The 60,315-nt window shown below is 42.6% G+C and overlaps 3 protein-coding genes across 4 annotated transcripts; 2 read left to right on the top strand and 1 right to left on the bottom strand.

Annotated features, from left to right (window-relative positions):
• Positions 1–29,446: 29,446 nt before the first annotated feature.
• sapcd2 (suppressor APC domain containing 2) lies at positions 29,447–53,158 on the top strand. Of its 2 annotated transcripts, XM_079447967.1 has the most exons (6): positions 29,447–30,192; positions 33,654–33,775; positions 41,162–41,305; positions 41,799–41,900; positions 46,972–47,076; positions 51,649–53,158. In XM_079447967.1, exons 1-6 carry the CDS (start codon positions 29,688–29,690, stop codon positions 51,775–51,777), a joined length of 1,107 nt encoding a protein of 368 aa, XP_079304093.1. In that variant the 5' UTR covers positions 29,447–29,687; the 3' UTR covers positions 51,778–53,158. The 2 variants fall into 2 exon arrangements, with proteins under 2 accessions (XP_079304093.1, XP_079304094.1); XM_079447968.1 differs by lacking the exon at positions 46,972–47,076 and having other exon boundaries at positions 51,649–52,723.
• A 448-nt stretch (positions 53,159–53,606) lies between these two features.
• Positions 53,607–56,248, top strand: hcar2 (hydroxycarboxylic acid receptor 2). The gene is made up of 2 exons (XM_079448149.1): positions 53,607–53,677; positions 54,785–56,248. Exon 2 carries the CDS (start codon positions 54,801–54,803, stop codon positions 55,722–55,724), a length of 924 nt encoding a protein of 307 aa, XP_079304275.1. The 5' UTR covers positions 53,607–53,677; positions 54,785–54,800; the 3' UTR covers positions 55,725–56,248.
• Positions 56,249–57,609: 1,361 nt separating this feature from the next.
• Positions 57,610–58,713, bottom strand: LOC306889991 (uncharacterized protein; the record flags this gene model as incomplete). Its single annotated transcript, XM_079449420.1, has 2 exons — positions 57,610–58,405; positions 58,473–58,713. The coding sequence occupies 2 exons, from the start codon at positions 58,711–58,713 to the stop codon at positions 57,747–57,749; spliced, it is 900 nt and encodes a 299-aa protein (XP_079305546.1). The 3' UTR covers positions 57,610–57,746.
• Between the last annotated feature and the right edge of the window lie 1,602 nt (positions 58,714–60,315).

Raw genomic sequence — 60,315 nt, 5'->3', positions numbered from 1 at the left:
GTATCTCTACGACCTTCCTACGCAGAGTTATGCCCACTTATTCAAAAAATAGCGCCGCCTGGCGGACAAACGTTATAACTCCGTGTAGGAATGGACTAGAAACGCGAGACGGGTGTTGTCGGAAAGGTCTGGATGACACCTTTCCAACGAGCCGTCGACCGACGCGGTACGACCTTCCGTGACGGATAGGGGGAGCCAAACAGAAACGGCTCTAGAAAAAATATCTCGGCCTAGGAAGGTCGCAGCGACGAGTGCTTGGTGTCGTTGGAAAGGTCTCGGCGAGTCCTTCGAGACGCGTCCGACCTCGTCCTGCTGCGACCTTCCTGGCCAGAGATACGCTTTTCAGACGCCTTTCTGTTCGGGGGTCTAGCTCGGCTTAGGAAGGTCGCAGCGACGCGTGCTCGGTGTCGTTGGAAAGGCCTGGACCTCCCCTTTCGAATGACACCTGGCTCTAGGTTCTACGATCTTCGCGGCCCGAGTTACGTCGACTCCAAATTCGTCTGTTTAGAGCGTGTTTTCAGCCAAGTACAACCCCTTGACAACACCTTTTACAAAAAGTGTCTCTCGAAAACTATACAGATCGACTCCAAATGGCCTGAAACGTGTAGAAAAAGGCTTTCTGGGTGAACGAATTTGCACTTTTACACTTAGGAAAATTTTACAAACTTTTACAAAACTTCACCCTGGGGTGCACTTCCGAACGGAAGCTCGGATCGACTCCAAACCTTCACCATCGTGCTCGGCGACCTCGAAACTATATAATGACGTGCCTCGTTTTCCTTTTACACTTTCATTAAGGGGGGTGCACTTACTTATCTCGGCCGCTGGGGGCGCTATCGAGCTAAAAGTGAGCGCGTTCGAAAGGGCGTCCGCCAATTACTATATATACGCAATTTCAAGTCTCTACCTACATCCCTTCGAAAGATAAGTGGGGGGGTGCACTTCACCAGGGGTGCAACCTTCGTTTTTTGCCCTACAACCTACTCTGGTAACCCTATTCTCATATCTGATCTATCCCCCATCCGAACCAAACTCTTACCCTAAGGTCAGGCACCTTCTGGTCGTTGGACAATTAGGCAAAATTCATCTAACCCCCACCCCAACCAAACTCTAAACCTAAGGTCAGGAACCCTCTGCAATGGACACGAATTGCAACATATCTCATCGAAAGGCTCGGAAACAATTGTCGGACCGCGTTCCGTTCGAAAGGCGTGGGCGAGACCTTTCCGACGAGCCTACGTTCGTATCTCTACGACCTTCCTACGCAGAGTTATGCCCACTTATTCAAAAAATAGCGCCGCCTGGCGGACAAACGTTATAACTCCGTGTAGGAATGGACTAGAAACGCGAGACGGGTGTTGTCGGAAAGGTCTGGATGACACCTTTCCAACGAGCCGTCGACCGACGCGGTACGACCTTCCGTGACGGATAGGGGGAGCCAAACAGAAACGGCTCTAGAAAAAATATCTCGGCCTAGGAAGGTCGCAGCGACGAGTGCTTGGTGTCGTTGGAAAGGTCTCGGCGAGTCCTTCGAGACGCGTCCGACCTCGTCCTGCTGCGACCTTCCTGGCCAGAGATACGCTTTTCAGACGCCTTTCTGTTCGGGGGTCTAGCTCGGCTTAGGAAGGTCGCAGCGACGCGTGCTCGGTGTCGTTGGAAAGGCCTGGACCTCCCCTTTCGAATGACACCTGGCTCTAGGTTCTACGATCTTCGCGGCCCGAGTTACGTCGACTCCAAATTCGTCTGTTTAGAGCGTGTTTTCAGCCAAGTACAACCCCTTGACAACACCTTTTACAAAAAGTGTCTCTCGAAAACTATACAGATCGACTCCAAATGGCCTGAAACGTGTAGAAAAAGGCTTTCTGGGTGAACGAATTTGCACTTTTACACTTAGGAAAATTTTACAAACTTTTACAAAACTTCACCCTGGGGTGCACTTCCGAACGGAAGCTCGGATCGACTCCAAACCTTCACCATCGTGCTCGGCGACCTCGAAACTATATAATGACGTGCCTCGTTTTCCTTTTACACTTTCATTAAGGGGGGTGCACTTACTTATCTCGGCCGCTGGGGGCGCTATCGAGCTAAAAGTGAGCGCGTTCGAAAGGGCGTCCGCCAATTACTATATATACGCAATTTCAAGTCTCTACCTACATCCCTTCGAAAGATAAGTGGGGGGGTGCACTTCACCAGGGGTGCAACCTTCGTTTTTTGCCCTACAACCTACTCTGGTAACCCTATTCTCATATCTGATCTATCCCCCATCCGAACCAAACTCTTACCCTAAGGTCAGGCACCTTCTGGTCGTTGGACAATTAGGCAAAATTCATCTAACCCCCACCCCAACCAAACTCTAAACCTAAGGTCAGGAACCCTCTGCAATGGACACGAATTGCAACATATCTCATCGAAAGGCTCGGAAACAATTGTCGGACCGCGTTCCGTTCGAAAGGCGTGGGCGAGACCTTTCCGACGAGCCTACGTTCGTATCTCTACGACCTTCCTACGCAGAGTTATGCCCACTTATTCAAAAAATAGCGCCGCCTGGCGGACAAACGTTATAACTCCGTGTAGGAATGGACTAGAAACGCGAGACGGGTGTTGTCGGAAAGGTCTGGATGACACCTTTCCAACGAGCCGTCGACCGACGCGGTACGACCTTCCGTGACGGATAGGGGGAGCCAAACAGAAACGGCTCTAGAAAAAATATCTCGGCCTAGGAAGGTCGCAGCGACGAGTGCTTGGTGTCGTTGGAAAGGTCTCGGCGAGTCCTTCGAGACGCGTCCGACCTCGTCCTGCTGCGACCTTCCTGGCCAGAGATACGCTTTTCAGACGCCTTTCTGTTCGGGGGTCTAGCTCGGCTTAGGAAGGTCGCAGCGACGCGTGCTCGGTGTCGTTGGAAAGGCCTGGACCTCCCCTTTCGAATGACACCTGGCTCTAGGTTCTACGATCTTCGCGGCCCGAGTTACGTCGACTCCAAATTCGTCTGTTTAGAGCGTGTTTTCAGCCAAGTACAACCCCTTGACAACACCTTTTACAAAAAGTGTCTCTCGAAAACTATACAGATCGACTCCAAATGGCCTGAAACGTGTAGAAAAAGGCTTTCTGGGTGAACGAATTTGCACTTTTACACTTAGGAAAATTTTACAAACTTTTACAAAACTTCACCCTGGGGTGCACTTCCGAACGGAAGCTCGGATCGACTCCAAACCTTCACCATCGTGCTCGGCGACCTCGAAACTATATAATGACGTGCCTCGTTTTCCTTTTACACTTTCATTAAGGGGGGTGCACTTACTTATCTCGGCCGCTGGGGGCGCTATCGAGCTAAAAGTGAGCGCGTTCGAAAGGGCGTCCGCCAATTACTATATATACGCAATTTCAAGTCTCTACCTACATCCCTTCGAAAGATAAGTGGGGGGGTGCACTTCACCAGGGGTGCAACCTTCGTTTTTTGCCCTACAACCTACTCTGGTAACCCTATTCTCATATCTGATCTATCCCCCATCCGAACCAAACTCTTACCCTAAGGTCAGGCACCTTCTGGTCGTTGGACAATTAGGCAAAATTCATCTAACCCCCACCCCAACCAAACTCTAAACCTAAGGTCAGGAACCCTCTGCAATGGACACGAATTGCAACATATCTCATCGAAAGGCTCGGAAACAATTGTCGGACCGCGTTCCGTTCGAAAGGCGTGGGCGAGACCTTTCCGACGAGCCTACGTTCGTATCTCTACGACCTTCCTACGCAGAGTTATGCCCACTTATTCAAAAAATAGCGCCGCCTGGCGGACAAACGTTATAACTCCGTGTAGGAATGGACTAGAAACGCGAGACGGGTGTTGTCGGAAAGGTCTGGATGACACCTTTCCAACGAGCCGTCGACCGACGCGGTACGACCTTCCGTGACGGATAGGGGGAGCCAAACAGAAACGGCTCTAGAAAAAATATCTCGGCCTAGGAAGGTCGCAGCGACGAGTGCTTGGTGTCGTTGGAAAGGTCTCGGCGAGTCCTTCGAGACGCGTCCGACCTCGTCCTGCTGCGACCTTCCTGGCCAGAGATACGCTTTTCAGACGCCTTTCTGTTCGGGGGTCTAGCTCGGCTTAGGAAGGTCGCAGCGACGCGTGCTCGGTGTCGTTGGAAAGGCCTGGACCTCCCCTTTCGAATGACACCTGGCTCTAGGTTCTACGATCTTCGCGGCCCGAGTTACGTCGACTCCAAATTCGTCTGTTTAGAGCGTGTTTTCAGCCAAGTACAACCCCTTGACAACACCTTTTACAAAAAGTGTCTCTCGAAAACTATACAGATCGACTCCAAATGGCCTGAAACGTGTAGAAAAAGGCTTTCTGGGTGAACGAATTTGCACTTTTACACTTAGGAAAATTTTACAAACTTTTACAAAACTTCACCCTGGGGTGCACTTCCGAACGGAAGCTCGGATCGACTCCAAACCTTCACCATCGTGCTCGGCGACCTCGAAACTATATAATGACGTGCCTCGTTTTCCTTTTACACTTTCATTAAGGGGGGTGCACTTACTTATCTCGGCCGCTGGGGGCGCTATCGAGCTAAAAGTGAGCGCGTTCGAAAGGGCGTCCGCCAATTACTATATATACGCAATTTCAAGTCTCTACCTACATCCCTTCGAAAGATAAGTGGGGGGGTGCACTTCACCAGGGGTGCAACCTTCGTTTTTTGCCCTACAACCTAACCCTAACCCTAACCCTAAGGTCAGGCACCTTCTGGTCGTTGGACAATTAGGCAAAATTCATCTAACCCCCACCCCAACCAAACTCTAAACCTAAGGTCAGGAACCCTCTGCAATGGACACGAATTGCAAGATATCGCATCGAAAGCCTCGGAAACAATTGTCGGACCGCGTTCCGTTCGAAAGGCGTGGACGAGACCTTTCCGACGAGCCTACGTTCGTATCTCTACGACCTTCCTACGCAGAGTTATGCCCACTTATTCAAAAAATAGCGCCGCCTGGCGGACAAACGTTATAACTCCGTGTAGGAATGGACTAGAAACGCGAGACGGGTGTTGTCGGAAAGGTCTGGATGACACCTTTCCAAAGAGCCGTCGACCGACGCGGTACGACCTTCCGTGACGGATAGGGGGAGCCAAACAGAAACGGCTCTAGAAAAAATATCTCGGCCTAGGAAGGTCGCAGCGACGAGTGCTTGGTGTCGTTGGAAAGGTCTCGGCGAGTCCTTCGAGACGCGTCCGACCTCGTCCTGCTGCGACCTTCCTGGCCAGAGATACGCTTTTCAGACGCCTTTCTGTTCGGGGGTCTAGCTCGGCTTAGGAAGGTCGCAGCGACGCGTGCTCGGTGTCGTTGGAAAGGCCTGGACCTCCCCTTTCGAATGACACTTGGCTCTAGGTTCTACGATCTTCGCGGCCCGAGTTACGTCGACTCCAAATTCGACTGTTTAGAGCGTGTTTTCAGCCAAGTACAACCCCTTGACAACACCTTTTACAAAAAGTGTCTCTCGAAAACTATACACATCGACTCCAAATGGCCTGAAACGTGTAGAAAAAGGCTTTCTGGGTGAACGAATTTGCACTTTTCCACTTAGGAAAATTTTACAAACTTTTACAAAACTTCACCCTGGGGTGCACTTCCGAACGGAAGCTCGGATCGACTCCAAACCTTCACCATCGTGCTCGGCGACCTCGAAACTATATAATGACGTGCCTCGTTTTCCTTTTACACTTTCGTTAAGGGGGGTGCACTTCCTTATCTCGGCCGCTGGGGGCGCTATCGAGCTAAAAGTGAGCGCGTTCGAAAGGGCGTCCGCCAATTACTAGATATACGCAATTTCAAGTCTCTACCTACATCCCTTCGAAAGATAAGTGGGGGGGTGCACTTCACCAGGGGTGCAACCTTCGTTTTTTGCCCTACAACCTAACCCTAACCCTAACCCTAACCCTAACCCTAACCTAACCTAACCTAACCTAACCCTAACCCTAACCCTAACCCTAACTAACCTAACCCTAACCTGATCTATCCCCCATCCGAACCAAACTCTTACCCTAAGGTCAGGCACCTTCTGGTCGTTGGACAATTAGGCAAAATTCATCTAACCCCCACCCCAACCAAACTCTAAACCTAAGGTCAGGAACCCTCTGCAATGGACACGAATTGCAAGATATCTCATCGAAAGCCTCGGAAACAATTGTCGGACCGCGTTCCGTTCGAAAGGCGTGGACGAGACCTTTCCGACGAGCCTACGTTCGTATCTCTACGACCTTCCTACGCAGAGTTATGCCCACTTATTCAAAAAATAGCGCCGCCTGGCGGACAAACGTTATAACTCCGTGTAGGAATGGACTAGAAACGCGAGACGGGTGTTGTCGGAAAGGTCTGGATGACACCTTTCCAACGAGCCGTCGACCGACGCGGTACGACCTTCCGTGACGGATAGGGGGAGCCAAACAGAAACGGCTCTAGAAAAAATATCTCGGCCTAGGAAGGTCGCAGCGACGAGTGCTTGGTGTCGTTGGAAAGGTCTCGGCGAGTCCTTCCAGACGCGTCCGACCTCGTCCTGCTGCGACCTTCCTGGCCAGAGATACGCTTTTCAGACGCCTTTCTGTTCGGGGGTCTAGCTCGGCTTAGGAAGGTCGCAGCGACGCGTGCTCGGTGTCGTTGGAAAGGCCTGGACCTCCCCTTTCGAATGACACCTGGCTCTAGGTTCTACGATCTTCGCGGCCCGAGTTACGTCGACTCCAAATTCTACTGTTTAGAGCGTGTTTTCAGCCAAGTACAACCCCGACTCTATTTTACAAAAAGTGTCTCGCGAAAACTATACACATCGACTCCAAATGGCCTAAAACGTGTAGAAAAGGCCTTTCTGGGTGAACGATTTTTCACTTTTGGACTTGGGAAAATTTTCGAAACTTTTACAAAACTTCACCCTGGGGTGCACTTGAAAACGGAAGCTCGGATCGACTCCAAACCTTCACCATCGTGCTCGGCGACCTCGAAACTATATAAATAAGTGCCTCGTTTTCCTTTTAGACTTTAATTAAGGGGGGTGCACTTCCTTATCTCGGCCGGTGGTGGCGCTATCGAGCTAAAAGTGAGTGCGTTAGAAAGGGCGTCCGCAAATTACTATATATACGCAATTTCAAGTCTCTACTAACATCCTTTCGAAAGATAAGTGGGGGGGTGCACTTCACCAGGGGTGCAACCTTCGTTTTTTGCCCTACAACCTAACCCTAACCCTAACCCTAACCCCTAACCCTAACCCTAACCCTAACCCTTCAACAATTATTGTATTCAGATTGTGATTTTGTTTGTTGTTGAATGATTGTTCAGCACACTGTTTTGATTAAGTTCAAGTCAGCCTGAAGAAGGTATTAATTGTTTACCGAAACGTCGCGATTGACTTGAACAGTTTGGCCATTTTATTTAAGTTTATTTAGTTTTATTTGGTTTAATTCATTTTCTTTTGTTCTAGTTCTGTTCAGAACGTTTAAAACTCTTTTGTGTATATATATCTCTTTCTAAAAACACATAAAAAGCTCCAAAACGACCAAAAAAATCTAAAAAACACTTTAAAATCCCCCAAAAAAATACACACACGGTTCATACAACATGGAACAGTTTCGTGGGAGGTCTACACAGAGGACCACACCACGCCTTAAAATCAGACACAACAGCGTGACTCCTGATTTTACACGCTTTAATTATACACCTCAGAACACTTCAGCACGTCCCCGTGCTAGGGAGCGTGGTTTCCCATACAGGAGACCAAATAACACAGCTCCACAGGCCCGCCCTGCAAGAAATAGATACAACACAAATAACAATGGGTATCAGGACAGGGAATTTTACGGTGCCACTTTTAGGGAGGTGTCCAGGCCTGGGCCCTCCCTACATATCCCTGTTGTACAGGATGAACATTGTTATGGGCGTGAGGATCCATACAGATCTCCCCATGATGATGCCTATTACGAAACAGTCGCAGGCCCATACAGGCCTCCTGTTCACACTAATAGGGGTAAAAGACGTCAAAATGCAAGAATGAGGGAATCACGTCCTCACCAGGGTGATTCAGTACGGCGCAGACAAGTCTGGCGTGAAGGTGCCTATGGGGCTGCAGAGACAAGGGATAGGCTTGAGTTATCTCGGCCACAACACCCTGATCCCCAACCTAACAGACAATATGTTAGAAACCACCGCACATACACCCCCTCCAATCAGAGACCCAGAAAGGTTTCTTTTACTTTTCATGGAGGTAGCCGAGATGACGTGGACTTTCCCCTACACGATACTTACCTCACTAACAGGAATAGGGGCCGACAGTATCGCCCCTCCTCAAACAGCAGAACGAGGAACATACCTGCAAGAGAATACAGACATAATGTCAGACAAAACACCAATGTCACACCGGTTAGGGAGAGCAGGAATAATGCAAGACAAAACCCTAATTTCACACCGGCACCACCTCAGCTCAAAACAACAATTAAATTGTTTTACGAGCTCATCCGACAGGTACACCACTTGGATAAGGTTACCACAAAAGTGCAAGACAACCAGCCAATCACGTTCCAAAGGCTCACTAACCTCCTTATAGAGACGGTGAGACCAGCTTTTGCAAACGAGAGAGTTGCACAGCGACTACAGGGGAACGCCAAAGATTGGTCACACAACACACAATTGATTCTCGAACAGCACTACGATTCGATGATCGAAACCACAAAACAGAGCATACGTAACCAGACCAATCAAGCTGATTGGCCTGAGGCATTTGAGGTGGCTTCACATTGGGCTGACCGGAATTACAGCGGTAGGATCAGCCAAGAAACTTTTCAACAAGCCAAGGCCCTAATTACAGCAGAAAAAAACTGTTACTGGCAGTAGTACGACGACACGGGTTACCCCGACAGTATCCACAGGGACAGAAACCTCTCGTACTTATGCGGCTGTCGTCATTGGCGCCTCCTCTAGTCGGGCCACCGCTTCGTCCTCCAGTCAAACACCCATACAGGCCCTGAAGCCTCTACCGTCCGATACTCCTGCTAACGCCGCTCCCTTACAACAAATAATAAATCGTAGAGACATGGAAATACAAACCTCTCCAATGTTCATTGAACAGGGTAAAGTGGCCACTCCTCCATGCAGAGGAGATTGGTCTTTTGAGGAGGAAGCTCCTCCCCAGGACCTGCCTGAGTCCCTTCAGCCCATACAGGCTGGAGCGCCTCAACCCTGCGAACAAAGGAAGAAATTACAAAAGAGCCGCCACCTAGGACCTCGAACCGAACCCTCTCTAGCGATTCCGCCACCCCAGAGCCGCCCCGAAACGCCAGAGCCGTTAATCTCTGTTTTAGAGGCCCCACCTGAGGATAACCCTACCTCACCTAACCCTCCGGCGGTAGACCAGGATGTTGGATGGGCCCCTATTCCACAAATGTCAACCCCGATTGCTCCCTCGGAGGATTCCCGACATAGCGGTATTTTCTCAGACGACTCACCGTCCCCGCTTACAGAGATCCTCCAGGAATACGACCTCCTTGAGGACCCGGTCCCACAGCAGGGCAATGGAGTGGGCTTAGAGCGTGGGGAACATGGGGTCGCACTACCTGCGCTATCTCCGATAATACCGGTACTGGGGTACAACACTAATATTGAGCCCCAAATGATCAGCAGCCCACCCTCCAAGGCTCCTAACATGCCATTTCGTCACACTAACACGGACAAAACGCATTGGAGCCTTACCTGTAGAAAAAGATGGCTCATCATTGGGGACTCGAACGTCTCCAGGTTCCCCGAATCTGATGACCCTGATCTCCAGATGGACAGCTACCCTGGGGCGAAGTTTTGTCACGCAATCGGCCTGTTGGAAAGGGGTAAATGGCCCATAGTGCCACAGAAATTAATACTCTCATTCGGTTTGAACAACCGGAGCCAGAGGTACATTGATACGGCTATAACAGAAATCCAGAAGGCCTACAAAAAAGCGGAAGACATTTTACCAGCAACAGATATTTTGGTCCCGCTGATCAATTTCTCGAGAGCATTGCCGCCACCAGAGCAGGAAATGTTGGAAAGCATGAATGACTTCATCAAACAGAATCTGACCTTCATCCCTCTGCTGGCTTCCACACATTTCCAGGTTGAAACGGACGGTATCCATTGGAAACCTGCCACGGCAAGGGCTCTCCAAACACATTGGCTCTCCCATTTAAACTCCTAATTCCCGTCAACCCAAATCGTGGTACACATAAGCTCATCGTCAATTTATCAAAGTCCCTCGTGCTAACAGACGACCAAAACTCAGTCCTTAAGAAAGGCCTTTCTTATATCCCCACCCCTTCGAGTTGCAAAAAGAAGGAATTGTTAGCGGACATGCAGGCATATCACCGCAGACTTAAACTGGAGGCATTTTTTGAGGGCAAGAAGCACAACAAACCTAAGATACCGTTTACTCACCCCTCCGGTTGGGAACCATCGTTGTCCAGCCTACCTAAAGAAATCGAAAAAACAATTAGAGCTGACAATTTTGCGTTCAAAAAATTACATTGGGGTTTGGGGGCTACTCACAATTTGACCTCTGGTGAAAAGAAAGCCCTCAGAGAGCTAGGCAATAACACCGGCATAGTTATTAAACCAGCTGACAAAGGTAACGCCACGGTTATTTTAGACAGAGCGCAATACATTGCGGAAGGACTGAGGCAACTTTCGGTCGAGGAACATTACCGTCCACTCGAGAGGCCTATTTACACCGACACTATCAAGGAGATAGAGGATATTTTGGAAGATATGTGTTCTAGAAAAATCATAAGCTCTAAACAAAAAGATTACCTCACGGGGGAAGGACCACCCCGGCCCAGGAGACTTTACCTGTTGCCAAAAATTCATAAGGAGCCAGAAAAGTGGAGCGTACCTTTTGAGGTCCCACCGGGCAGACCAATCGTTTCCGACTGCAACAGCGAGACATATTTCACGGCAGAATATATAGAACACTTTCTCAATCCTCTCTCCACCAGACATCCAAGCTACCTGAAAGACACGTACGATTTTATTTCAAAAATTTGTAAACTCACAGTTCCACAAAATTCATTTCTTTTCACGATTGACATTGACAGTCTGTACACTAATATTGACACCCCGACCGGCCTTGAAGCAGTGAAAAAATTCATGCTCAAATACCCTGATTCTCACAGACCAGACGAACACCTGTTAAAACTGCTAGAAATAAATCTGACCAAAAATGACTTTGAATTCGACTCCAAATTTTATCTACAGGTCAAGGGTACGGCCATGGGCAAGAAGTTTGCGCCCTCTTATGCGAACATTTTCATGGCAGACTGGGAACAAACAGCTCTTGCAGCGTGTGCCCTGAAACCGTTTGCTTATTTCAGGTTCTTGGATGACATCTGGGGTGTTTGGACCCACGCTGAGGAGGATTTTCTCGCCTTTATTGCACACCTGAATTCACATCAGGAATCCATCAGCGTTAAATACAGTTTGGACAGGTCAGAGGTCAACTTTTTAGATGTGGTCTCATACAAGGGGCCCGAGTTTCTGGAGACGGGTCGATTGGACTTTAGAGTCTACTTCAAAGACACAGACACACATTCGTTGCTACACAAAAACAGTTTCCACCCAAAACACACCTTTAAGGGCATCATCAAATCGCAACTCCTCAGATTCAAAAGGATCTGCTCGCAGCCTTCGTCCTTTCTTGAGGCCACGAACATCCTCTTCCGGGCCCTCAGAAACCGTGGCTACAGCAGATCGTTCCTTAGGAAAATATTAAAAACATTTGACAAGCCAAGGAATACACCGGGGATTGCATTACAAAACAGACATAAAATCATCCCACTCACGGCCCTCTATTCAAAACAATGTGTCTCACTCAATTCGGCTATCAAAGAAAATTTCTTGAAGTTCCTTGGACCTACAAAATTCCTGCAGCACCACAGACCCATTGCAGCGTACAAACGCAACGACAATCTACAGGACAGGCTCGTCTGTAGCAAGCTTCGTACTCCAACCCCGTCGGGCCGAGTAGGCCGTTGCAAGTATTTCATACAGAAACAATGGGTTATGAGCAGGTACAACAAAAAAATCTTCAAGATTTCCCGACCTCTGACACATGAAACCACCAACTGCATTTATCTAGTCTTCTGCACTAGATGTCGCAGACAATACGTGGGTCAGACGAAGAATGAACTCAGAGTCAGAGCTTATCAACATGCACATAACATTTTGCACAAGATTGATAAACGTAGACATCTGGTTCAACATTTCCTGACCCACGGTCTGCCTGCATTCAGGGTAACCGGTCTCCAGTCAAATCCAGCATGGTCTCTAAGGGAGAGACTTAGAGCCGAGAGCGTCTGGATTAAACGCCTGGACACGGTTTACCCTAGAGGCCTGAACGAGGCTTAAACAATCTTTCCCCTCACACTGCTCCTCTCATTTGGGTGTGTTATAACATTGGATGGCCACCCACACCTCATCCCTAACACCTAATGTCACTATCCCCTCGTGTATCACACCTGAGGGCACACCCTTATCCCCTTTCCTAACCCTCTCCTAACACCTAATATCAGGACCCCCTCGTGTATTACGCCTAAGACCTCACCACAACCCCACTCCTCACACCTAACATTAGTAACCCTGGGCATCTCAAACCTAAAACAAAAATAACAAGGAGCCTACTTACCTTTCAAACACTTACCTCACCTCCTGGAATCCAATCCTGGTCTTTTGAGGAGTCGCTGATGCATAAAGGTTGTTGGTTTGTCTCTATATACACACACACACACACACACACATTTATGGACTATAACATAACACAACACAATTTGGTCAGCATTTACATACACAAATAAAATATTACAGGAATTGTGGGGACACTCGTGTGCGGCATCGTTTTCTCCTCTTGGCCTCGGGTGACCTTGGGTGGTCAGTAGAGGGTGGGCCAGTGCACAGCCATTTCTGGGGCCTCAGGGCCCTAGATCTTGGATTTTTTGCCCCTAACAAAGCCCGTGCCACTTTCTCTGAGCCTTTGGATAGCCCTTGGTCGAGATTAGTTCTCGTTTGTTGTACACTTTTGATCCCTATGACACAAATTAATAATACATATTCTTATCAACGTGCAACATACTCATACAAGTGATATATTTTCCCCATATTTCTTAGAGGAGCACTGGGATGAAGGATACCCAATTTTATGGGAATGAAAATGTTTATACATATACACATAATGTTTGGCGCATAGTTTACATGTTTGTTTACACATTTTCTCCACAAATAGTTCGTTTTTTCAAGAAAGCTGTCTTGAATAAATTATTTAACCTCATTTTGCGCCATATATATTTATATTGGAATTTTCCTTCGTGTTTATAACCGTTATTTTACCAATTTATTTTTCAAACGCGATCTTCGGTGGGCGTGACGTCATCCGAGGTCCATTTACACGTGGTAGAAAGCGATCTATTTGTACTACTTTAAAGCTCATTTCAGCTATGCGATTCTTTACAGGACACTTAAAGGAATGTTTGAGTCGTATATTTCAACTTTTAGAAACTTTCCTTCTCCTGATAAACACTTTTAAAGATTCGTTCGTTTCTTCCGGTTTCAACGTGAGGACGTGATGACGTCATCACTGACGCAATCACGCTCAAGATCGCTTTAACTTCTTTTCTCACTCTAATACATGTTTTATCTTTTAATAATATTCTTTACTCGACCGTAAGAAACTTTACTTACCTCCCGTGATCGAGTTTTGAAGCTATTTCGTCTCGAAAGGCTTTAAAAATCCATTTAGTAAAACGTGCGTTTTTTTCAGACGCTAGGCTATATAGCGGACGCAGCTGCCAGCGTGCTCTCATTTCATGCTATTCTCTGTAGACAGCTGGTCGCAGCCATTTTCGCTCCTCCACTACTACTTCAACAATTATTGTATACAGATTGTTATTTTGTTTGTTGTTGAATGATTGTTCAGCACACTGTTTTGATTAAGTTCAAGTCAGCCTGAAGAAGGTATTAATTGTTTACCGAAACGTCGCGATTGACTTGAACAGTTTGGCCATTTTATTTAAGTTTATTTAGTTTTATTTGGTTTAATTCATTTTCTTTTGTTCTAGTTCTGTTCAGAACGTTTAAAACTCTTTTGTGTATATATATCTCTTTCTAAAAACACATAAAAAGCTCCAAAACGACCAAAAAAATCTAAAAAACACTTTAAAATCCCCCAAAAAAATACACACACGGTTCATACAACATGGAACAGTTTCGTGGGAGGTCTACACAGAGGACCACACCACGCCTTAAAATCAGACACAACAGCGTGACTCCTGATTTTACACGCTTTAATTATACACCTCAGAACACTTCAGCACGTCCCCGTGCTAGGGAGCGTGGTTTCCCATACAGGAGACCAAATAACACAGCTCCACAGGCCCGCCCTGCAAGAAATAGATACAACACAAATAACAATGGGTATCAGGACAGGGAATTTTACGGTGCCACTTTTAGGGAGGTGTCCAGGCCTGGGCCCTCCCTACATATCCCTGTTGTACAGGATGAACATTGTTATGGGCGTGAGGATCCATACAGATCTCCCCATGATGATGCCTATTACGAAACAGTCGCAGGCCCATACAGGCCTCCTGTTCACACTAATAGGGGTAAAAGACGTCAAAATGCAAGAATGAGGGAATCACGTCCTCACCAGGGTGATTCAGTACGGCGCAGACAAGTCTGGCGTGAAGGTGCCTATGGGGCTGCAGAGACAAGGGATAGGCTTGAGTTATCTCGGCCACAACACCCTGATCCCCAACCTAACAGACAATATGTTAGAAACCACCGCACATACACCCCCTCCAATCAGAGACCCAGAAAGGTTTCTTTTACTTTTCATGGAGGTAGCCGAGATGACGTGGACTTTCCCCTACACGATACTTACCTCACTAACAGGAATAGGGGCCGACAGTATCGCCCCTCCTCAAACAGCAGAACGAGGAACATACCTGCAAGAGAATACAGACATAATGTCAGACAAAACACCAATGTCACACCGGTTAGGGAGAGCAGGAATAATGCAAGACAAAACCCTAATTTCACACCGGCACCACCTCAGCTCAAAACAACAATTAAATTGTTTTACGAGCTCATCCGACAGGTACACCACTTGGATAAGGTTACCACAAAAGTGCAAGACAACCAGCCAATCACGTTCCAAAGGCTCACTAACCTCCTTATAGAGACGGTGAGACCAGCTTTTGCAAACGAGAGAGTTGCACAGCGACTACAGGGGAACGCCAAAGATTGGTCACACAACACACAATTGATTCTCGAACAGCACTACGATTCGATGATCGAAACCACAAAACAGAGCATACGTAACCAGACCAATCAAGCTGATTGGCCTGAGGCATTTGAGGTGGCTTCACATTGGGCTGACCGGAATTACAGCGGTAGGATCAGCCAAGAAACTTTTCAACAAGCCAAGGCCCTAATTACAGCAGAAAAAACTGTTACTGGCAGTAGTACGACGACACGGGTTACCCCGACAGTATCCACAGGGACAGAAACCTCTCGTACTTATGCGGCTGTCGTCATTGGCGCCTCCTCTAGTCGGGCCACCGCTTCGTCCTCCAGTCAAACACCCATACAGGCCCTGAAGCCTCTACCGTCCGATACTCCTGCTAACGCCGCTCCCTTACAACAAATAATAAATCGTAGAGACATGGAAATACAAACCTCTCCAATGTTCATTGAACAGGGTAAAGTGGCCACTCCTCCATGCAGAGGAGATTGGTCTTTTGAGGAGGAAGCTCCTCCCCAGGACCTGCCTGAGTCCCTTCAGCCCATACAGGCTGGAGCGCCTCAACCCTGCGAACAAAGGAAGAAATTACAAAAGAGCCGCCACCTAGGACCTCGAACCGAACCCTCTCTAGCGATTCCGCCACCCCAGAGCCGCCCCGAAACGCCAGAGCCGTTAATCTCTGTTTTAGAGGCCCCACCTGAGGATAACCCTACCTCACCTAACCCTCCGGCGGTAGACCAGGATGTTGGATGGGCCCCTATTCCACAAATGTCAACCCCGATTGCTCCCTCGGAGGATTCCCGACATAGCGGTATTTTCTCAGACGACTCACCGTCCCCGCTTACAGAGATCCTCCAGGAATACGACCTCCTTGAGGACCCGGTCCCACAGCAGGGCAATGGAGTGGGCTTAGAGCGTGGGGAACATGGGGTCGCACTACCTGCGCTATCTCCGATAATACCGGTACTGGGGTACAACACTAATATTGAGCCCCAAATGATCAGCAGCCCACCCTCCAAGGCTCCTAACATGCCATTTCGTCACACTAACACTGACAAAACGCATTGGAGCCTTACCTGTAGAAAAAGATGGCTCATCATTGGGGACTCGAACGTCTCCAGGTTCCCCGAATCTGATGACCCTGATCTCCAGATGGACAGCTACCCTGGGGCGAAGTTTTGTCACGCAATCGGCCTGTTGGAAAGGGGTAAATGGCCCATAGTGCCACAGAAATTAATACTCTCATTCGGTTTGAACAACCGGAGCCAGAGGTACATTGATACGGCTATAACAGAAATCCAGAAGGCCTACAAAAAAGCGGAAGACATTTTACCAGCAACAGATATTTTGGTCCCGCTGATCAATTTCTCGAGAGCATTGCCGCCACCAGAGCAGGAAATGTTGGAAAGCATGAATGACTTCATCAAACAGAATCTGACCTTCATCCCTCTGCTGGCTTCCACACATTTCCAGGTTGAAACGGACGGTATCCATTGGAAACCTGCCACGGCAAGGGCTCTCCAAACACATTGGCTCTCCCATTTAAACTCCTAATTCCCGTCAACCCAAATCGTGGTACACATAAGCTCATCGTCAATTTATCAAAGTCCCTCGTGCTAACAGACGACCAAAACTCAGTCCTTAAGAAAGGCCTTTCTTATATCCCCACCCCTTCGAGTTGCAAAAAGAAGGAATTGTTAGCGGACATGCAGGCATATCACCGCAGACTTAAACTGGAGGCATTTTTTGAGGGCAAGAAGCACAACAAACCTAAGATACCGTTTACTCACCCCTCCGGTTGGGAACCATCGTTGTCCAGCCTACCTAAAGAAATCGAAAAAACAATTAGAGCTGACAATTTTGCGTTCAAAAAATTACATTGGGGTTTGGGGGCTACTCACAATTTGACCTCTGGTGAAAAGAAAGCCCTCAGAGAGCTAGGCAATAACACCGGCATAGTTATTAAACCAGCTGACAAAGGTAACGCCACGGTTATTTTAGACAGAGCGCAATACATTGCGGAAGGACTGAGGCAACTTTCGGTCGAGGAACATTACCGTCCACTCGAGAGGCCTATTTACACCGACACTATCAAGGAGATAGAGGATATTTTGGAAGATATGTGTTCTAGAAAAATCATAAGCTCTAAACAAAAAGATTACCTCACGGGGGAAGGACCACCCCGGCCCAGGAGACTTTACCTGTTGCCAAAAATTCATAAGGAGCCAGAAAAGTGGAGCGTACCTTTTGAGGTCCCACCGGGCAGACCAATCGTTTCCGACTGCAACAGCGAGACATATTTCACGGCAGAATATATAGAACACTTTCTCAATCCTCTCTCCACCAGACATCCAAGCTACCTGAAAGACACGTACGATTTTATTTCAAAAATTTGTAAACTCACAGTTCCACAAAATTCATTTCTTTTCACGATTGACATTGACAGTCTGTACACTAATATTGACACCCCGACCGGCCTTGAAGCAGTGAAAAAATTCATGCTCAAATACCCTGATTCTCACAGACCAGACGAACACCTGTTAAAACTGCTAGAAATAAATCTGACCAAAAATGACTTTGAATTCGACTCCAAATTTTATCTACAGGTCAAGGGTACGGCCATGGGCAAGAAGTTTGCGCCCTCTTATGCGAACATTTTCATGGCAGACTGGGAACAAACAGCTCTTGCAGCGTGTGCCCTGAAACCGTTTGCTTATTTCAGGTTCTTGGATGACATCTGGGGTGTTTGGACCCACGCTGAGGAGGATTTTCTCGCCTTTATTGCACACCTGAATTCACATCAGGAATCCATCAGCGTTAAATACAGTTTGGACAGGTCAGAGGTCAACTTTTTAGATGTGGTCTCATACAAGGGGCCCGAGTTTCTGGAGACGGGTCGATTGGACTTTAGAGTCTACTTCAAAGACACAGACACACATTCGTTGCTACACAAAAACAGTTTCCACCCAAAACACACCTTTAAGGGCATCATCAAATCGCAACTCCTCAGATTCAAAAGGATCTGCTCGCAGCCTTCGTCCTTTCTTGAGGCCACGAACATCCTCTTCCGGGCCCTCAGAAACCGTGGCTACAGCAGATCGTTCCTTAGGAAAATATTAAAAACATTTGACAAGCCAAGGAATACACCGGGGATTGCATTACAAAACAGACATAAAATCATCCCACTCACGGCCCTCTATTCAAAACAATGTGTCTCACTCAATTCGGCTATCAAAGAAAATTTCTTGAAGTTCCTTGGACCTACAAAATTCCTGCAGCACCACAGACCCATTGCAGCGTACAAACGCAACGACAATCTACAGGACAGGCTCGTCTGTAGCAAGCTTCGTACTCCAACCCCGTCGGGCCGAGTAGGCCGTTGCAAGTATTTCATACAGAAACAATGGGTTATGAGCAGGTACAACAAAAAAATCTTCAAGATTTCCCGACCTCTGACACATGAAACCACCAACTGCATTTATCTAGTCTTCTGCACTAGATGTCGCAGACAATACGTGGGTCAGACGAAGAATGAACTCAGAGTCAGAGCTTATCAACATGCACATAACATTTTGCACAAGATTGATAAACGTAGACATCTGGTTCAACATTTCCTGACCCACGGTCTGCCTGCATTCAGGGTAACCGGTCTCCAGTCAAATCCAGCATGGTCTCTAAGGGAGAGACTTAGAGCCGAGAGCGTCTGGATTAAACGCCTGGACACGGTTTACCCTAGAGGCCTGAACGAGGCTTAAACAATCTTTCCCCTCACACTTCTCCTCTCATTTGGGTGTGTTATAACATTTGATGGCCACCCACACCTCATCCCTAAAACCTTATGTCACTATCCCCTCGTGTATCACACCTGAGGGCACACCCTTATCCCCTTTCCTAACCCTCTCCTAACACCTAATATCAGGACCCCCTCGTGTATTACGCCTAAGACCTCACCACAACCCCACTCCTCACACCTAACATTAGTAACCCTGGGCATCTCAAACCTAAAACAAAAATAACAAGGAGCCTACTTACCTTTCAAACACTTACCTCACCTCCTGGAATCCAATCCTGGTCTTTTGAGGAGTCGCTGATGCATAAAGGTTGTTGGTTTGTCTCTATATACACACACACACACACACACACATTTATGGAATATAACATAACACAACACAATTTGGTCAGCATTTACATACACAAATAAAATATTACAGGAATTGTGGGGACACTCGTGTGCGGCATCGTTTTCTCCTCTTGGCCTCGGGTGACCTTGGGTGGTCAGTAGAGGGTGGGCCAGTGCACAGCCATTTCTGGGGCCTCAGGGCCCTAGATCTTGGATTTTTTGCCCCTAACAAAGCCCGTGCCACTTTCTCTGAGCCTTTGGATAGCCCTTGGTCGAGATTAGTTCTCGTTTGTTGTACACTTTTGATCCCTATGACACAAATTAATAATACATATTCTTATCAACGTGCAACATACTCATACAAGTGATATATTTTCCCCATATTTCTTAGAGGAGCACTGGGATGAAGGATACCCAATTTTATGGGAATGAAAATGTTTATACATATACACATAATGTTTGGCGCATAGTTTACATGTTTGTTTACACATTTTCTCCACAAATAGTTCGTTTTTTCAAGAAAGCTGTCTTGAATAAATTATTTAACCTCATTTTGCGCCATATATATTTATATTGGAATTTTCCTTCGTGTTTATAACCGTTATTTTACCAATTTATTTTTCAAACGCGATCTTCGGTGGGCGTGACGTCATCCGAGGTCCATTTACACGTGGTAGAAAGCGATCTATTTGTACTACTTTAAAGCTCATTTCAGCTATGCGATTCTTTACAGGACACTTAAAGGAATGTTTGAGTCGTATATTTCAACTTTTAGAAACTTTCCTTCTCCTGATAAACACTTTTAAAGATTCGTTCGTTTCTTCCGGTTTCAACGTGAGGACGTGATGACGTCATCACTGACGCAATCACGCTCAAGATCGCTTTAACTTCTTTTCTCACTCTAATACATGTTTTATCTTTTAATAATATTCTTTACTCGACCGTAAGAAACTTTACTTACCTCCCGTGATCGAGTTTTGAAGCTATTTCGTCTCGAAAGGCTTTAAAAATCCATTTAGTAAAACGTGCGTTTTTTTCAGACGCTAGGCTATATAGCGGACGCAGCTGCCAGCGTGCTCTCATTTCATGCTATTCTCTGTAGACAGCTGGTCGCAGCCATTTTCGCTCCTCCACTACTACTTCAACAATTATTGTATACAGATTGTTATTTTGTTTGTTGTTGAATGATTGTTCAGCACACTGTTTTGATTAAGTTCAAGTCAGCCTGAAGAAGGTATTAATTGTTTACCGAAACGTTGCGATTGACTTGAACAGTTTGGCCATTTTATTTAAGTTTATTTAGTTTTATTTGGTTTAATTCATTTTCTTTTGTTCTAGTTCTGTTCAGAATGTTTAAAACTCTTTTGTGTATATATATCTCTTTCTAAAAAAACATAAAAAGTTCCAAAACGACCAAAAAAATCTAAAAAACACTTTAAAATCCCCCAAAAAAATACACACACGGTTCATACAACATGGAACAGTTTCGAGGGAGGTCTACACAGAGGACCACACCACGCCTTAAAATCAGACACAACAGCGTGACTCCTGATTTTACACGCTTTAATTATACACCTCAGAACACTTCAGCACGTCCCCGTGCTAGGGAGCGTGGTTTCCCATACAGGAGACCAAATAACACAGCTCCACAGGCCCGCCCTGCAAGAAATAGATACAACACAAATAACAATGGGTATCAGGACAGGGAATTTTACGGTGCCACTTTTAGGGAGGTGTCCAGGCCTGGGCCCTCCCTACATATCCCTGTTGTACAGGATGAACATTATTATGGGCGTGAGGATCCATACAGATCTCCCCATGATGATGCCTATTACGAAACAGTCGCAGGCCCATACAGGCCTCCTGTTCACACTAATAGGGGTAAAAGACGTCAAAATGCAAGAATGAGGGAATCACGTCCTCACCAGGGTGATTCAGTACGGCGCAGACAAGTCTGGCGTGAAGGTGCCTATGGGGCTGCAGAGACAAGGGATAGGCTTGAGTTATCTCGGCCACAACACCCTGATCCCCAACCTAACAGACAATATGTTAGAAACCACCGCACATACACCCCCTCCAATCAGAGACCCAGAAAGGTTTCTTTTACTTTTCATGGAGGTAGCCGAGATGACGTGGACTTTCCCCTACACGATACTTACCTCACTAACAGGAATAGGGGCCGACAGTATCGCCCCTCCTCAAACAGCAGAACGAGGAACATACCTGCAAGAGAATACAGACATAATGTCAGACAAAACACCAATGTCACACCGGTTAGGGAGAGCAGGAATAATGCAAGACAAAACCCTAATTTCACACCGGCACCACCTCAGCTCAAAACAACAATTAAATTGTTTTACGAGCTCATCCGACAGGTACACCACTTGGATAAGGTTACCACAAAAGTGCAAGACAACCAGCCAATCACGTTCCAAAGGCTCACTAACCTCCTTATAGAGACGGTGAGACCAGCTTTTGCAAACGAGAGAGTTGCACAGCGACTACAGGGGAACGCCAAAGATTGGTCACACAACACACAATTGATTCTCGAACAGCACTACGATTCGATGATCGAAACCACAAAACAGAGCATACGTAACCAGACCAATCAAGCTGATTGGCCTGAGGCATTTGAGGTGGCTTCACATTGGGCTGACCGGAATTACAGCGGTAGGATCAGCCAAGAAACTTTTCAACAAGCCAAGGCCCTAATTACAGCAGAAAAAACTGTTACTGGCAGTAGTACGACGACACGGGTTACCCCGACAGTATCCACAGGGACAGAAACCTCTCGTACTTATGCGGCTGTCGTCATTGGCGCCTCCTCTAGTCGGGCCACCGCTTCGTCCTCCAGTCAAACACCCATACAGGCCCTGAAGCCTCTACCGTCCGATACTCCTGCTAACGCCGCTCCCTTACAACAAATAATAAATCGTAGAGACATGGAAATACAAACCTCTCCAATGTTCATTGAACAGGGTAAAGTGGCCACTCCTCCATGCAGAGGAGATTGGTCTTTTGAGGAGGAAGCTCCTCCCCAGGACCTGCCTGAGTCCCTTCAGCCCATACAGGCTGGAGCGCCTCAACCCTGCGAACAAAGGAAGAAATTACAAAAGAGCCGCCACCTAGGACCTCGAACCGAACCCTCTCTAGCGATTCCGCCACCCCAGAGCCGCCCCGAAACGCCAGAGCCGTTAATCTCTGTTTTAGAGGCCCCACCTGAGGATAACCCTACCTCACCTAACCCTCCGGCGGTAGACCAGGATGTTGGATGGGCCCCTATTCCACAAATGTCAACCCCGATTGCTCCCTCGGAGGATTCCCGACATAGCGGTATTTTCTCAGACGACTCACCGTCCCCGCTTACAGAGATCCTCCAGGAATACGACCTCCTTGAGGACCCGGTCCCACAGCAGGGCAATGGAGTGGGCTTAGAGCGTGGGGAACATGGGGTCGCACTACCTGCGCTATCTCCGATAATACCGGTACTGGGGTACAACACTAATATTGAGCCCCAAATGATCAGCAGCCCACCCTCCAAGGCTCCTAACATGCCATTTCGTCACACTAACACGGACAAAACGCATTGGAGCCTTACCTGTAGAAAAAGATGGCTCATCATTGGGGACTCGAACGTCTCCAGGTTCCCCGAATCTGATGACCCTGATCTCCAGATGGACAGCTACCCTGGGGCGAAGTTTTGTCACGCAATCGGCCTGTTGGAAAGGGGTAAATGGCCCATAGTGCCACAGAAATTAATACTCTCATTCGGTTTGAACAACCGGAGCCAGAGGTACATTGATACGGCTATAACAGAAATCCAGAAGGCCTACAAAAAAGCGGAAGACATTTTACCAGCAACAGATATTTTGGTCCCGCTGATCAATTTCTCGAGAGCATTGCCGCCACCAGAGCAGGAAATGTTGGAAAGCATGAATGACTTCATCAAACAGAATCTGACCTTCATCCCTCTGCTGGCTTCCACACATTTCCAGGTTGAAACGGACGGTATCCATTGGAAACCTGCCACGGCAAGGGCTCTCCAAACACATTGGCTCTCCCATTTAAACTCCTAATTCCCGTCAACCCAAATCGTGGTACACATAAGCTCATCGTCAATTTATCAAAGTCCCTCGTGCTAACAGACGACCAAAACTCAGTCCTTAAGAAAGGCCTTTCTTATATCCCCACCCCTTCGAGTTGCAAAAAGAAGGAATTGTTAGCGGACATGCAGGCATATCACCGCAGACTTAAACTGGAGGCATTTTTTGAGGGCAAGAAGCACAACAAACCTAAGATACCGTTTACTCACCCCTCCGGTTGGGAACCATCGTTGTCCAGCCTACCTAAAGAAATCGAAAAAACAATTAGAGCTGACAATTTTGCGTTCAAAAAATTACATTGGGGTTTGGGGGCTACTCACAATTTGACCTCTGGTGAAAAGAAAGCCCTCAGAGAGCTAGGCAATAACACCGGCATAGTTATTAAACCAGCTGACAAAGGTAACGCCACGGTTATTTTAGACAGAGCGCAATACATTGCGGAAGGACTGAGGCAACTTTCGGTCGAGGAACATTACCGTCCACTCGAGAGGCCTATTTACACCGACACTATCAAGGAGATAGAGGATATTTTGGAAGATATGTGTTCTAGAAAAATCATAAGCTCTAAACAAAAAGATTACCTCACGGGGGAAGGACCACCCCGGCCCAGGAGACTTTACCTGTTGCCAAAAATTCATAAGGAGCCAGAAAAGTGGAGCGTACCTTTTGAGGTCCCACCGGGCAGACCAATCGTTTCCGACTGCAACAGCGAGACATATTTCACGGCAGAATATATAGAACACTTTCTCAATCCTCTCTCCACCAGACATCCAAGCTACCTGAAAGACACGTACGATTTTATTTCAAAAATTTGTAAACTCACAGTTCCACAAAATTCATTTCTTTTCACGATTGACATTGACAGTCTGTACACTAATATTGACACCCCGACCGGCCTTGAAGCAGTGAAAAAATTCATGCTCAAATACCCTGATTCTCACAGACCAGACGAACACCTGTTAAAACTGCTAGAAATAAATCTGACCAAAAATGACTTTGAATTCGACTCCAAATTTTATCTACAGGTCAAGGGTACGGCCATGGGCAAGAAGTTTGCGCCCTCTTATGCGAACATTTTCATGGCAGACTGGGAACAAACAGCTCTTGCAGCGTGTGCCCTGAAACCGTTTGCTTATTTCAGGTTCTTGGATGACATCTGGGGTGTTTGGACCCACGCTGAGGAGGATTTTCTCGCCTTTATTGCACACCTGAATTCACATCAGGAATCCATCAGCGTTAAATACAGTTTGGACAGGTCAGAGGTCAACTTTTTAGATGTGGTCTCATACAAGGGGCCCGAGTTTCTGGAGACGGGTCGATTGGACTTTAGAGTCTACTTCAAAGACACAGACACACATTCGTTGCTACACAAAAACAGTTTCCACCCAAAACACACCTTTAAGGGCATCATCAAATCGCAACTCCTCAGATTCAAAAGGATCTGCTCGCAGCCTTCGTCCTTTCTTGAGGCCACGAACATCCTCTTCCGGGCCCTCAGAAACCGTGGCTACAGCAGATCGTTCCTTAGGAAAATATTAAAAACATTTGACAAGCCAAGAAATACACCGGGGATTGCATTACAAAACAGACATAAAATCATCCCACTCACGGCCCTCTATTCAAAACAATGTGTCTCACTCAATTCGGCTATCAAAGAAAATTTCTTGAAGTTCCTTGGACCTACAAAATTCCTGCAGCACCACAGACCCATTGCAGCGTACAAACGCAACGACAATCTACAGGACAGGCTCGTCTGTAGCAAGCTTCGTACTCCAACCCCGTCGGGCCGAGTAGGCCGTTGCAAGTATTTCATACAGAAACAATGGGTTATGAGCAGGTACAACAAAAAAATCTTCAAGATTTCCCGACCTCTGACACATGAAACCACCAACTGCATTTATCTAGTCTTCTGCACTAGATGTCGCAGACAATACGTGGGTCAGACGAAGAATGAACTCAGAGTCAGAGCTTATCAACATGCACATAACATTTTGCACAAGATTGATAAACGTAGACATCTGGTTCAACATTTCCTGACCCACGGTCTGCCTGCATTCAGGGTAACCGGTCTCCAGTCAAATCCAGCATGGTCTCTAAGGGAGAGACTTAGAGCCGAGAGCGTCTGGATTAAACGCCTGGACACGGTTTACCCTAGAGGCCTGAACGAGGCTTAAACAATCTTTCCCCTCACACTGCTCCTCTCATTTGGGTGTGTTATAACATTGGATGGCCACCCACACCTCATCCCTAACACCTAATGTCACTATCCCCTCGTGTATCACACCTGAGGGCACACCCTTATCCCCTTTCCTAACCCTCTCCTAACACCTAATATCAGGACCCCCTCGTGTATTACGCCTAAGACCTCACCACAACCCCACTCCTCACACCTAACATTAGTAACCCTGGGCATCTCAAACCTAAAACAAAAATAACAAGGAGCCTACTTACCTTTCAAACACTTACCTCACCTCCTGGAATCCAATCCTGGTCTTTTGAGGAGTCGCTGATGCATAAAGGTTGTTGGTTTGTCTCTATATACACACACACACACACACACACATTTATGGAATATAACATAACACAACACAATTTGGTCAGCATTTACATACACAAATAAAATATTACAGGAATTGTGGGGACACTCGTGTGCGGCATCGTTTTCTCCTCTTGGCCTCGGGTGACCTTGGGTGGTCAGTAGAGGGTGGGCCAGTGCACAGCCATTTCTGGGGCCTCAGGGCCCTAGATCTTGGATTTTTTGCCCCTAACCTAACCCTAACCCTAATCTGATATCTGATCTCTACTGTAACCCTAATCTGATATCTGATCTATCCCCCATCCGAACCAAACTCTTACCCTAAGGTCAGGCACCTTCTGGTCGTTGGACAATTCGGCAAAATTCATCTAACCCCCATCCGAACCAAACTCTAAACCTAAGGTCAGGAACCCTCTGAAATGAACACGAATTGCAAGATATCTCATCGAAAGGCTCGGAAACAATTGTCGGACCGCGTTCCGTTCGAAAGGCGTGGGCGAGACCTTTCCGACGAGCCTTCGTTCGTCTCTCTACGACCTTCCTACGCAGAGTTATGGCCACTTATTCAAAAAATAGCGCCGCCTGGCGGACAAACGTTATAACTCCGTGTAGGAATGGACTAGAAACGCGAGACGGGTGTTGTCGGAAAGGTCTGGATGACACCTTTCCAACGAGCCGTCGACCGAGGCGGTACGACCTTCCGTGACGGATAGGGGGAGCCAAACAGAAACGGCTCTAGAAAAAATATCTCAGCCTAGGAAGGTCGCAGCGACGAGTGCTTGGTGTCGTTGGAAAGGCCTAGACCTCCCCTTTCTAATGACACCTGGCTCTAGGTTCTACGATCTTCTCGGCCCGAGTTACATCGACTCCAAATGGCCTGAAACGTGTAGAAAAAGGCTTTCTGGGTGAACGAATTTTCACTTTTGGACTTAGGAAAATTTTCGAAACTTTTACAAAACTTCACCCTGGGGTGCACTTGAAAACGGAAGCTCGGATCGACTCCAAACCTTCACCGTCGTGCTCGGCGACCTCTAAACTATATAATGACGTGGGAAATTTGCCTTTTACACTTTAATTAAGGGGGATGCACTTCCTTATCTCGGCCGGCGGTGGCGCTGTCGAGCTCAAAGTGACTGCGTTCGAAAAGGTGTCCGACAATTACTTTATATATGCAATTTCAAGTCTCTACTAACATCCCTTCGAAAAATAAGTGGGGGGTGCGCTTCACCTGGGGTGCAACCTTCGTTTTTTGGCCTATAACATTTTGCACTGTCAGATTCTGTGCACAGTCTTCTGCACAGTCATTTTCATCAGTGACTCGTGAATATTTGTGTAATTCATTGAACTCATTATCATTCATAACTTTTAGAATAAGATAACAGTATTAGTGTAACTGCATCCACAGTTTGAGACATTTCAAAGTGAACACTTTATGACAGAGACTGTAGAAGAGTACTGTAAGTAAGAGACTATAGAAAAATTCAATACTTTTCATACAAATTCTACTGACTACTTCTACTTCTAAATTCTACTTCTATTGCATCTAAATTTTAAACTTTGATCCAATTATGAAACCTTAACGGAGTAATAGAATAATTTAGATGCAACAAGTCAACTTTAGTAGCAAGGGATGGCCTGAATGAGTGTCCCAACCTAGTTCTGTCAGCCTCACCTGATAATCGTTGTGGAATATTGCATACATGTATCACTTTAGGATGTATGATAAATGTAAATAAATTACATACAAAAAAAACAATTTTGAATATTTCTCAGAAACACTCACAAATGACCACTAGGTGTCCCCGTGGAGACGCGTGTCGCGAAGCCTCGACACAACGGCACATTTGATTAAACGGTTTCATTGTTTCACGAAGCCTCGCTCTGCCCATCACTACATACTGTGAATATAAGACCCCACTTTCACTTGATATTCAGTTAAGTAGGAGAGTCGCATTTTAAAGTCACCCGCAGCACTTAACAAAACAAGCAAATTACGCGCGAACAATGCAGCGCTCTTTAAAAGCGCCTAAACCCCGCCTTCTGCTTTGATAACCACCAATTAAATTTTAGTATCTTCTCAGCGCGTGACCAAAGCCTATCCGAACACAAGGTCTGTGATAAATGTGTAATGAAATTGTGTGATGTAATAAAGGTGAGTGGACCTAAGATGGCGCTCTGCTTTAACTTACAAATGTTTGTGTCGCTCACAGTCTGTCAATGACATCACTACGTGATTTCCTCGCTTCACTTGGCTTTCCTAGCAACGTTGCGTGAGCTCTCAAAGTCTAAAATCTTTTCAATAGTTCAGTGTTAGGAAGGGAACAGCAGCTCCTTAGAATAGCCCCTTTAATCAATCCACTGCTTATGAACATCCATTTATGAACATACTTTTGATGGATTCTTTTAAAAAGTTGAACTTAAGTTCTTAACTAAGTTTAAGTTTATGTCATATGGACCCAGGGCTGCAATAACTCATCTCCATTGTCGTATTTTGTGAAGGTTTGTTTTACGATCTCCATTCATCCTCTCCATATGTCTTTAATTTCTGCATGCATGTATACGGATGGTTTTGCGAAATAGACCGTATGTCTTCTTGTTGAGTTATATGTTCTCATTAATCATATTATTTATGTAACTTACTTTTGTTTTGTTTTTTCTGATGTATGCTAAAACAAGAGTTCATTATTGTGCCCATGTGTGAATAAACGGGACCTTTATCTTGACTTGAGTTAAGTGGGAGTGAAGCTCTGTGCAACTGTGTTTTCTGCTGCTCTCGTGTGTGATGTTATACCAGTGCGTTGAGATGTAAATCAACAAATAAATAACACGAAGAAGTTATACCTGAACGACTCTTTAATGAATGGATGACGACATCATATTGCACATAACATGACGGATGGAAATGAAATCGTAACACTTCTGCTCCGAATTGTCCAGTTTACCTATTGAGATAAAGAAATAACGTTATAAATTACGACGATCCGATTACAAACACACAGACGATTTGTTATGCATATAGTATCGCTAATCTACATTGAACGGATATTTCTGTTATGTTTTTTATATATTTTATGATTTACATTTAAAAAAAATTATATAGCCCTGCTTTGTTCTTATATCAGTACTGTCTGTCTGTTCTTACAATGTGCTTACTGTGAGCCTGCTGTACAACAACAGTGCAACACTTTTGAATTGAAGTGTAAAAATGAAGCAGTAATTTGTGAGTTAATACAATAATCAAAATATTTAACTCTATGGATAGTTTTATTTCACTGCTTAATCGGCATTGCTAAAGTTTTGTATTTATCGTAACCGTGCTGGGTATATGACGCTCCCTTATTTTCAAAACTATAAGATCAAAACTTTAAACTTCGATGCTTTGGTTTCAGCCAATCACAGTAAAGCACTTCACATCTTGTCCAGTGAGCGCGAGAATCAGTGAAGCTGCGCAAACGTTCGCCGGGCGGAGCTACAGACGCAGTTCTCAGTCAGACGCAAGTTTCAAACAAAAGTAAAATGACTGTTTGTTCAAATGTACTCTTTTGCATAATCGCTCAGATGTAACGTTACGCTATACAGTAAATGTATTTAACATAAACGGACTGAACGAGACTTGAAACGTTTTTCTTGCCGACCATGCAGCCGGACGCACAGTTCAGCACTGCAGGTCTACCGAAAGCTTTCCTTCACAGTCTGCGGACTTTGTTTGATATTCTGGACGATGGACGACGCGGTTACGTTCATATATCAGAGATTGAGAGTCGCTGGATAGGCGCGGAGACCCCGCCGGGAGTTCTGGAAAGTCTGAGGCGGGTCGCTCCGCATCACGGCTGTCTGACCTTCGAGCGCTTCGTTTCAGGGCTCAGAAACTCGATGTTGAACCCGGAGAACAGCAGCAGAACGACCGCCTCCAAACCTCCACATGACCCGACGGAATGTAAAGTTCGTCCTCTCGGACCGAGTAACGCGATAAACACCCAGCGCAGCCGGCAGGTGGGTCGGGACAGACTTCACGGACACTCGGTTGGAGGGTTCGATAGGGCCGCGTGTTCGGTTCGCATTGGGAAAAAAACGCTTCACTCCAGTCGGACAAGAGCCATTGAATCTCTCGCGTTAGAATCTCCTTACGGGCAGAAAGCACGTGAGTCCTTCATTCATTCACTTTGCTGTGTGTGTCGTTCAGTTTCACCCGGTTCTGGTTAATGTTAGCAGTTTGAGTTAGAAACTAGTTAGGGTAAGTCCGCAGTTTGCTGACTTTTTTTCATGGTGTTTAAAAACAAACAACAGCTTGTTGAAGCTTGTCTCTCTTATTAAGATTTACATTGACATTTAGGCATTTGGCAGATGCTTTTATCCAAAGTGACTTACATAGCATTATTCTATAGATTTATACATAACCTTGTGTTGTTAACGCAATGCTCTCACCACTGAGATACAGGAAAGGTGATTATAATCCTAACCTGACTATGTGTTTCTGAGCAGCAGGTATTTAAGTAGAATTTACTTTCGTAGCCCACTAACAAGTAAACAATCTCTTTATTTGTCGGATGTCGCCTTGTGAAAATGTGTTTATATGTTGAGTTAATACTGGAATCAGATCTGAGATCAGTATGTATGTTCGTTATCTGTAGGTGGATTAGATGTACCTGACTGACACCTGTCAGACTCTGATGAATATTTCAAAGATCTTTTATAGCCCACCCTACACTATGCGTAGTGGACAATAATAGCAAATGCTATTTCAATGTAGTTTCATTAGCATCACTTTTCCAAGAATATTCAATGTTTAAGAAGTGTTTCTTATAGTGCAGGTATAAATAGCAATCTATTAGTCTTTATTCATTTCCCCATTTCCTCGGTTTAAAGCAAAACTGAAATTAAAGTGAAAAATAAATTCGTTTTAGGGACGTTTATATTTACATTTATGCATTTGGCAGACACTTTTATCCAAAGCGACTTACATAGCATTATTCTATAGATTTATACATAACCTTGTGTTGTTAACGCAATGCTCTCACCACTGAGATACAGGAAAGGTGATTATAATCCTAACCTGACTATGTGTTTCTGAGCAGCAGGTATTTAAGTAGAATTTACTTTCGTAGCCCACTAACAAGTCAACAATCTCTTTATTTGTCGGATGTCGCCTTGTAAAAATGTGTTTATATGTTGAGTTAATATTGGAATCAGATCTGAGATCAGTATGTATGTTCGTTATCTGTTAGTGGATTAGATGTACCTGACTGACACCTGTCAGACTCTGATGAATATTTCAAAGATCTTTTATAGCCCACCCTACACTATGCGTAGTGGACAATAATAGCAAAGGCTATTTCAATGTAGTTTCATTAGCATCACTTTTCCAAGAATATTCAATGTTTAAGAAGTGTTTCTTATAGTGCAGGTATAAATAGCAATCTATCAGTCTTTATTCATTTCCCCATTTCCTCGGTTTAAAGCAAAACTGAAATTAAAGTGAAAAATAAATTCGTTTTAGGGACGTTTATATTTACATTTATGCATTTGGCAGACACTTTTATCCAAAGCGACTTACATAGCATTATTCTATAGATTTATACATAACCTTGTGTTGTTAACGCAATGCTCTCACCACTGAGATACAGGAAAGGTGATTATAATCCTAACCTGACTATGTGTTTCTGAGCAGCAGGTATTTAAGTAGAATTTACTTTCGTAGCCCACTAACAAGTCAACAATCTCTTTATTTGTCGGATGTCGCCTTGTGAAAATGTGTTTATATGTTGAGTTAATATTGGAATCAGATCTGAGATCAGTATGTATGTTCGTTATCTGTTAGTGGATTAGATGTACCTGACTGACACCTGTCAGACTCTGATGAATATTTCAAAGATCTTTTATAGCCCACCCTACACTATGCGTAGTGGACAATAAGAGCAAATGCTATTTCAATGTAGTTTCATTAGCATCACTTTTCCAAGAATATTCAATGTTTAAGAAGTGTTTCTTATAGTGCAGGTATAAATAGCAATCTATCAGTCTTTATTCATTTCCCCATTTCCTCGGTTTGAAGCAAAACTGAAATTAAAGTGAAAAATAAATTCGTTTTAGAGACGTTTATATTTACATTTATGCATTTGGCAGACGCTTTTATCCAAAGCGACTTACATTACATTTTTCTATACATTTATACACAGGTATCTGCAATCCTGGGATCAAACACACAACCTTGTGTTGTTAACACAAAGCTCTTACCTCTGAGATACAGGAGATGACGTCGATAACTTTATATGCCCCTACGTGCTGACAAAGTTCCCATGTAAAAGAAAACAAGTTGTTTGTAATTAAAAGTAGGGATGCACCGAAATGAAAATTCTTGGCCGAGACCAAAAACCGAAAAACGAAACACAGAAATAAATTATTTATTTCCCTAACCCTAACCTAATTATTAGTACCATGGCATTTATGGCTATGACCTTCTACTAACTTTAATATTAATTTATGCAATGCCTTGATTTTGGTAAAGTTTCAAAGAATAAATCAATTAAAAATTATGCAAATATTTATTTAGCACAATGCACAGTATAAAATAAAATTCAAATTTAAATGTTTAACTTGACCCTACTCATTAAACAATAATGTACACCACTTCTGGGGACTTCAGACAGATAACCATCTAGCGGTTGAGCTTGTCATCTGCCTGACATTATAGAAAGATTTGAGCTAGTGTATTTAAATAGGGCCGGTGCATAAATGTACATTTTTATCAAATAAAAAAATATCTAGCAGAAATATGGCTACAATCTTATAGTCACATATATAGAAGCCTAAGAACAGAATAGACTACCTATTATTTGAAGCACTTTCTTGGAGGATTTGACTGAACATATCAGACAACAAGGGTGCATGTCCGTCATCTGGAGCAGAAAGACGAAGAGCCCCTCCCATGACGCGAATTCGCGTCTAATGAAGCGAATTTCACACGCGAATGATGCGAGTAAACTCCGTGTTCAAGCGGTGGCCGAATATTCGGTGCATCCCTAATTAAAAGGTTCTGTAATCTGACTGCACCTGTCATGCATCCTGATTCCTTCACTTCATCATGAGTGCCACCTCTTTATAAACGCCATCATTTTGAGGGACTTGCTAACCTATATAACACTAGTGTGGCCCTTTTCGACAATATTCACTCACCATGACAGTATAAAAGGGCATTTATCAACTGCAGTATTTCCTCTCTCAATCAGTGTAAACATTTGTACATCATGTACCGGAAACCGGTATGAATCAAAAATATACCGTTAGATGTATGGCCATACCGCCCAGCACTACCCCTATCTGACCTGCATTGTACAGTATGTCACTAAAATGTGACATGAGAAATAGTTATGTGAGTTTTTACAACAATACATTTGTTGTGTGCTATAAGTAATCAGTGCATATAAAAGTAGCAGATGAGAAATATACTTTTCAAAAAGTTTTGTTTAACTACGTTCATTCTACAATATGCAACCATGTGAAGAACAGTGGTCTATTTCTAAGGTTAAACGTTGCTTATTTTAGAAGTAGGTATGAATGACTATGACTGTTTTCTCTATCTCTCTCTTTATTTTTGTCAATAAGATGAGAGCGTCGGTCTGCCTCGTTCGCAAAGTGAAACTGTGACAGGATTCACAAGGCGATATGGCAGGAACCAGGACGAGCAGAGACGCCACACCCTCACCAACGGAGTGGATTATGGAATGGTAAGAAAATATTCTTTCTACCAACTTACTGCTGAAGACCCAATTAATATGACATATAGGATCTGTCATGGATGTTTTGTCTGCTTTTGTTACAGTGACAGAATTCTCATCTGATCTGCATATTGATCAAAAGTGCACAAAAATGTAAGCACAGTGTAACTGTGAAATTTAGAATCAACATTTTACATTTTAAGGTTAAATTACTCTTCTCCAAAACTACTCAGAGTAGTATTTACTAGTTACTTTTTAGCCGGTGCTATTCAATGAATAATTATTAATAATCCATTTTGGAGATTAATTTAGAAAATAGCTACTTTAAACATAACACATCTTTACCTTTATTGGTACAGCATGTAAATTGATAAAACTCAGACAAAATAACTATTTTATTTGTTTAAAAAACATTTATTATCTATCTGCGGTGTTAGAGTTAGGTGAAACAGACGGGCTGGGGATCGATTCTGATGTTCCGATTAGATTCCGTTTCACAAGCACTCGATTGGATTCGAGTCAATGAATATAGATTTAATACAGATCCTATTGATATTTCTAAAAGAGATCAGTAAATATCATATTACAATGCAGAATTAAGAAATGAAATGAAGAGCCACAAACCTGTATATATTAAACTTTAAACACACTTGGGTATATTGAAACATTTAAGATACAGTATAATAAACAAAATCTCACAAAATAAGCTGTAAAGAGGAGCTGCAATCATATGAACCGCTGTCTTTTAGGTGAAGGTGATGTTAAATTCGACGACACACCCGCAGTCGCTGTGTTTATTAAGCAATGAAGGAATGATATGCTCCCTGTTGTAACATCCAAATATAAAAGTGACATCTAGTGGATATATGTAGCAATAACATTCACATTAATGAATGTTCAATGTGTGCAGAAATATGAATGAAAAAAAATCTATTCACAGTTTTTGGGAATCGATATTGAATCGACTGCATTTTAAAAAATGAATAAGGTAATAGAGAATAAGCCATTAATATGTGTTTTAGACATACTAATATACAACCAATATGCATTAGGGGTAGGGCTGGGTGATATTTATCGCTATTCACACTAATTATACATGTCTATATCGATTGTCATTTTTATGCACAGCTCTTCCGTGAACTTGATCAGTAGGAAGTACTGCTTGATCTAAAATAGGGCCCTATGATTTCCGCGATGCAGAAAACAAGAACGGAATCACAGAATCCAGACATCAAAACGGAATTGACTGTATAACACGGATTGTCACATTTTTTATTAAATCATTTTCAAAACCCATTAAAACCCATTTACAAATACCTGTTCTTTGCCATGGTTTCATTAACTAACAAATAAAATGACAGAAATGCATATTCCCTGTTTGTATGAGGCGCCGTATAGCCTATGCGTGATAACGTTACGTTAGTAAGGTGCAGAATTACGCCATATTTATAAACATTTATTCAAAGTTGAAACGATCATGTCGAAGAGACCATCTGAGACTGTGAAGTCTTCCAAAAAAGTTTTCTCAAAGTGATTTTCATAGCTGCCATAGTGCAACATCAAAAATAAACTCACAAAAGATGAACACCTTTATTATTACTGTGGTTAATAAAAGAAACAGGCTCTAAAGAAAAATAGACCAAAACAAGGGGAAATGCGATCTTAAATCTCAATCATAACAGCATTTTAGAATGTACTTTTAGAAACTTGGACAAAGTAGCTGCATCTTCGAAGGCTGCATGCGTCCTCCGGAGATCGGCCGCATATGACATTGAGGTTTATTCATGTTTTATTTCATAAAAGCAAGAGTTACATTGGGTAAGTGACACAATGTCTTAAGAGAAATAAATATAAATGTTATAATGTTTTTTTTTTAACTGAAATGAGCCTGTATCAAACCTCTTGTCGCCCTTGCACCTACGCAAATGTATGAGGTGTTTGTAGTTGACGCGCATGCCGTTGTGCTATTATTCATGCTTCAGGCTCATGCAGTGTATATGGGACAATGGTCCAGCAGCAAAAAAGTAAATCACCAAGAGGGCTGAGCGAGCGACTCTGAGTGTATTGAGCGCTCACATGCTCTGATGATAACATGGAAGAGGAGGACACGCACGGCAAACAAGTCAGGAAGGAGAGATGACCCGTAAGCACTGTTTATCTACTAGTTATTCTACCACAGATACAGTCATTAGCACTGAAGGATAACAAATTTGACACCAAATATACCTGGGCAGACCGCCCAAGTAAATGCATTGTTTGGGAAATGCTGAGAAGTATTAACATAATTTGTAAAGAAGTACAAGTATACTTGCAGACATAAAAATATACTAATGAAAGTACAAGTATCCCAAAAAAAACCCTTCGTAATTACTGTTACTTTAGTAGATGGAATTCGTTACTCTCACCCTTATCAACAATAGATGTTCATGTTTCTATCTTGAAAAACTGTATTCTACACCGCTGTATCCATTGCAGGAAACAGAAAGTTGAATTCCTGTTTCTATATAGTCCCTCCGTCCGAAATACTCTGATTGGTCAAGCTGTCCTGGTATGTTGTGATTGGTTATATCTTTTGGGATGTGTTGGAGATGTCCCACCCATTATTATAAACCCAGAACTTTAGTTCTTTAGGTGTAAACAGTTACAATGGCATCAGTTGCACCTCATCAAATCAACATGTACACAGAAGCCTGATGCAAACCTCAGTCCTTTTTGTGGATGGCAATCTTTTTCTTGCTATGTTGTCGAGGTATATTGGAACTGTTGTTTATGTCACTTCTCTTTCGGAGCGGTTTTGATTGGTAATATAAACAGTAATTACACAAGCGTCAGTTCTGCCTTATAATTTCTGGACTGAGCTGGATAATAAAATAAGCAAACAGACCAACATTTGTGCTGTAGATGTATGTGCATTCTGATGTTAGTGTATTATATGGAATAGTTTTCACAGCTGTGGGAAGTGGTGTTTATGGGGTAGTCGGCGTCCATGAATCTTGTTGTTAATAAACATCAGAGTAGTCAGAATTTCTCTCCCTCTCTCTCTCTCTCTCTCTCTCTCTCTCTCTCTCTCCATCTGTGTGTGTGTTGTCTTTCTAAAGCGCTGTCCTGCATTTACATTGATCCCCTCACTCTCACAGTCTTTGTGTCGTGATCTCATCTCTGTTGGTTTCCAGTGGCTCTTTCTCTCATGGTGGTCAGTCGGGTTGGGCCCCAGGGCCTGGATGCTGCCGAGTGTCTGGGGCCGGCCATGTGGGCCGCTTACACAACTGTGTTTATTCCCTTGAGCAGTGGCCTGTTCTCCAGCAGAGCCCTGCGCTTCTACTTCTGGGTGAGTGACAGACAGATGGGTGAAATGGTTGTTGATTTTCAAATTCTGATGGGTGAAGATTATGTTTGTAATGGTCTGATATCATAGAATAACTGTTGGTTTCTTCACAGCTTCACTCTTTATCTATGTTGTCTTAATGCTGCAAGTCACATCTTTGGCATTATGGTTACATGTGAACTTTTTCATTTTATAAAATATTATTGAAAGATTTCTTGAGTTTTTTTTACCTTGGGTTTAAGTCAATCTTTAAAAATTTGGCCTAAAACTTGAAACTTTTTTAACAGTTAGTGCCGTCCGTCTGCCTCTTGAACTGTGTGTGCATCTGCCCGTCCGTCTATACAAAGAAAAAGGATTTTCTCTTTCAATGGGCCACCACACAAACGCACAGCGGCACAACCTCCACCCCCCCTCCCCTTCAGAGTTTGATGGCCTCCATTACATTTTCTTTAATGACCATATGGACAAACAATATTCCGATTGAATGAACAGTCTCTACTTTTGAAAATAAAAAAGTGGTTCTGTTTTATCACCTCTTAAATGTGGGTTAGGTTTCTTAAATGATATACTTTGATTAAACAGTGAGATAATTAGCATTCTGAAGCCATTTTGAAATGTACATGAAGAGTCAAGTCAACTCTTTTTACAATTTTCATTGTTACAAAGCAGCTGTACAAGAAAACATTGACTTTAAGCAAAACATAAAAGATTATGGAAGTCAAAACACAGGTCAAATATCAGACACACAATAAATTCCTATATGCAGTGTTAATTAAATAAGACTATCAAATTCTAGCAGCCCCCCGGCCAGGCAAACAGTGCAAAACATTATGCAAACGGTGGCGAGGAACCCAAAACTCCATTGGAGGAGAAAAAAAAACCTCTGAGGGAAACCAGGCCTAACCAGGGGATTCCAGTTCCCCTCTGGCAAAAGCTGCAGCCTCTGCACAAGCTCGACAGTGCAAGGCAAAATAAAAAAAAGTTAGATTTAAGATTATCATTAATAATCAAATAGCAGCTGAAATTTCGCCACGTCCTTCGTCCAGCTCTATCATCACAGCATTTGTCAGGTCTGGGAATGGATTGCGCCCTGCCCGCTCCGGTAACCTTGGAACAATGAGACAAGACTGGCTGAGAGTAGAGTACTGTTCTGCACTCTTTGATGCAACAAATGCATCAGTTGTTATTGGAAGTGTTCCTGGTTCCGGTTGATCTAACTAGTGCAGCCTAAATCTTTGGAATATATATATATTATGATAGTGTAATGTATGCAAGATTAAAAAGATGCGTCTTTAGTCTAGATTTAAACTGACAGTGTGTCCGCCTCCCGGACAGTGCAGGGAAGACTGTTCCAAAGTTTAGGCGCTAGATAGGAAAAGGATCTGCCGTCTGCACTTGATTTTGAAATTCTAGGTATTACCAACTGACCTGACACCTGAGAGCGTAGTGCACGTGATGGACTGTAATACGTGAGAAGTTCACTCGGGTAGTGAGGAGCTAAACCATGCAGGGCTTTATAGGTAATAAGCAAGATTTTAAAGTTAATGCGATGCTTTATAGGTAACCAGTGCAAGGTTGACAGAACCGGGCTAATATGCTCATACTTTTTGTACGCGTAAGAACTCGAGCTGCCGCATTTTGGACCAGTTGGAGTTTTTGCAACAGGCCTGCAGGGCAACCACCTAATAGTGCATTACAGTAATCTAGTCTTGATGTCATAAAGGCATGAATTAGCGATGAATTGTGCTCTAAATCCAGACTGGAAATCTTCATTGATGTAATTCCTTTGGAGGAAGAAACATAATTGAGTTGAGACTACTTTTTCCAGAACTGTAGATAAGAAAGGTAGATTCGAAATAGGTCTGTAGTTAACTAGTTCTCTAGGGTCGAGATGGGTTTTTCTGACAAGGGCCCTTAACAGCCACCTTATATGCTTTAGACACATGTCCTAATGTCAGAGATGAGTTGATAATGCTCGTTCGTTGTACCTGTATGCTATACCTGTACCTAAGTCTTGTCTTGCCTGTGTACCTGTTTCCTAGTTCCCTGGTTCCTGATGGATTGTTTGTATGTTTCCTAGTTCCTTGTTTTTATTCCTGGTTGTTTATTTTTGCCCCCCTTGTGGGAAGTATTTGTTTTCAGTTTTGGTATTAAGTTTAGTTAGTGTTTTCCCATCGTGGATGTTTGTTTTGCCGTGTTTTATATTAAAGTCTTGGTTAATCCCTCCATCCCTGTGTCTGCCTGCACTTGGGTTCTTCCACCACGTTCCCCTCATCCACGTTCACGACAACAGCTATGCTGGTATAAAGAATCAGAAGTCTCTGATGTTTTTTTTTGGTTAATTAAGCCACTGTGTTAAATTAAAATTGTGCTGGTTTTCTTCTATTAGTGATGAAAGGTAGGCGGAATGTCCTTGTTTCATTTATTAGTTCAAATAGGCCAAACTCAATATTTTAATGTATTTCCAAAACTTAATAAGTTGAACGATTATCAAAATAATAGTTTGTTTCAGCCCTAATATTTATTGTATAACTGTGTTCTTTTGATGTGCATTATGTTAGGGGCAGTCGTGGCCTAATGGTTAGAGAGTCGGATACGTTACCGGTTGGATTCTCAGAGCCGGCAGGTAACCACTGATGTGCCCTTGAGCAAGGCCCCTGACCCCTACTTGCTGCCCGAGCGCTGCAGTGATAGCTGCCCACTGCTCCAGCTGTACATGTGTTCATGACTTGTTGTGCGTGTGTTGGCTTAAATGCAGAGGTCACATTTGGGTATGGGTCACCATATCTGACAAACGGGTCACTTTCACTTATTAAGATCCATTAGACGATGTCACATTGTTTTCGGTTTAATCAATCAATTCTGTTCATTTGTCCTTACTGGGCTTTTTACAGTTTTGGTTTGTTTTAAAGCTGCTTTACAGTAAGCACGTTAATCAGAACATTTGTCTAGATGTATATGAAAGCTCTTCAGCTGTTGGTCTGTTCTCTGTGACTGTACAAAGCGGTGTTGTGTGTTGTTCTGAACCTTTTCCATTGACCTCTTTCATCATAAAGCATTTCCATCCGCAGGACTGCCGTTCACTGAACGTCTGTTGTTTTTACACTCTAGAGACTGTTGTGCGTGAAAATCCCATGAGGTCAGCAGTTACACAAAAACCCCAATGACTTGTGTGCTGCAAATGGTATTTATTTTCTAACAACGTCTGAGAAAATTCAATTCAATTTTATCTATATAGCACTTTTCACAATGTGCATTGTTCCAAAGCAGCTTTAAAGGGTAAAATAAGAAAACCGATAAAAAAAGGTAAAACACAGTACATTGTGTTTTATATAATAAATTCAATGATTCTAGTAAATAATATCTCATGTCAGCATCTCCCGGTGGTTTATTTATTAAATTTAGCATGAAGTGAATGTTTGTCTGTAAAGATGAGTCTTTAATCTAGATTTAAATTGGGCGAGTGTGTCTGATCCTGGAATAATATCAGGAAGGCTATTACAGAGTTTAGGTGCTACGTATGAGAAAGCTCGACCCCCTTTGGTGGATTTAGTTATTCTAGGTGTTATCAAAAGAGTTTTGAGATCTTAGAGAGCGTGATGGGTTGTAGTGTGATAAAGGGTTTAGCCCCTACCTACCTAACAGAGCTTCTAAGGCTTTATAAGTGATTAAAATAACTTTAAAGTCAATATGATACTTAATGTGTAGCCAGTGAAGGGTTGATAACATTGGGGTTGAAAATTATTTCTGCAGTTGTTGTTCATAGGATATTTGTGTTGCATCATGAATAAAAACAGCTAGTCTCGAAAATATTTGACCAAACCTTGCATGCTCACTAACAGGCAAAAAAGCTTTGATATCATGGAATCTCTTTATTATTTTAGAATTGATATCATGTATCTGAGAACTTTGTTTAAAGGACATTTCAGGGCTTCTGTTCTGATGGCTTGTGATGGTGCACATTTGAGCGGAGGTCAAATACAAAAATGTGTTCGAGATGTATGATGTATGAACCTTTGTTTCTATTATGGTATTATATGTAGATTGATTGTTGTGTTGGTGTTTGACAGCTGAAGCAAATGAAGGAGTTGGAGCAGGAGAAAGATTCTCTGTTGGCCGGGCTGGATGTTTTGGATCGAGCAAGAGAATGGTACCAGACCCAGATCCACAACGTTATTGAGACACAGAGACATGTTGGCCAGAGTCACTCCACTGTACGTCCACTGCCAGATCAAGTTGTTATTTCTCACAGAAAAATTAATTTTGTAGCAGAATGACATATAAATCTTAATATTTGAGTGTAGATCCGTTTAGATCAGTTGTGCATAAATGTCCAGTACTTAACAAATGTATAAGACCACCTGTCTTAATACACACTTTTGATGTGTTTTTGTAACAGAACCGTGTGAACTAGACATTTTAATGGTATGAAACGGTTTTTATATTTCATAATCCTGTCAGTGTTATATTCTAGTAGAGTGTTTGTGTGTTGGGAAGTCTGGTGTATAGTTTACAGCTGTTTTTGTACTATGTATAGTAAGTTAAGTTCAAATATAGCACTTAACTCTTAACAGAGTTTGATGCAGTCACTGGTGACGGTTAAGATTTAGAAGGTCTACAATTTAACACAATTCAGTTACTATTTGTGCAAAAGGATGTTGTATTTCATTAAATACACAAATATGTTGTGTTGTGTACTGTCATCAGGCGTCTTCGACCGGATCATGTCAAAGTCGCTTAGATGTTCTTCTTCCCAAACTTCAGGATGTCACTCGCTGCCTCAGTGATTTGATTTCATTTTCAGCAACGGTCAGTATAAAACAATGAACAACCTGCTCTGACATGTTAAGACACTGTTAGTAATAAATTATTCTGTAATTTAAAATGTTTAAATTGAGATTAGGTATATTAACAAATATTTATTAATGTTTTTATGCTACAAGATGGTTTTATTTGATGTAATTACCGTGTTTCAGGCTGAAAGATTGCTGAGATGACTAAAGAAATGTTAAACGCTAAATTGGAATAAAATCGTGTATTTCTTGCTACGAACAACGGAAATAAGTTATTATAGCTAAATATGTGGGAGAGCATTGCTTTAACTTGACTATATTGTATTGCCATATGGATTGACCCTTACATGAATTAAACATTTGTTTGCAGATTTGTAAATGAAAGTGTTTAATAACAGACTTACATTTTACATTTGCATTCAGGCATTTAGCAGATGCTTTTATCCAAAGCAACTTCTAGAGAAATTAGGAAAGCGATTTGTCATAAGGAGGCAATAATACAAATAAGTGCTTCTACCAAGATCCTAGTTTTCACAAAGCCTGAACAATACCTGCTCAGAAAGAGGCGTTGTTTATGAGAAGTCAAGTACTCCAGTCGAGTACTGGAGTAAAAGATATGTCTTAAGTTGTTTTTGGAATGTTAAGAGAGCTATAGTTGACCAGACTGCATTCGGAAGATCATCCCACCAGCGAGGAATATGGAAGGTGAATGACAAGTGATTTTGTGCCCTTCTGTGAAATTATTACAAGGTGCGGCTCATTCGCTGAAGACAAGATTCTGGAGGGGTTGTAGGAGGGTGTGAAAGTTTGACACTGCAGCAGAGCCAGTTCTGTAAGCAAGCATCAGTGACTTGAATCTGATACACGCTACATTTGGTAGCCATTGGAGAGAGATGAAGAGGGGCGTGTTTTGGGCTCCTGGACGATACAAGGGCCTGGACAAGGAGTTGTGCTGCATGCTCAGTAAGGTTAGGGCCTCATCGATACAACCACGTTGTCTTTGCAATGTGACCACGGAAGGACGGCTGGTCATCAAAGATTACTCCAAGGTTTTGGCTGTTTTGGATAGAGTATATTTACATTTAATCATTTAGCAGACGCTTTTAGCCAAAGCGACTTACAGATGAGGAAACATTGGAAGCAATTATAATAACATAGGCAACAACATGCATAACTGCATCAAAACTAGTCCATTAAAGCCTAGCACAGTATACAAAGCTAAGAATAGTGAGGTTAGTACAATCTTTTTTTTAAGACAGAAAATAATTAGAGGATTAAAATCAGCTACATGTTGACGGAAGAGATGCGTTTTCAGGTGTTTTTTAAAGATGGCAACAGAGTCTGCTGATCTTGTAGCAGCAGGCAGATCATTTCACCAATGTGGAACAGATCCAGAGAAGATACCGGAGAGTGACTTTTTTCCTTTTTGGGATGGTACCACTAATCGTTGTTCATTTGCAGACCCCAGTGATCTGGCAGGAACATAGGTCTGCATTAGCGAGTGAAGATATGATGGTGCAGACCCGGTGGTGGTCTTGTAGGCTAGGAGCATAGCTTTGAACTTCATGCGGGCGGCAACAGGGAGCCAGTGTAACCTAATGAAGAGAGGAGTTACATGCGCTCTCTTCGGTTCATTGAAGACCACACTTGCCGCCGCATTCTGGATCATCTGGAGAGGTTTGATTGTGCAAGCAGGAAGTCCAGCCAGAAGCGCATTGCAATAATCCAGTTTGGACAAGACAAGAGCCTGGACTAGGATTTGCGTAGCGTGCTCTGATAGGAAAGTCTAATTTTCCTAATGTTGTGGAGGATAAATCTACAGGACCGGGTGGTGCTGGCAACATGACTTGAGAGGTTAAGCTGATCATCAATTACCACCCCCAGGTTTCTGGCTGTGCTGGACGGTGTAATAGCTGATGAGTCTAGTTGAATGGAGAGGTTATGGTAAATGTTTGGGTTTGATGGGATCACTAGCAGCTCCATTTTTGCAAGGTTTAGCTGCAGGTGATGATCCTTCATCCAAAGTGTGATGTCACTCAGGCATGCCGTGATGCGAGCAGAGACTGTCGAATCGTCCGGTTGAAATGACAGGTAGAGTTGTGTGTCATCCGCATAGCAGTGATAGGAGAAGCCATGCTTCTGAATGACCTAGCCGAGGGATGTCATGTAAATGGAGAAGAGAAGCGGTCCAAGCACTGAGCCCTGTGGCACCCCTGTGTCGAGCTGTTGGGACGCAGAGACCTCATCTTTCCAGGATACTCTGAATGACCTACCCGAGATGTAAGACTTGAACCATTGCAACGCCATTCCAGAGACACCCATAGCACTGAGAGAAGACAGGAGGATGTGATGATTGACAGTGTCAAAAGCAGCAGACAGACCCAGTAGGATGAGTACGGATGACTTGGATGATGCTTTTCCCAGACTTAGGGCCAGCAGTGCAGTCTCGGTGGAATGACCGCTCTTGAAACAAGACTGATTACTGTCCAGGAGGTTGTTCTGCATGAGAAGGGAGGAGAGCTGGTTGAACACAACTCGCTCCAGAGCTTTGGCAATGAAGGGAAGAAGGGAAACTGACCTGTAGTGTTCTAGCAGTGTAGGGTTGAGGGCGGGTTTCTTCTGTAGCGGTGTGATACGGGCCTCTTTGGATGCTGTGGGAAATGTCCCAGTGGTGAGCGAAGAGTTTATGATGTGGGTCAGAGCAGGCACAACTGCTGGAGAGATGGCCTGGAGGAGATGGTTGGGGATGGGATCCAGTGGGCAGGTGGAAGGGTGGTTGGAACCAATGACCTTGGAAACATCAGCTTCAGACAGAGGAGAAAAGGCGGGGAGCACACTCGTGTCAGGGATGTGGGCGGGTTCGACAGATGGTGGCGTAGAGAACTGGCTGCTGATGGCAGTAGTTTTCTTTACGAAGAACGATGCAAAATCAGCAGCTGTTAACTCCGATGAAGGTGCAGGAGCAGGCGGACAGAGGAGAGCAGAGAAGGTTTTGAAGAGCGTTCGAGAGTCCGGAGAGTTGCAGATCCTCGAGTGGTAGTAATCTGTTTTTGCAGAGGTGACATCTACAGAGAAAGAAGAGAGAAGAGATTGGTAGAGAGAGAGGTCTGCAGGGTCTTTTGACTTGCGCCATTTTCTCTCAGCTGACCGGAGGCTGCCGCGATGCTCACGCAGGACATCCGATAACCAGGGAGCCGACGGGGATGGACGGGCTGGTCCAGATGCAAGGTGGGCATAGGTTGTCCAAGCAGGATGAAAGCGTGGAACACAGGGTGTCTGTGGCATTGTCTGTATCTAAAAGAGAGAGCTCATCAGAGGGGGGGAGTGCAGAGAAGACAGCAGAGGAAAAACAGGAGGGAGGGAGAGACCGCAGGTTGCGCCGGAAGGTGACCATCGGTAAGACATCTGCGATATCCGGAGCAGTGAGGTCGAGGTCAAGGGTGACAAAGAAGTGATCAGACGTGTGCAGCGGGGTGACCTGAGAGTGATGAGTGGAGCAGTACCTTGTGAAGATCAGATCTAGAGGGTTTCCAGACTTGTGGGTTGCTGATGTGGAAACCTGTTCGAGGAGAAATGATGCGGTCAGGTTGACGAAGTCAGCCGCCTGTGGCTTTCCAATGTGGATGTTGAAGTCACCTAGTACCACCACGGCAGTACCATCCTCAGGGAAGGATGAAAGAAGCACATCCAGCTCCTCCAAGAAATGTCCAAGCTGACCTGGGGGACGATATATAACTACAAAATGACTTTTAACAGGGTGGGTGATAGTAACAGCATGAAACTCGAAGGAGGTGTTGTCACACATGGGTGTTAGCTGATTGAATTTCCAGTCTTTGGGGATGAGTAGACCGGTGCCTCCACCCCTTCCTGTGATGCGAGGGCTGTGGGAGAAAGTGTGGTTATGGGAGAGGGCAGCGGGAGTGGCAGAGTCCTCTGGTTTGATCCATGTTTCTGTAAGTGCTACAATGGAAAGACCAGAATGTTTAACAAAAGCTGTAATGAAATCAGCTTTGTTCACAGCAGATTGGCAGGGTGTTGATGGCGGTAGTTTTCGTTACGAAGAACGATGCAAAATCATCAGCCGTTATCTCCAATGAAGGTGTGGGAGCATGCGGACAGAGGAGAGCAGAGAAGGTTTTTGAAGAGCGTGCGAGAGTCAGGAGAGTTGCTGATCTTCGAGTTGTAATAATCAGTTTTTGCAGAGGTGACGTCAACGGAGAAAGTAGAAAGGAGAGACTGGTAGAGAGAGAGGTCAGTATGGTCTTTTGACTTGTGCCATTTTTCTCTCAGTTGACTGGAGGCTGACGCGATGCTCACGTAGTACATCCGATAACCAGGGGGTAGACATGGATGCACGGGCTGGTCCAGATTTGTAATGCCAAGTTGGATAGTGAGAGGGCTGGGAATATATGCAGCTCGCTCTTAGCTAGGTACAGCAGGAGGTGGTGCTTTTTCGTCCATGCTGAGATGTATTCTAGACGGGCTGTAATGCTACTGTGGAAGATTTAAACTGATATTACATTTACAACGGTTAAAAAGTAAATGTATAAATATAAAATTATATAATAACTTTAATCATCATTTAAGAAACATAAGCTAAGAGATAAAAAGAAAAGAGAAAGCAATTCTTAGGGATCTGAACCCAAGAGCTCAGGTGAAGAAGAAGAGCATGAAGTAATGGCAGAATCCAAGAGCAGAGCTTCCAGGGAAAAAAAAGAGATCCAGACCCTATATCTTACATCTCCCTTTTATCCTATCCTTGACCAGGTGACTAAAAATAGCATGAAACAATCAAACCGACCAATCAGGAGACCCCAAATATACTGGACACACCATAGCCAAACACCTCAGCCAACAGTAATTACTATCAGCACCCCTTTGGTCATTAATAAGGCAAATGGTGCCTTTTGGGAAGAAAATGGGGATTGTGACAGCAATAAATATTCTTTTTTCAACCCTACAAAATTAACATAAAAGATTAATTATATTTTCTAACTTTTGTTTTTCCATTTGTCCAGAATTAAGATTGAACAATTATAAATGAGCAATAAACAATAATCAGTTTGTATGTATCTGTTGTTGTTCAGACGTTCCCGTCCATGAGCTCTGCTGTTGTTTCTCCTCCTGCTTCTGTTCCTGCTCCTCCTCAGGCCATCCAAGTCCTAAAAGAGCAAAACCGACTCCTCACGCAGGTCAGACATCAAAATCAGAACACAGTCAGGACATACAGTGCATCTGGAAAGTATTCACCGCGCTTCACTTTTTCCAAATTTTTGTCATGTTACAGCCGTATTCCAAAGTGGATTCAATTCACTATTTTCCTCAAAATTCTACAAACAAAACCCTGTAATGACAATGTGAAAGAAGTTTGTTTGAAATCTTTGCAACTTTATTAAAAATATAAAAGGAAAAAAGCACATGTACATAAGTATTCACAGCCTTTGCTGTATGAACATCCTCCTCAGTCTGCTGCTGTATAAGACAAATAAAACACGTACTGAACCAATATGCACATTTAATATTAGAACAAACCTCAGTTTTCATACTGCATTTACACAAGATTACTTACATTAAGGTAACTGCATATTAAAATTATAAATGCAACAGAGAGATTTTTCTTTTGTTTAAATTTGACTTTTTAAACCTAATAGAGTTATTTATATAATATATATTTTCCTGACTAAATGATATCAACATAAAAACAATTGATAATTAGCAATGTGTATGATCACGATTTCAGATACAGTCATGGCCAAAATGATTGGCACCCTGAAATTTTTCCAGAAAATCAAGTATTTCTCACAGAAAAGTATTGCATTAACACATGTTTTGCTATACACATGTTTATTGCCTTTGTGTGTATTGGAACAAAACAAAAAAAGGAGGGAAAAAGCTAACTCGACATAATGTCACACAAAACTCCAAAATTGACCTGGACAAAATTATTGGCACCCATTCAAAATTGTGGATAAATAAGATTCTTTCAAGCATGTGGTGCTCCTTTAAACTCACCTGGGGCAAGTAACAGGTGTGGGCAATATAAAAATCACACCTGAAAGCAGATAAAAAGGAGAGAAGTTGACTTCGTCTTTGCATTGTGTGTCTGTGTGTGCCACACTAAGCATGGACAACAGAAAGAGGGAAAAGAGAACTGTCTGAGGACTTGAGAACCAAAGTTGTGGAAAAATATCAACAATCTCAAGGTTACAAGTCCATTTCCAGAGATCTAGATGTTCCTTTGTCCACAGTTCGCAACAACATTACAAAGAAGTTTGCAACCCATGGCACTGTAGCTTATCTCCCTGGATGTGGATAGTCCGGATGGTTGATAAGCAGCCCCAAACAATTTCCAAAGAAATTCAAGCTGTCCTGCAGGCTCAGGGTGCATCATTGTCAGCACGAACTATCCGTCGACATTTAAATGAAATTAAACACTATGGCAGGAGAACGACTGTTGACACAGAGACATTAAAAACCAAGACTACCATTTGCCAAAATGTACTTGATTAAGCCAAAATCCTTCTGGGAAAACGTCTTGTGGACAGAAGAGACCAAAATAGAGCTTTTTGGTAAAGCACATCATCCTACTGTTTAGGAAAAACGGAATGAGGTCTACAAAGAAAAGAACACAGTACCTACAGTCAAATATGGTGGAGGTTCAAAGATGTTTTGGGTTGCTTTGCTGCCTCTGGCACTGGGTGCCTTGACTGTGTGCAAGGCATTATGAAATCTGGGGATTACCAAAGGATTTTGGGTCGCAATGTACTGCCCGGTGTCAGAAAGCTGGGTTTGCGTCTGAGATCATGGGTCTTCCAGCAGGACAATGACTCCAAACATACTTCAAAAAGCACCCAGAAATGGATGGCAACAAAGTGCTGGAGAGTTCTGAAGTGGCCAGCAATGAGTCCCATTGAACGCCTGTGGAGAGATCTTAAAATTGCATTTGGGAAAAGGCGCCCTTCCAATATGAGAGACCTGGGGCAGTTTGCAAAGGAAGTGTGGTCCAAAATTCCGGGTGAAGGGTGTAAGAAGTTTATTGATGGTTGTAGGAAGCAATTGATTTCAGTTATTTTTTCCAAAGGGTGTGCAAGCAAATATTAATTTAAGGGTGCCGATAATTTTGTCCAGGACATTTTTGGAGTTTTGTGTGACATTGTTAAATTAGCTTTTTTTGTTCCAATACACACAAAGGGAATAAACATGTGTATCGCAAAACATGTGTTAATGCAATACTTTTCTGTGAGAAATACTTTCAGGGGTGCAAACAATTTTGGCCATGACTGTATATAAAATATGTAGGTAACTGTAAATCCCATTGTGTCCTCCAATTTATTTGACCCCATTACAGTTATAAAAGCGTTAAATGGTTCATAAGGACACTTGAATGGATTAGCATTGGCGCTAACAAATTAACACTTAAACAGTGACGTTTATTGTAATGTAACCTTTAACGTGACATATTATACAACATTCATAATGCGACCGCTAACAGAATTTGAAACCTACCGCTTGAACTCGTTCAAATTTCTTTGTGATGTGACTTAAATCTGAAGTATTCCAGTCGGATCACGTTCACGTGGCTATTGTCAAGTCAAGTCAAGTCAGCTTTATTTATATAGCGCTTTTTACAATTTTATTGTTACAAAGCAGCTGTACAAGAAAACATTGACTATAAGTAAAACATAAAAGGTTATGGAAGTCAAAACACAGGTCAAATATCAGACACACAATAAATTCCTATATGCAGTGTTAATTAAATAAGACTATCAAATTCTAGCAGCCCCCCCGGCCAGGCAAACAGTGCAAAACGGTGGTGAGGAACCCAAAACTCCATTGGAGGGGAAATAAACCTCAGAGGGAAACCAGACCTAACCAGGGGATTCCAGTTCCCCTCTGGCAAAAACTGCTGCCTCTGCACAAGCTCGACAGTGCTTACACAACAAGACAAAATAACAAAAGTTAGATTTAAAATTAAAAACTTAAAAACTTCAGTTGCTATTAAATTATTAGAGTCGCTTCGTCCAGCATTTGTCAGGTCTGGGAATGGATTGCGCCCTTGATTTTTTTTTATTTGATTTATTTATGGATTGCCAGACATACATAATCCAAAGGATAACATGTTAAAGTGTAAAACACTTATTTCCAACATGGTCCTTGGTGGTAAACCATTTCACACAAAAAACAAAGACCTAATATAAGTCAGAGACAAAAAACATTTACACAAATCATCCGAATTTCAACAACATCCTAAAATCAGAGAATCATAAATCACATAAATTAATCAGTCTACACTAATTAAAAAGATCAGCTACTCTTCTCTCTAAAAGGGCCTTAACATGATATCTAAAAGTCCCTCTAGTATTTACCAATTTGAGGGAAATTGGTAAATTATTCCACAACATGATACCTGTATAAAAAAAAGAACTTCCAGCTGCATTGTTGACTCTGGGCACTTTACAAGAACGGACACTGGCCCTAGTATTATGGTAATGCTGTGTATGAACCATTTTTATATTGGAGTGTAAATATTTGGGAGCAGAACCATTTATGACATTATACATATGATTCAGCTTTAACTGCTCCACCCTAACCTGTACTGGCAACAGTCCTACTCTTTTAAAAGCATCTCTGCCAACATGAGTCCTAGGGGAACCAGGAACACTTCCAATAACAACTGCCCTGCCCGCTCCGGTAACTTTGGACTGCATCCTGCCCGCTTTAGTAACTTTGGAACAATGAGACAAGACTGGCTGAGAGTAGAGTACTGTTCTGCACTCTTTGATGCAACAAATGCATCAGTTGTTATTGGAAGTGTTCCTGGTTCCGGTTGATCTAACTAGTGCAGCCTAGATCTTTGAAATATATATATTATGATAATGTAGTGTATGCAAGATTAAAAAGATGCGTCTTTAGTCTAGATTTAAACTGACAGTGTGTCTGCCTCCCGGACAGTGCAGGGAAGACTGTTCCAAAGTTTAGGCGCTAGATAGGAAAAGGATCTGCCGTCTGCACTTGATTTTGAAATTCTAGGTATTACCAACTGACCTGACACCTGAGAGCGTAGTGCACGTGATGGACTATAATACGTGAGAAGTTAATATAATATTGTGAGTTTATAGCATTACCAACTAGCAGCAAAAGGTTCAGAACAGAGTAAAGTGATAATTCCCACAAATTAACAGAGTGAATTTATAACACGAGATATAAAGGCACGATGTGAAGCATACAGTGATGTTGTGATGCTTCTGTAATGCGGTCAGCTGTATGTTGTTGAGAGTTTTACATCGAATCAGAATCAAAAGCCAGAACTAACCATTTAACCATTGAAAATTTATATTGGCTGATATTTTCCCACTCACATGCCAAAGGATGAGAACCAGAGGGGCATAAGTGACATTTTGGGTGAAATGGAGATATATACACGTAGACATATGAAGATAATTTTAGATGTTTAATTACGACTTTGAGCATTGGGTTCCCTAGACGAGAGCAACATATTTATTTTTATGAAAAGCTCCTGTAGCTCAAAATTATTGTCAAGTGCTTAGGAGCTGTTCCATATGTGTCATGTGATGCACTTTTAAATAGCCAAAACCCCCTCCTAGCATCCACCTCCAAACCCCATAATTGACAGTTATCTGATTCTCTGATACATTAAGAGATTCATGTGAAACTTTTAAAGAGTCAATGCACTTCTTTTATTCTGTGGTTTGTTCAGCTGCTTCTTAAATATCTACATGTTTTTTATTGTTTTGCTCCTGCAGGAGGTGAGCGTGAAGAGCGATCGCATCACTCAGCTGGAGCAGGAGAAATCTGCTCTGATCAAACAGTTGTTTGAGGCTCGTGCTCATAACACTCACGACAGCAGCGTGCTCGACTCCACCTTCATCTGAATGCTCTGCAAACACACTCCTTTCACACACCATAGTACATATTAAAACATCTGTTTTAGTAATAGAGCTGGAACTGATCAACACCGAGGATCTGCATCATTCTCTTGTGCTTTTTCTCAATGGATCTGAAAAGCAGCACATGATTCGCATTTAAAGACTATATTATAAAAACCCATGTCGACATGAATTCAGATTTAAGCCGTTCATGGTTTTGCACTGTTGCATAAAGAAAAACAGATTGTTACATTGATATTATTAACCAAGCATCTTGATCTACCTGAATCATTATGATTTTTATTCATGGAATAATGAAGCTGTTAGCTTGAAGTGGACAAGTACATTAAAACATTCATGAAGAACTCTACAAATTTCTTATTATGTATTTTTTGTCTGGTTTTGCAGTACAAATATCTCAAAATTCTTAAATTAGAATGAAAAAGCAGCTTTTCAGTTCAGACGTCTTTGTGCACTCTATAAGTTGTGCTAAAAACAACCCATTTTGTATTCAGTTAATGAAAACACATTAATGTTACTGTTCTACACATTATGGTTCCCAAGTGTTTTTTGCTAGTTTCAGCCTGACGCAGTTATAATTTTCACGTCCTGCGCCACGTTATTTAAATAACCCATTTATGCGCCCATGGGTGTGCTGGTCTGAAAACGAGTTTCATATTTTGAGGCAATTGAAATTCATACACGCCCTCTCAGATCGTTAAAATAGGGCCAAATGTGTTTAAAAGGGAAACACAAAATATGTATTAAAATGAACACCGTGTGGTTGTCATTCAAGATCAATCTGGGCAGCTGATCCACACGTAAATTACAACAAATATTTACAGTTAAACAATATCAAAGGGTTTGACATTACTGGCTGGAGTGTTTCATTTCTTCTGCAAATGTAATCCACAAAGATCTTTGTTTTTTCTTTATTAAAAACAAGTTTATTAATTGTGCGTGTTGTTTTTTTCAGATATTTTGGATTTGGAATATGAGACTTCTGTGGGTTCTCAAAGCCTGTGAGTTGCACTTGTGTCATGAAGGACATGCATTTAAAAAGTAAAATAAACAGGTTAGAAGAAAAGAGATGTCCGAAATTGAAAAGAAGATTATTATTCAATGCTTTTTTAAACAATCCTGCAGATTCCATACAAAATATTGGTGTGTGAATAATTCGAATAATAATCCCATAATTTTAAGGTGCAAACTGCTGTCGCTAACACAACCAAGTTAGTAACTTTGGATATTTAATTTTACTAACTTAAACTAGGATGTATAAAATACATTTTAAACTTTTCTTTCGTCATTAATCATGTTTATATTAAGATGGTGAAAGTGACCAAAGTGCTTATGTCATGCTGAGAATAAAATACAATAAACAACCAAACAAAAATCCATGTGTGTTGTCTTGATCTTTTATTCAGACCTCATCCACGTAACAAACAACACTTTGTTACACTGAATTTCAGAAGTCTACTAATGTTAGGGTTGCATCAGTTGTTTACTACCAAATTTCCGTCATGAGCCAATGGCGAGTTGCATCATTCCCAATCAGTGGTAATAATGAAGACTTGTCACCACACGTCCTTTAAACAAAGTTTGAGATCAAACTAATTCTAAAACTATCTCAACATTCACAAACTAGTTGTATTCAGAAATACATTGAGATGTTGAAAATGAGAATGGTCGATAAACTCAATAATATGCAAACAGTTCTTTTATGGGGATCTTTTCCATATTGGCCTTTAGACTCCAGAACACTTTGCTTTGATTGGCTGTTCAGACTCCCCGTGGTGTTGAATCATAGAAGTAAACCTGTCGACTGCACCTTCAGTTCAAAATGAGTCTTCAGCCCCGCTTCATCTGAGTTAACTGAACATCACATATTAACAACAAATGAAAGGTAAGAGATCTGGTTAAAAAGTTTGTTTTCTCTGTAAATTTAAATGTAAAACTTGTTGTGTAGATAATTGATATTATTATTCTGACATGCACTCTGAAAATGTTTTCATGACAAGAAGGCGGTTTTGTGCTCTTTTTTTCACATTTGTTTCATGTTTACCTCTAAATGCTTAAATTTGTCTTTTCAATTTTCCCATTTCAGGTTTCTACAGTAATTGTTTTAATAAACTACTTTTAAAAATCATTACATAGTTTGTAATATACATTTAAGACATATATTACATATATAACAAATCATCTTTCAATAAACAGAAGGAATAACATTTATTTCCCGCCATTGATACAATGATGTTTAAAGATTTTGCTGTGGTTTAGACTTTGTGTCATTACAGTCAATTTCAGACATAAACCATTAAAATAGGAAAAATAGTAACATGTAACCCTGGGTTGGTTTAGAAAGTAAAGAACTACTTTTCAAAAACTTGCAGTTCTTATGCGTGATCACTTATAATTATTGAATTATAATAAAGAATATGTCTGTATAGGTAGGATGTTAAATTAATACAGTCATAGCACATCACATGCATATGCTTTCATTTCATGTGTGGCTTTTATTCAAATGTTTTAGTTATCATGTTTACATTTGTCTATATGTTGAACTTTATGAGCAGGGTCATTGGGTTTCTTTCACATTATGAGATCGAAGTGTATCTGAATCTCTGTGATCAGAAACTTGCAGTGGTAGAAATCATCTGAGGTAAACTTCTAGAGCGTGTACACACTTGACTGAATTTATGTTTGTTTTTATACCTTCAAACTAAAGCCACTAAACTGAATGTACTTTCTGTGCTTGTGTATACAAAATTACAGTATTACATTTTATCATGAATTTGTATGAATCAGGTGTCCGGCAATCATGGGAACTCTGTGTGTTTTTCAATGAGATCTTTTGAACAGTTTTAAAGTTTCTTGAGAGAACTCGATTCGCATATATTTATTTGTAACGGCAAATACAGAAATAATCAAGTTTGACCCTAACTTTGAATCATTCAGTCACTTTTTTCTAAATGTTTTTATTGGTCTAATTGATTGTTTTGATATTCTTCAGAGGCATGTGCTGACAGATGAAGGCCGTAATGGAAATGTTCCGATTCATCAACTCTTCTCTGCTCATCAGTCATCGCCCTCTGAACGTCACGCTGGCTGAGAAGACGGTGTACGCCACCTGTGCAGACATGCCGGCGGTCCTCATTTTCTACCTGCTGCTGCAGTTTATCAACATGTTTCTGGGCATACCGGCCAACATCATGGTTCTGTGGCTCATTCAGAAGAATAAGGGCGACTCGTCCACATCGGACATCTTCATCGTTCATCTGGCCGTGTTGGACACGTTCTTCTGTCTCATTCCTCCTCTGGAGTTCGCAAACATCGTCTTTTTGACCACCAGCAGCACCTGGTACGTACTGCGCTTCTTCTATGGTATCAAAGACTCTTCGCCTCTTTTCTTGTCCTGTATCTGTCTGGACAGATATATGGCCGTCCTGCATCCCATCACGTTCACCAAACTAAAGGACAAACGGCATCGCTCAGTTTGCGCCGTTGTCGTGTGGCTCATCACTTTGGTTTACGCTGCAGCAAAGTGTTTAGGAAACATTCCAAACTTTGAGAAAGCTTTCACCATAATGATACTCGCCAATTTCGCTTTCATGGTGTTTTGTAACATCTCCATCCTGTGGGTGCTGAGACAGTCGGCTCCGGGACGGGACGAGAGACACCCTGTGAAGAAAAAGGCCTTCAAGATGGTGATCATCATTCTGGCAATCATTGTCTTTAACTACTTCCCACCAGTGGCTCTCTTCCCGTTCCAGGAGTATTTCTCTCAGGACGTCTTTCGCTGCTACATTCACTATATTGCCTTTGGTTTCATGGATATCAGCAGCAGCATTCAGCCAGTTTTGTATCTGTCCCGGGAGAAACTTCCTTCAGCTCCGGCGGGCTGCTACACCTGCAGAGAGAATAAAACTGAAGATGATCCTCCAAACGTATGATACTTGACATGATTAGATGGGTAGATAAAGTCAGATATACTGTATGTAAATGTCCTTTTGTTTACATGATATAGTGCAGTGTGTCTTTTTTTTCATCAATGTTCACTTATAATGTTACAACAAATTTCAGGGAATTTGCAGTCAGTTCTGTGTTTATTGTATGAAATGTATGATGTTGTTTTGCTGTATGCTTATTTTTATATGTGTAGTAATAATCACACTGAAAGCCTACTATAAGGTAACTCATTCAAAAACACTTCATAAGGTCATGAGATGAATTTTTATTCCGTTTATTCAAAATACATATTGAATGACAAACGTCTTGTGAGAAAAATTCACGATTACCTAAAATATCATGTAAGAAACTCAGAAATCATGACAACAGCTGTTGATCATTCAGGTAAAGATTCAAGGGTAGGTATGTGTTTTAATGTAGCAATTTGTATAAATTCAGTCAGTTTGTCTTATGGAGTAAACTTCTATTATGTAAAAAAGCTTACTCAGGACAGTACTAAATAAAATTATATTGGTTTATAGTTTTCCAATTTTGCATATTCGGAAAGGGGTATGAAACTCATGAGTTTAACTGTTTTAGGATACTTTTGCAGATTGTAGAGAATCACAGCTTGCTGTTAACATTAATTGTCTGTTACTCTATGTTAATGTTTAAATTAAATAAATGACATTAAAATTCCAAGTAATCACTTTGATAATCTAAAATACTTTTCAGATTTAACTGTAATTTGCATTAAAAGTAACCGTAATGAAATACAGTAACTCAAATTTGGTATTTTTAATACATAACCCAGTTAGGTGTATTTTTTTACTCCCCAGCCCTGCCCCTTTAGTGGCTGCTCATGAAGCTAAACACATTTACTCGTTTATAATGCTTCATTTTGATGTATATGTATGCAAGTATATATTCACAAACATTAAAACAATGGACAAACAAACATAAACAGACGGGCTGGGGATCGATCTGGATGTTCCGCTTATATCCCGTTTCACAAGCACTCGATTGGATTCGAGTCAATGAATATAGATTTAATACAGATCCTATTGATATTTCCAAAAAAGATCCGTAAATATCACATTACAATGCAGAATTAAGAAATGAAGAGCCACAAACCTGTATATATTTAACTTTAAACACACTTGGGTATATTGAAACATTTAAGATACAGTATAATAAACAAAATCTCACAAAATAAGCTGTAAAGAGGAGCTGCAATCATATGAACCGCTGTCTTTTAGGTGAAGGTGATGTTAAATTCGACGACACACCCGCAGCCACCGTGTTTATTAAGCAATGAAGGAATGATATGCTCCCTGTTGTAACATCCAAAAAGAATAATTGACCAAAATATTAACCGAAAATCACAGTTTTGCCTGAAGTACCTTGTTGAAGCATCTAAACAAAATACGACACGAATACATCAAAACAAAATATGAATAACCAACATCAATAATCAAGACACTGAAGACATTGGTATTGGGCAGCATAAATATGATTTATTGATTATAATGAAACCTCATTAACATTCGTCATGAAAAGATAAGTGTTACAGTATCTTGTTTGTTTTAGATGCCATGCACACATTAGGATGCTACAAATAAATTATGTTTAGATCTCATTTAATTACGATTTGTATTTCTATTATCAATGGAAATATTAGGCAATCAATCATCATGATTATTAAAACAGTGCCAACATAAATGCCTCCTACATTACAACAAACATTACTGCTAGACGAAGCAGGATCACAGTGTATGTACACATGTCATATATTTGTGAATATTATAACAACATGTTTTGGAAAGCCAATATGTTTCGAGTTCATTATGATGATTAGTGGTGTCTATTCTGTTAAGTTTTGAGCAGCGTTCCGACCGTCTTCACATTGCTTTGTTTCCATGTTGTCTGCGTTGTGTTGTTTTAGGTGTTTCTTCAGTGAAGACTGGTCACTGTATCTTTTGTCGCAGTGCGAACAGGAGTAGAGCTTCTCTTTGGTGTGGACCAGCTCATGTCTCTTCAGGTGACACGCTCTGCTGAAGCTCTTGTCGCAATGTGAGCAGTTGTGTAGTTTTTTCTCCGGTGTGAGTTAACTGGTGCAGTTTCAGACTGCTGGCCACAGTGAAACGCTTGCCGCATTCGTCGCAGCTGTACGGCCTCTCTCCGGTGTGCATGCGCTTGTGGATGGTCAGATGTCCGGCCTGACTGAACGTCTTTGTACACAGTTCACACTGGTACGGCTTTTCGCCCGTGTGGATCCTGAAGTGAGTTTTAAGGTCTCCCATTCCATTAAAGCTCTTGCCGCACTGGCCGCAGCTGTACGGCTTCTCTCCGGTGTGGACCCTCAGATGACTCTTGAGATTGCCGGCATTGGAAAAGGTCTTGGCGCACACACTGCAGCTGTATGGCCTTTCGCCTGTGTGGGTTCGTAAATGGACTTTGAGTTGATTGTGTTCGTTGAATCGCTTTCCCGCAGAACGAACAACAGTACGGCCTCTCGCCCGTGTGGATCCTCTTGTGTATGCGCAGCTGGCTCTGATGGCCGTAGCTCTTGCCACACAGGTCGCAGGCGAAGGGTCTTTCTCCGGTATGTGTGCGCAGATGGTTTTTAAAGATATCGGCTCGGTCGAAACCCTTTCCACAATAGCTACAGATGAGCGGCTTCTCGCTGCTCAAGTGAGCTCTCAAGTGAATGTTGAGTGACGCTTCATGCTTGAAGCTCTTGTTGCACTGACTGCAATTGTAACTCGAATTCAGTTTGAATGCTTGCGATTTTGGTGGAGATTCTGTCACCTGGAATATCCCAGAAAACCCTTCCTCTGAAAATGCGTCTGGACTCCGTGGTTCTGTCTCATACAGGTCCCGTGCTTCATCCTCTGAATGAGCATCTGCTCTGTGGTCATCATCCTCATCAACACAATACATCTCGTCTGACACTATGGTGACTTTAACGTTGCTGTCGTAGTCATCAGGCATCTCCCGAGGACATTAAAATCAACGCAACCTTCTGCATCTTGCTCAGATTCAAAATCTTTATATGTGTGTTTAGGGGAAGTGTGAGACATGGACAGGTCAACAGCACAGGCCGTCCTCAGCATCAGGGTCAGGCTTTAGAGTTACACATGAACTTGTGGAACAGTCTTTGTTGAGCTGCTGTGGGCTTTGGGATCTGTTGGTCTGTAAATCTCTAGTGATCTTAGTTTGATATATGGGTTCACTTATATGTGTGGATGGAAACAGATCTTCTGTTAAGTGAGCCACAACATCCACTTCATTCTCTAAAAGCAAAGATAAAACATTAACGTTGTGATAATTAGAAACTAAATGAATGCTATACCTTAGAAAAATTACATAATCAATAAATAAAATAGCACTCTAAACCTAAGAATGCCGTTTGTGTGCGTGTCATTATGCACATCATGATTAAATCAAATGATTTATAAGAGCAACAGAACACTTTTAACTAACTGTTAACATTGCGTTGTGCTATAATCACGAATAATAGTGTATTTGACTCATCTTTAGCATTTCTCGCACCTGTTTTGACGCGCTTTGTCGTTTCCTCTTTGGCACACAGTCGTTTTCTCAAATCTTCATTTTCAGACTCAATTCGCTGCATTTTGCGCTGATATTCCGTCAGAGTTTGATCCACTGAATCCAGAATATCGCTGACAGTCGCACGGAAAATTTCATTTAATGAAGATTCAAGAAAGGATTTTAAATCTCCGAATTTCGCCATTTTGACACACAGACAGAGCCGCAGTCAGAGGCGGAAACAGACGCGATGCGATGCCTGACGCGCCGTCGCCCCCGTGCGAGCTGGAGGAGAACTACAGTCCGTCTACTGACCCGATTTTTTATTTTCAAATTATCCTAATTGTAAAAGGTTACGGAAATCAATAATAACTGAATTTTTAATACTTTTGTTGTTTTTGTCATTATTTAGTTTCAAGTTTTTTTGCCATGTGTGCAGATAAAATATGTATAAAATATACATTACGTTTTAAATGTACATTGAAATGCTCATTGTAGGGCTAAAGGAATCTACAATGTACAACATAATTATAATATAAATTGTAATTAAAAGGCAAAGTAAAACAGAAATGTAAAAAAATTATTCAATCAAAATATATACAATTACAGTATGTCAGTTTGTGGAATGCATACAATGTATTTGCAGGTACAACAGTTAATGGTGGACATTTATGATGAGGTTTATGTATCATATGTGCTAAATGTACAGTCACTATAGGGCCGTTTCCCAGACAGGGATTAGTTTCAATCAGGACTAGGCCTTAGTTAAATTAGGATATTTACATTGTTTTTAATAACGTACTTTTCTTTAGACAACACAATCGCACTTATATCACTATATTTTGAGAATGTCAGTGCGTGTTGTTTTTGATTAAGATACTCGAACATTTAAGCAAGTCTGAACTTGTGACTGGGGTTGGGTCAAGCCATCTTCAGATATTGCAAGTGGAAACTGTCGGTCCAATGGTAGGGGTGGGAGTTTGTTGCCGATGATGACTTCATCTGTCATAGCAGACACTAAAGCACCGGTCAGGATGGATGCTC

This window comes from Barbatula barbatula, assembly GCF_947034865.1.
Source record: "Barbatula barbatula genome assembly, chromosome: 24".
NCBI lineage: Eukaryota > Metazoa > Chordata > Actinopteri > Cypriniformes > Nemacheilidae > Barbatula > Barbatula barbatula.
Note: the sequence above shows the minus strand (reverse complement) of the source record. Positions and strands in the feature narration are given on the sequence as shown.

Bases quoted from the DNA above. Each gene is read 5' to 3' on its own strand.
- sapcd2 (XM_079447967.1), top strand. From the start codon at position 29,688: ATGCAGCCGGACGCACAGTTCAGCACTGCAGGTCTACCGAAAGCTTTC. The intron at 41,306-41,798 runs GTACGTCCACTG...TACTGTCATCAG, and splicing joins TTGGCCAGAGTCACTCCACT to GCGTCTTCGACCGGATCATG. The intron at 47,077-51,648 runs GTCAGACATCAA...TTGCTCCTGCAG, and splicing joins AAAACCGACTCCTCACGCAG to GAGGTGAGCGTGAAGAGCGA.
- hcar2 (XM_079448149.1), top strand. From the start codon at position 54,801: ATGAAGGCCGTAATGGAAATGTTCCGATTCATCAACTCTTCTCTGCTC.